The 70936-nt window shown below is 35.3% G+C and overlaps 3 protein-coding genes and 1 long non-coding RNA gene across 4 annotated transcripts; all 4 read right to left on the bottom strand.

The window, feature by feature from the left end:
• Nucleotides 1-44814: 44814 nt before the first annotated feature.
• On the bottom strand, nt 44815-47117 carry LOC135151404 (uncharacterized). The gene is made up of 8 exons (XM_064089846.1): nt 46854-47117; nt 46495-46755; nt 46103-46383; nt 45851-46012; nt 45656-45757; nt 45491-45557; nt 45301-45399; nt 44815-45197 (listed from the first exon to the last, which is right to left on the bottom strand). The coding sequence occupies exons 1-8, from the start codon at nt 47115-47117 to the stop codon at nt 45108-45110; spliced, it is 1326 nt and encodes a 441-aa protein (XP_063945916.1). The 3' UTR covers nt 44815-45107.
• A 3-nt stretch (nt 47118-47120) lies between these two features.
• LOC135151403 (uncharacterized) lies at nt 47121-48189 on the bottom strand. The gene is made up of 5 exons (XM_064089845.1): nt 48178-48189; nt 47828-48040; nt 47653-47745; nt 47452-47574; nt 47121-47354 (listed from the first exon to the last, which is right to left on the bottom strand). The coding sequence occupies exons 1-5, from the start codon at nt 48187-48189 to the stop codon at nt 47121-47123; spliced, it is 675 nt and encodes a 224-aa protein (XP_063945915.1).
• A 29-nt stretch (nt 48190-48218) lies between these two features.
• LOC135151741 (uncharacterized) lies at nt 48219-53137 on the bottom strand. The gene is made up of 3 exons (XR_010290634.1): nt 52653-53137; nt 52504-52545; nt 48219-48572 (listed from the first exon to the last, which is right to left on the bottom strand). It is a non-coding gene; the product is annotated as an uncharacterized LOC135151741 (long non-coding RNA).
• Nucleotides 48771-51566, bottom strand: LOC135151714 (uncharacterized). Its single transcript, XM_064090833.1, has 3 exons — nt 49693-51566; nt 49507-49612; nt 48771-49418 (listed from the first exon to the last, which is right to left on the bottom strand). Exons 1-3 carry the CDS (start codon nt 51351-51353, stop codon nt 48771-48773), a joined length of 2415 nt encoding a protein of 804 aa, XP_063946903.1. The 5' UTR covers nt 51354-51566.
• Nucleotides 53138-70936: the final 17799 nt, after the last annotated feature.

The following is a 70936-nucleotide window of genomic DNA, read 5'->3' as shown; positions in this document are numbered from 1 at the left end:
AAATTAGAACCAACTTGTAGTTTCATTCTTGACTCGTTTGAGCCGGAAACAACTTGTTGCTTTATTATTGGCTAGATTGAATTTGGAAACAACTTGTAGCTTCATTTTCGGTTGTTTAAAATTAGAATCAACTTGTAGTTTCATTCTTGACTCATTTGAGCCCGGAAACAACTTGTTGCTTCATTATTGGCTAGATTGAAGTTGGAAGCAACTTGTAGCTTCATTCCAGACTCGTTTGAAGTTGAAAACAACTTGTAGCTTCATTTTCGGTTGTTTAAAATTAGAACCAACTTGTAGTTTCATTCTTGACTCGTTTGAGCCGGAAACAACTTGTTGCTTTATTATTGGCTAGATTGAATTTGGAAACAACTTGTAGCTTGATTTTCGGTTGTTTAAAATTAGAATCAACTTGTAGTTTCATTCTTGACTCGTTTGAGCCCGGAAACAACTTGTTGCTTCATTATTGGCTAGATTGAAGTTGGAAGCAACTTGTAGCTTCATTCCAGACTCGTTTGAAGTTGGAAACAACTTGTAGCTTCATTTTCGGTTGTTTAAAATTAGAACCAACTTGTAGTTTCATTCTTGACTCGTTTGAGCCGGAAACAACTTGTTGCTTTATTATTGGCTAGATTGAATTTGGAAACAACTTGTAGCTTGATTTTCGGTTGTTTAAAATTAGAATCAACTTGTAGTTTCATTCTTGCTCGTTTGAGCCCGGAAACAACTTGTTGCTTCATTATTGGCTAGATTGAAGTTGGAAGCAACTTGTAGCTTCATTCCAGACTCGTTTGAAGTTGGAAACAACTTGTAGCTTCATTTTCGGTTGTTTAAAATTAGAACCAACTTGTAGTTTCATTCTTGACTCGTTTGAGCCGGAAACAACTTGCTTGTTGCTTTATTATTGGCTAGATTGAATTTGGAAACAACTTGTAGCTTCATTTTCGGTTGTTTAAAATTAGAATCAACTTGTAGTTTCATTCTTGACTCGTTTGAGCCCGGAAACAACTTGTTGCTTCATTATTGGCTAGATTGAAGTTGGAAGCAACTTGTAGCTTCATTCCAGACTCGTTTGAAGTTGAAAACAACTTGTAGCTTCATTTTCGGTTGTTTAAAATTAGAACCAACTTGTAGTTTCATTCTTGACTCGTTTGAGCCGGAACAACTTGTTGCTTTATTATTGGCTAGATTGAATTTGGAAACAACTTGTAGCTTTATTTTCGGTTGTTTAAAATTAGAATCAACTTGTAGTTTCATTCTTGACTCGTTTGAGCCCGGAAACAACTTGTTGCTTCATTATTGGCTAGATTGAAGTTGGAAGCAACTTGTAGCTTCATTCCAGACTCGTTTGAAGTTGAAAACAACTTGTAGCTTCATTTTCGGTTGTTTAAAATTAGAACCAACTTGTAGTTTCATTCTTCACTCGTTTGAGCCGGAACAACTTGTTGCTTTATTATTGGCTAGATTGAATTTGGAAACAACTTGTAGCTTCATTTTCGGTTGTTTAAAATTAGAATCAACTTGTAGTTTCATTCTTGACTCGTTTGAGCCCGGAAACAACTTGTTGTAGCTTCATTCCAGACTCGTTTGAAGTTGAAAACAACTTGTAGCTTCATTTTCGGTTGTTTAAAATTAGAACCAACTTGTAGTTTCATTCTTGACTCGTTTGAGCCCGGAAACAACTTGTTGCTTCATTATTGGCTAGATTGAAGTTGGAAGCAACTTGTAGCTTCATTCCAGACTCTTTTGAAGTTGAAACAACTTGTAGCTTCATTTTCGGTTGTTTAAAATGAGAACCAACTTGTAGTTTCATTCTTGACTCGTTTGAGTTGGAAACAACTTGTTGCTTATTATTGACTAGATTGAATTGGAAACAACTTGTAGCTTCATTTTCAGTTGTTTAAAATTAGAACCAACTTGTAGTTTCATTCTTGACTCGTTTGAGCCGGAAACAACTTTTGCTTTATTATTGGCTAGATTGAATTTGGAAACAACTTGTAGCTTCATTTTCGGTTGTTTAAAATTAGAATCAACTTGTAGTTTCATTCTTGACTCGTTTGAGCCCGGAAACAACTTGTTGCTTCATTATTGGCTAGATTGAAGTTGGAAGCAACTTGTAGCTTCATTCCAGACTCGTTTGAAGTTGAAAACAACTTGTAGCTTCATTTTCGGTTGTTTAAAATTAGAACCAACTTGTAGTTTCATTCTTGACTCGTTTGAGCCGGAAACAACTTGTTGCTTTATTATTGGCTAGATTGAATTTGGAAACAACTTGTAGCTTTATTTTCGGTTGTTTAAAATTAGAATCAACTTGTAGTTTCATTCTTGACTCGTTTGAGCCCGGAAACAACTTGTTGCTTCATTATTGGCTAGATTGAAGTTGGAAGCAACTTGTAGCTTCATTCCAGACTCGTTTGAAGTTGAAAACAACTTGTAGCTTCATTTTCGGTTGTTTAAAATTAGAACCAACTTGTAGTTTCATTCTTGACTCGTTTGAGCCGGAAACAACTTGTTGCTTTATTATTGGCTAGATTGAATTTGGAAACAACTTGTAGCTTGATTTTCGGTTGTTTAAAATTAGAATCAACTTGTAGTTTCATTCATGACTCGTTTGAGCCCGGAAACAACTTGTTGTAGCTTCATTCCAGACTCGTTTGAAGTTGAAAACAACTTGTAGCTTCATTTTCGGTTGTTTAAAATTAGAACCAACTTGTAGTTTCATTCTTGACTCGTTTGAGCCCGGAAACAACTTGTTGCTTCATTATTGGCTAGATTGAAGTTGGAAGCAACTTGTAGCTTCATTCCAGACTCTTTTGAAGTTGAAAACAACTTGTAGCTTCATTTTCGGTTGTTTAAAATGAGAACCAACTTGTAGTTTCATTCTTGACTCGTTTGAGCCGGAAACAACTTGTTGCTTTATTATTGACTAGATTGAATTTGGAAACAACTTGTAGCTTTATTTTCAGTTGTTTAAAATTAGAACCAACTTGTAGTTTCATTCTTGACTCGTTTGAGCCGGAAACAACTTTTGCTTTATTATGGCTAGATTGAATTTGGAAACAACTTGTAGCTTCATTTTCGGTTGTTAAAATTAGAATCAACTTGTAGTTTCATTCTTGACTCGTTTGAGCCCGGAAACAACTTGTTGCTTCATTATTGGCTAGATTGAAGTTGGAAGCAACTTGTAGCTTCATTCCAGACTCGTTTGAAGTTGAAAACAACTTGTAGCTTCATTTTCGGTTGTTTAAAATTAGAACCAACTTGTAGTTTCATTCTTGACTCGTTTGAGCCGGAAACAACTTGTTGCTTTATTATTGACTAGATTGAATTTGGAAACAACTTGTAGCTTTATTTTCGGTTGTTTAAAATTAGAATCAACTTGTAGTTTCATTCTTGACTCGTTTGAGCCCGGAAACAACTTGTTGCTTCATTATTGGCTAGATTGAAGTTGGAAGCAACTTGTAGCTTCATTCCAGACTCGTTTGAAGTTGAAAACAACTTGTAGCTTCATTTTCGGTTGTTTAAAATTAGAACCAACTTGTAGTTTCATTCTTGACTCGTTTGAGCCGGAAACAACTTGTTGCTTTATTATTGGCTAGATTGAATTTGGAAACAACTTGTAGCTTGATTTTCGGTTGTTTAAAATTAGAATCAACTTGTAGTTTCATTCTTGACTCGTTTGAGCCCGGAAACAACTTGTTGCTTCATTATTGGCTAGATTGAAGTTGGAAGCAACTTGTAGCTTCATTCCAGACTCGTTTGAAGTTGGAATCAACTTGTAGCTTCATTTTCGGTTGTTTAAAATTAGAACCAACTTGTAGTTTCATTCTTGACTCGTTTGAGCCGGAAACAACTTGCTTGTTGCTTTATTATTGGCTAGATTGAATTTGGAAACAACTTGTAGCTTCATTTTCGGTTGTTTAAAATTAGAATCAACTTGTAGTTTCATTCTTGACTCGTTTGAGCCCGGAAACAACTTGTTGCTTCATTATTGGCTAGATTGAAGTTGGAAGCAACTTGTAGCTTCATTCCAGACTCGTTTGAAGTTGAAAACAACTTGTAGCTTCATTTTCGGTTGTTTAAAATTAGAACCAACTTGTAGTTTCATTCTTGACTCGTTTGAGCCGGAAACAACTTGTTGCTTTATTATTGGCTAGATTGAATTTGGAAACAACTTGTAGCTTTATTTTCGGTTGTTTAAAATTAGAATCAACTTGTAGTTTCATTCTTGACTCGTTTGAGCCCGGAAACAACTTGTTGCTTCATTATTGGCTAGATTGAAGTTGGAAGCAACTTGTAGCTTCATTCCAGACTCGTTTGAAGTTGAAAACAACTTGTAGCTTCATTTTCGGTTGTTTAAAATTAGAACCAACTTGTAGTTTCATTCTTGACTCGTTTGAGCCGGAACAACTTGTTGCTTTATTATTGGCTAGATTGAATTTGGAAACAACTTGTAGCTTCATTTTCGGTTGTTTAAAATTAGAATCAACTTGTAGTTTCATTCTTGACTCGTTTGAGCCCGGAAACAACTTGTTGTAGCTTCATTCCAGACTCGTTTGAAGTTGAAAACAACTTGTAGCTTCATTTTCGGTTGTTTAAAATTAGAACCAACTTGTAGTTTCATTCTTGACTCGTTTGAGCCGGAAACAACTTGTTGCTTCATTATTGGCTAGATTGAAGTTGGAAGCAACTTGTAGCTTCATTCCAGACTCTTTTGAAGTTGAAAACAACTTGTAGCTTCATTTTCGGTTGTTTAAAATGAGAACCAACTTGTAGTTTCATTCTTGACTCGTTTGAGCCGGAAACAACTTGTTGCTTTATTATTGACTAGATTGAATTTGGAAACAACTTGTAGCTTTATTTTCGGTTGTTTAAAATTAGAACCAACTTGTAGTTTCATTCTTGACTCGTTTGAGCCGGAAACAACTTGTTGCTTTATTATTGGCTAGATTGAATTTGGAAACAACTTGTAGCTTCATTTTCGGTTGTTTAAAATTAGAATCAACTTGTAGTTTCATTCTTGACTCGTTTGAGCCCGGAAACAACTTGTTGCTTCATTATTGGCTAGATTGAAGTTGGAAGCAACTTGTAGCTTCATTCCAGACTCGTTTGAAGTTGAAAACAACTTGTAGCTTCATTTTCGGTTGTTTAAAATTAGAACCAACTTGTAGTTTCATTCTTGACTCGTTTGAGCCGGAAACAACTTGTTGCTTTATTATTGACTAGATTGAATTTGGAAACAACTTGTAGCTTTATTTTCGGTTGTTTAAAATTAGAATCAACTTGTAGTTTCATTCTTGACTCATTTGAGCCCGGAAACAACTTGTTGCTTCATTATTGGCTAGATTGAAGTTGGAAGCAACTTGTAGCTTCATTCCAGACTCGTTTGAAGTTGAAAACAACTTGTAGCTTCATTTTCGGTTGTTTAAAATTAGAACCAACTTGTAGTTTCATTCTTGACTCGTTTGAGCCGGAAACAACTTGTTGCTTTATTATTGGCTAGATTGAATTTGGAAACAACTTGTAGCTTGATTTTCGGTTGTTTAAAATTAGAATCAACTTGTAGTTTCATTCTTGACTCGTTTGAGCCCGGAAACAACTTGTTGTAGCTTCATTCCAGACTCGTTTGAAGTTGAAAACAACTTGTAGCTTCATTTTCGGTTGTTTAAAATTAGAACCAACTTGTAGTTTCATTCTTGACTCGTTTGAGCCCGGAAACAACTTGTTGCTTCATTATTGGCTAGATTGAAGTTGGAAGCAACTTGTAGCTTCATTCCAGACTCTTTTGAAGTTGAAAACAACTTGTAGCTTCATTTTCGGTTGTTTAAAATGAGAACCAACTTGTAGTTTCATTCTTGACTCGTTTGAGCCGGAAACAACTTGTTGCTTTATTATTGACTAGATTGAATTTGGAAACAACTTGTAGCTTCATTTTCGGTTGTTTAAAATTAGAACCAACTTGTAGTTTCATTCTTGACTCGTTTGAGCCGGAAACAACTTTTGCTTTATTATTGGCTAGATTGAATTTGGAAACAACTTGTAGCTTCATTTTCGGTTGTTTAAAATTAGAATCAACTTGTAGTTTCATTCTTGACTCGTTTGAGCCCGGAAACAACTTGTTGCTTCATTATTGGCTAGATTGAAGTTGGAAGCAACTTGTAGCTTCATTCCAGACTCGTTTGAAGTTGAAAACAACTTGTAGCTTCATTTTCGGTTGTTTAAAATTAGAACCAACTTGTAGTTTCATTCTTGACTCGTTTGAGCCGGAAACAACTTGTTGCTTTATTATTGACTAGATTGAATTTGGAAACAACTTGTAGCTTTATTTTCGGTTGTTTAAAATTAGAATCAACTTGTAGTTTCATTCTTGACTCATTTGAGCCCGGAAACAACTTGTTGCTTCATTATTGGCTAGATTGAAGTTGGAAGCAACTTGTAGCTTCATTCCAGACTCGTTTGAAGTTGAAAACAACTTGTAGCTTCATTTTCGGTTGTTTAAAATTAGAACCAACTTGTAGTTTCATTCTTGACTCGTTTGAGCCGGAAACAACTTGTTGCTTTATTATTGGCTAGATTGAATTTGGAAACAACTTGTAGCTTGATTTTCGGTTGTTTAAAATTAGAATCAACTTGTAGTTTCATTCTTGACTCGTTTGAGCCCGGAAACAACTTGTTGCTTCATTATTGGCTAGATTGAAGTTGGAAGCAACTTGTAGCTTCATTCCAGACTCGTTTGAAGTTGGAATCAACTTGTAGCTTCATTTTCGGTTGTTTAAAATTAGAACCAACTTGTAGTTTCATTCTTGACTCGTTTGAGCCGGAAACAACTTGTTGCTTTATTATTGGCTAGATTGAATTTGGAAACAACTTGTAGCTTGATTTTCGGTTGTTTAAAATTAGAATCAACTTGTAGTTTCATTCTTGACTCGTTTGAGCCCGGAAACAACTTGTTGCTTCATTATTGGCTAGATTGAAGTTGGAAGCAACTTGTAGCTTCATTCCAGACTCGTTTGAAGTTGGAATCAACTTGTAGCTTCATTTTCGGTTGTTTAAAATTAGAACCAACTTGTAGTTTCATTCTTGACTCGTTTGAGCCGGAAACAACTTGTTGCTTTATTATTGGCTAGATTGAATTTGGAAACAACTTGTAGCTTCATTTTCGGTTGTTTAAAATTAGAACCAACTTGTAGTTTCATTCTTGACTCGTTTGAGCCGGAAACAACTTGTTGCTTTATTATTGGCTAGATTGAATTTGGAAACAACTTGTAGCTTCATTTTCAGTTGTTTAAAATTAGAATCAACTTGTAGTTTCATTCTTGACTCGTTTGAGCCCGGAAACAACTTGTTGCTTCATTATTGGCTAGATTGAAGTTGGAAGCAACTTGTAGCTTCATTCCAGACTCGTTTGAAGTTGAAAACAACTTGTAGCTTCATTTTCGGTTGTTTAAAATTAGAACCAACTTGTAGTTTCATTCTTGACTCGTTTGAGCCGGAAACAACTTGTTGCTTTATTATTGACTAGATTGAATTTGGAAACAACTTGTAGCTTCATTTTCGGTTGTTTAAAATTAGAACAACTTGTAGTTTCATTCTTGACTCGTTTGAGCCCGGAAACAACTTGTTGCTTCATTATTGGCTAGATTGAAGTTGGAAGCAACTTGTAGCTTCATTCCAGACTCGTTTGAAGTTGAAAACAACTTGTAGCTTCATTTTTGTTGTTTAAAATTAGAACCAACTTGTAGTTTCATTCTTGACTCGTTTGAGCCGGAAACAACTTGTTGCTTTATTATTGACTAGATTGAATTTGGAAACAACTTGTAGCTTTATTTTCGGTTGTTTAAAATTAGAATCAACTTGTAGTTTCATTCTTGACTCGTTTGAGCCCGGAAACAACTTGTTGTGCTTATTGACTAGATTGAATTTGGAAACAACTTGTAGCTTCATTTTCGGTTGTTTAAAATTAGAATCAACTTGTAGTTTCATTCTTGACTCGTTTGAGCCCGGAAACAACTTGTTGCTTCATTATTGGCTAGATTGAAGTTGGAAGCAACTTGTAGCTTCATTCCAGACTCGTTTGAAGTTGAAAACAACTTGTAGCTTCATTTTCGTTGTTTAAAATTAGAACCAACTTGTAGTTTCATTCTTGACTCGTTTGAGCCGGAAACAACTTGTTGCTTTATTATTGACTAGATTGAATTTGGAAACAACTTGTAGCTTTATTTTCGGTTGTTTAAAATTAGAATCAACTTGTAGTTTCATTCTTGACTCGTTTGAGCCCGGAAACAACTTGTTGCTTCATTATTGGCTAGATTGAAGTTGGAAGCAACTTGTAGCTTCATTCCAGACTCGTTTGAAGTTGAAAACAACTTGTAGCTTCATTTTCGGTTGTTTAAAATTAGAACCAACTTGTAGTTTCATTCTTGACTCGTTTGAGCCGGAAACAACTTGTTGCTTTATTATTGGCTAGATTGAATTTGGAAACAACTTGTAGCTTGATTTTCGGTTGTTTAAAATTAGAATCAACTTGTAGTTTCATTCTTGACTCGTTTGAGCCCGGAAACAACTTGTTGCTTCATTATTGGCTAGATTGAAGTTGGAAGCAACTTGTAGCTTCATTCCAGACTCGTTTGAAGTTGGAAACAACTTGTAGCTTCATTTTCGGTTGTTTAAAATTAGAACCAACTTGTAGTTTCATTCTTGACTCGTTTGAGCCGGAAACAACTTGTTGCTTTATTATTGGCTAGATTGAATTTGGAAACAACTTGTAGCTTCATTTTCGGTTGTTTAAAATTAGAATCAACTTGTAGTTTCATTCTTGACTCGTTTGAGCCCGGAAACAACTTGTTGCTTCATTATTGGCTAGATTGAAGTTGGAAGCAACTTGTAGCTTCATTCCAGACTCGTTTGAAGTTGGAAACAACTTGTAGCTTCATTTTCGGTTGTTTAAAATTAGAACCAACTTGTAGTTTCATTCTTGACTCGTTTGAGCCGGAAACAACTTGTTGCTTTATTATTGGCTAGATTGAATTTGGAAACAACTTGTAGCTTCATTTTCGGTTGTTTAAAATTAGAACCAACTTGTAGTTTCATTCTTGACTCGTTTGAGCCGGAAACAACTTGTTGCTTTATTATTGGCTAGATTGAATTTGGAAACAACTTGTAGCTTCATTTTCGGTTGTTTAAAATTAGAATCAACTTGTAGTTTCATTCTTGACTCGTTTGAGCCCGGAAACAACTTGTTGCTTCATTATTGGCTAGATTGAAGTTGGAAGCAACTTGTAGCTTCATTCCAGACTCGTTTGAAGTTGAAAACAACTTGTAGCTTCATTTTCGGTTGTTTAAAATTAGAACCAACTTGTAGTTTCATTCTTGACTCGTTTGAGCCGGAAACAACTTGTTGCTTTATTATTGGCTAGATTGAATTTGGAAACAACTTGTAGCTTCATTTTCGGTTGTTTAAAATTAGAATCAACTTGTAGTTTCATTCTTGACTCGTTTGAGCCCGGAAACAACTTGTTGCTTCATTATTGGCTAGATTGAAGTTGGAAGCAACTTGTAGCTTCATTCCAGACTCGTTTGAAGTTGAAAACAACTTGTAGCTTCATTTTCGTTGTTTAAAATTAGAACCAACTTGTACTTTCATTCTTGACTCGTTTGAGCCGGAAACAACTTGTTGCTTTATTATTGACTAGATTGAATTTGGAAACAACTTGTAGTTTTATTTTCGGTTGTTTAAAATTAGAATCAACTTGTAGTTTCATTCTTGACTCGTTTGAGCCCGGAAACAACTTGTTGTAGCTTCATTCCAGACTCGTTTGAAGTTGAAAACAACTTGTAGCTTCATTTTCGGTTGTTTAAAATTAGAACCAACTTGTAGTTTCATTCTTGACTCGTTTGAGCCGGAAACAACTTGTTGCTTTATTATTGGCTAGATTGAATTTGGAAACAACTTGTAGCTTGATTTTCGGTTGTTTAAAATTAGAACCAACTTGTAGTTTCATTCTTGACTCGTTTGAGCCGGAAACAACTTGTTGCTTTATTATTGGCTAGATTGAATTTGGAAACAACTTGTAGCTTCATTTTCGGTTGTTTAAAATTAGAATCAACTTGTAGTTTCATTCTTGACTCGTTTGAGCCGGAAACAACTTGTTGTAGCTTCATTCCAGACTCGTTGAAGTTTGAAAACAACTTGTAGCTTCATTTTCGGTTGTTTAAAATTAGAACCAACTTGTAGTTTCATTCTTGACTCGTTTGAGCCCGGAAACAACTTGTTGCTTCATTATTGGCTAGATTGAAGTTGGAAGCAACTTGTAGCTTCATTCCAGACTCTTTTGAAGTTGAAAACAACTTGTAGCTTCATTTTCGGTTGTTTAAAATTAGAACCAACTTGTAGTTTCATTCTTGACTCGTTTGAGCCGGAAACAACTTGTTGCTTTATTATTGACTAGATTGAATTTGGAAACAACTTGTAGCTTTATTTTCGGTTGTTTAAAATTAGAACCAACTTGTAGTTTCATTCTTGACTCGTTTGAGCCGGAAACAACTTTTGCTTTATTATTGCTAGATTGAATTTGGAAACAACTTGTAGCTTCATTTTCGGTTGTTAAAATTAGAATCAACTTGTAGTTTCATTCTTGACTCGTTTGAGCCCGGAAACAACTTGTTGCTTCATTATTGGCTAGATTAAGTTGGAAGCAACTTGTAGCTTCATTCCAGACTCGTTTGAAGTTGAAAACAACTTGTAGCTTCATTTTCGGTTGTTTAAAATTAGAACCAACTTGTAGTTTCATTCTTGACTCGTTTGAGCCGGAAACAACTTGTTGCTTTATTATTGACTAGATTGAATTTGGAAACAACTTGTAGCTTTATTTTCGGTTGTTTAAAATTAGAATCAACTTGTAGTTTCATTCTTGACTCATTTGAGCCCGGAAACAACTTGTTGCTTCATTATTGGCTAGATTGAAGTTGGAAGCAACTTGTAGCTTCATTCCAGACTCGTTTGAAGTTGAAAACAACTTGTAGCTTCATTTTCGGTTGTTTAAAATTAGAACCAACTTGTAGTTTCATTCTTGACTCGTTTGAGCCGGAAACAACTTGTTGCTTTATTATTGGCTAGATTGAATTTGGAAACAACTTGTAGCTTGATTTTCGGTTGTTTAAAATTAGAATCAACTTGTAGTTTCATTCTTGACTCGTTTGAGCCCGGAAACAACTTGTTGCTTCATTATTGGCTAGATTGAAGTTGGAAGCAACTTGTAGCTTCATTCCAGACTCGTTTGAAGTTGGAATCAACTTGTAGCTTCATTTTCGGTTGTTTAAAATTAGAACCAACTTGTAGTTTCATTCTTGACTCGTTTGAGCCGGAAACAACTTGTTGCTTTATTATTGGCTAGATTGAATTTGGAAACAACTTGTAGCTTTATTTTCGGTTGTTTAAAATTAGAATCAACTTGTAGTTTCATTCTTGACTCGTTTGAGCCCGGAAACAACTTGTTGCTTCATTATTGGCTAGATTGAAGTTGGAAGCAACTTGTAGCTTCATTCCAGACTCGTTTGAAGTTGAAAACAACTTGTAGCTTCATTTTCGGTTGTTTAAAATTAGAACCAACTTGTAGTTTCATTCTTGACTCGTTTGAGCCGGAAACAACTTGTTGCTTTATTATTGGCTAGATTGAATTTGGAAACAACTTGTAGCTTGATTTTCGGTTGTTTAAAATTAGAATCAACTTGTAGTTTCATTCTTGACTCGTTTGAGCCCGGAAACAACTTGTTGCTTCATTATTGGCTAGATTGAAGTTGGAAGCAACTTGTAGCTTCATTCCAGACTCGTTTGAAGTTGGAAACAACTTGTAGCTTCATTTTCGGTTGTTTAAAATTAGAACCAACTTGTAGTTTCATTCTTGACTCGTTTGAGCCGGAAACAACTTGTTGCTTTATTATTGGCTAGATTGAATTTGGAAACAACTTGTAGCTTGATTTTCGGTTGTTTAAAATTAGAATCAACTTGTAGTTTCATTCTTGACTCGTTTGAGCCCGGAAACAACTTGTTGCTTCATTATTGGCTAGATTGAAGTTGGAAGCAACTTGTAGCTTCATTCCAGACTCGTTTGAAGTTGAAAACAACTTGTAGCTTCATTTTCGGTTGTTTAAAATTAGAACCAACTTGTAGTTTCATTCTTGACTCGTTTGAGCCGGAAACAACTTGTTGCTTCATTATTGGCTAGATTGAAGTTGGAAGCAACTTGTAGCTTCATTCCAGACTCGTTTGAAGTTGAAAACAACTTGTAGCTTCATTTTCGGTTGTTTAAAATTAGAACCAACTTGTAGTTTCATTCTTGACTCGTTTGAGCCGGAAACAACTTGTTGCTTTATTATTGACTAGATTGAATTTGGAAACAACTTGTAGCTTCATTTTCGGCTGTTTAAAATTAGAATCAACTTGTAGTTTCATTCTTGACTCGTTTGAGCCCGGAAACAACTTGTTGCTTCATTATTGGCTAGATTGAAGTTGGAAGCAACTTGTAGCTTCATTCCAGACTCGTTTGAAGTTGAAAACAACTTGTAGCTTCATTTTCGGTTGTTTAAAATTAGAACCAACTTGTAGTTTCATTCTTGACTCGTTTGAGCCGGAAACAACTTGTTGCTTTATTATTGGCTAGATTGAATTTGGAAACAACTTGTAGCTTCATTTTCGGTTGTTTAAAATTAGAACCAACTTGTAGTTTCATTCTTGACTCGTTTGAGCCGGGAACAACTTGTTGCTTTATTATTGGCTAGATTGAATTTGGAAACAACTTGTAGCTTCATTTTCGGTTGTTTAAAATTAGAATCAACTTGTAGTTTCATTCTTGACTCGTTTGAGCCGGAAACAACTTGTTGTAGCTTCATTCCAGACTCGTTCGAAGTTGAAAACAACTTGTCGCTTCATTTTCGGTTGTTTAAAATTGGAACCAACTTGTAGTTTCATTCTTGACTCGTTTGAGCCCGGAAACAACTTGTTGTTTCATTATTGGCTAGATTGAAGTTGGAAGCAACTTGTAGCTTCATTGCAGACTCTTTTGAAGTTGAAAACAACTTGTAGCTTCATTTTCTGTTGTTTAAAATTAGAACCAACTTGTAGTTTCATTCTTGACTCGTTTGAGCCGGAAACAACTTGTTGCTTTATTATTGACTAGATTGAATTTGGAAACAACTTGTAGCTTCATTTTCAGTTGTTTAAAATTAGAACCAACTTGTAGTTTCATTCTTGACTCGTTTGAGCCGGAAACAAACTTTTGCTTTATTATTGGCTAGATTGAATTTGGAAACAACTTGTAGCTTCATTTTCGGTTGTTTAAAATTAGAATCAACTTGTAGTTTCATTCTTGACTCGTTTGAGCCGGAAACAACTTGTTGCTTCATTATTGGCTAGATTAAGTTGGAAGCAACTTGTAGCTTCATTCCAGACTCGTTTGAAGTTGAAAACAACTTGTAGCTTCATTTTCGGTTGTTTAAAATTAGAACCAACTTGTAGTTTCATTCTTGACTCGTTTGAGCCGGAAACAACTTGTTGCTTTATTATTGACTAGATTGAATTTGGAAACAACTTGTAGCTTTATTTTCGGTTGTTTAAAATTAGAATCAACTTGTAGTTTCATTCTTGACTCATTTGAGCCCGGAAACAACTTGTTGCTTCATTATTGGCTAGATTGAAGTTGGAAGCAACTTGTAGCTTCATTCCAGACTCGTTTGAAGTTGAAAACAACTTGTAGCTTCATTTTCGGTTGTTTAAAATTAGAACCAACTTGTAGTTTCATTCTTGACTCGTTTGAGCCGGAAACAACTTGTTGCTTTATTATTGGCTAGATTGAATTTGGAAAACAACTTGTAGCTTGATTTTCGGTTGTTTAAAATTAGAATCAACTTGTAGTTTCATTCTTGACTCGTTTGAGCCCGGAAACAACTTGTTGCTTCATTATTGGCTAGATTGAAGTTGGAAGCAACTTGTAGCTTCATTCCAGACTCGTTTGAAGTTGGAAACAACTTGTAGCTTCATTTTCGGTTGTTTAAAATTAGAACCAACTTGTAGTTTCATTCTTGACTCGTTTGAGCCGGAAACAACTTGTTGCTTTATTATTGACTAGATTGAATTTGGAAACAACTTGTAGCTTTATTTTCGGTTGTTTAAAATTAGAATCAACTTGTAGTTTCATTCTTGACTCGTTTGAGCCCGGAAACAACTTGTTGCTTCATTATTGGCTAGATTGAAGTTGGAAGCAACTTGTAGCTTCATTCCAGACTCGTTTGAAGTTGAAAACAACTTGTAGCTTCATTTTCGGTTGTTTAAAATTAGAACCAACTTGTAGTTTCATTCTTGACTCGTTTGAGCCGGAAACAACTTGTTGCTTTATTATTGGCTAGATTGAATTTGGAAACAACTTGTAGCTTGATTTTCGGTTGTTTAAAATTAGAATCAACTTGTAGTTTCATTCTTGACTCGTTTGAGCCCGGAAACAACTTGTTGCTTCATTATTGGCTAGATTGAAGTTGGAAGCAACTTGTAGCTTCATTCCAGACTCGTTTGAAGTTGGAAACAACTTGTAGCTTCATTTTCGGTTGTTTAAAATTAGAACCAACTTGTAGTTTCATTCTTGACTCGTTTGAGCCGGAAACAACTTGTTGCTTTATTATTGGCTAGATTGAATTTGGAAACAACTTGTAGCTTGATTTTCGGTTGTTTAAAATTAGAATCAACTTGTAGTTTCATTCTTGACTCGTTTGAGCCCGGAAACAACTTGTTGCTTCATTATTGGCTAGATTGAAGTTGGAAGCAACTTGTAGCTTCATTCCAGACTCGTTTGAAGTTGGAAAAACTTGTAGCTTCATTTTCGGTTGTTTAAAATTAGAACCAACTTGTAGTTTCATTCTTGACTCGTTTGAGCCGGAAACAACTTGTTGCTTTATTATTGGCTAGATTGAATTTGGAAACAACTTGTAGCTTGATTTTCGGTTGTTTAAAATTAGAATCAACTTGTAGTTTCATTCTTGACTCGTTTGAGCCCGGAAACAACTTGTTGCTTCATTATTGGCTAGATTGAAGTTGGAAGCAACTTGTAGCTTCATTCCAGACTCGTTTGAAGTTGGAAACAACTTGTAGCTTCATTTTCGGTTGTTTAAAATTAGAACCAACTTGTAGTTTCATTCTTGACTCGTTTGAGCCGGAAACAACTTGTTGCTTTATTATTGGCTAGATTGAATTTGGAAACAACTTGTAGCTTCATTTTCGGTTGTTTAAAATTAGAATCAACTTGTAGTTTCATTCTTGACTCGTTTGAGCCCGGAAACAACTTGTTGCTTCATTATTGGCTAGATTGAAGTTGGAAGCAACTTGTAGCTTCATTCCAGACTCGTTTGAAGTTGAAAACAACTTGTAGCTTCATTTTCGGTTGTTTAAAATTAGAACCAACTTGTAGTTTCATTCTTGACTCGTTTGAGCCGGAAACAACTTGTTGCTTTATTATTGGCTAGATTGAATTTGGAAACAACTTGTAGCTTCATTTTCGGTTGTTTAAAATTAGAATCAACTTGTAGTTTCATTCTTGACTCGTTTGAGCCCGGAAACAACTTGTTGCTTCATTATTGGCTAGATTGAAGTTGGAAGCAACTTGTAGCTTCATTCCAGACTCGTTTGAAGTTGAAAACAACTTGTAGCTTCATTTTCGTTGTTTAAAATTAGAACCAACTTGTAGTTTCATTCTTGACTCGTTTGAGCCGGAAACAACTTGTTGCTTTATTATTGACTAGATTGAATTTGGAAACAACTTGTAGCTTTATTTTCGGTTGTTTAAAATTAGAATCAACTTGTAGTTTCATTCTTGACTCGTTTGAGCCCGGAAACAACTTGTTGTAGCTTCATTAGACTAGTTGAAGTTGAAACAACTTGTAGCTTCATTTTCGGTTGTTTAAAATTAGAACCAACTTGTAGTTTCATTCTTGACTCGTTTGAGCCCGGAAACAACTTGTTGCTTCATTATTGGCTAGATTGAAGTTGGAAGCAACTTGTAGCTTCATTCCAGACTCGTTTGAAGTTGAAAACAACTTGTAGCTTCATTTTCGGTTGTTTAAAATTAGAACAACTTGTAGTTTCATTCTTGACTCGTTTGAGCCGGGAAACAACTTGTTGCTTCATTATTGGCTAGATTGAAGTTGGAAGCAACTTGTAGCTTCATTCCAGACTCGTTTGAAGTTGAAAACAACTTGTAGCTTCATTTTCGGTTGTTTAAAATTAGAACCAACTTGTAGTTTCATTCTTGACTCGTTTGAGCCGGAAACAACTTGTTGCTTTATTATTGGCTAGATTGAATTTGGAAACAACTTGTAGCTTTATTTTCGGTTGTTTAAAATTAGAATCAACTTGTAGTTTCATTCTTGACTCGTTTGAGCCCGGAAACAACTTGTTGCTTCATTATTGGCTAGATTGAAGTTGGAAGCAACTTGTAGCTTCATTCCAGACTCGTTTGAAGTTGAAAACAACTTGTAGCTTCATTTTCGGTTGTTTAAAATTAGAACCAACTTGTAGTTTCATTCTTGACTCGTTTGAGCCGGAAACAACTTGTTGCTTTATTATTGGCTAGATTGAATTTGGAAACAACTTGTAGCTTGATTTTCGGTTGTTTAAAATTAGAATCAACTTGTAGTTTCATTCTTGACTCGTTTGAGCCCGGAAACAACTTGTTGCTTCATTATTGGCTAGATTGAAGTTGGAAGCAACTTGTAGCTTCATTCCAGACTCGTTTGAAGTTGGAAACAACTTGTAGCTTCATTTTCGGTTGTTTAAAATTAGAACCAACTTGTAGTTTCATTCTTGACTCGTTTGAGCCGGAAACAACTTGTTGCTTTATTATTGGCTAGATTGAATTTGGAAACAACTTGTAGCTTCATTTTCGGTTGTTTAAAATTAGAATCAACTTGTAGTTTCATTCTTGACTCGTTTGAGCCCGGAAACAACTTGTTGCTTCATTATTGGCTAGATTGAAGTTGGAAGCAACTTGTAGCTTCATTCCAGACTCGTTTGAAGTTGAAAACAACTTGTAGCTTCATTTTCGGTTGTTTAAAATTAGAACCAACTTGTAGTTTCATTCTTGACTCGTTTGAGCCGGAAACAACTTGTTGCTTTATTATTGGCTAGATTGAATTTGGAAACAACTTGTAGCTTGATTTTCGGTTGTTTAAAATTAGAATCAACTTGTAGTTTCATTCTTGACTCGTTTGAGCCCGGAAACAACTTGTTGCTTCATTATTGGCTAGATTGAAGTTGGAAGCAACTTGTAGCTTCATTCCAGACTCGTTTGAAGTTGGAATCAACTTGTAGCTTCATTTTCGGTTGTTTAAAATTAGAACCAACTTGTAGTTTCATTCTTGACTCGTTTGAGCCGGAAACAACTTGTTGCTTTATTATTGACTAGATTGAATTTGGAAACAACTTGTAGCTTGATTTTCGGTTGTTTAAAATTAGAATCAACTTTTAGTTTCATTCTTGACTCGTTTGAGCCCGGAAACAACTTGTTGCTTCATTCCAGACTCGTTTGAAGTTGGAATCAACTTGTAGCTTCATTTTCGGTTGTTTAAAATTAGAACCAACTTGTAGTTTCATTCTTGACTCGTTTGAGCCCGGAAACAACTTGTTGCTTCATTATTGGCTAGATTGAAGTTGGAAGCAACTTGTAGCTTCATTCCAGACTCGTTTGAAGTTGAAAACAACTTGTAGCTTCATTTTCGGTTGTTTAAAATTAGAACCAACTTGTAGTTTCATTCTTGACTCGTTTGAGCCGGAAACAACTTGTTGCTTTATTATTGGCTAGATTGAATTTGGAAACAACTTGTAGCTTCATTTTCGGTTGTTTAAAATTAGAATCAACTTGTAGTTTCATTCTTGACTCGTTTGAGCCGGAAACAACTTGTTGTAGCTTCATTCCAGACTCGTTGAAGTTGAAACAACTTGTAGCTTCATTTTCGGTTGTTTAAAATTAGAACCAACTTGTAGTTTCATTCTTGACTCGTTTGAGCCCGGAAACAACTTGTTGCTTCATTATTGGCTAGATTGAAGTTGGAAGCAACTTGTAGCTTCATTCCAGACTCTTTTGAAGTTGAAAACAACTTGTAGCTTCATTTTCGGTTGTTTAAAATGAGAACCAACTTGTAGTTTCATTCTTGACTCGTTTGAGCCGGAAACAACTTGTTGCTTTATTATTGACTAGATTGAATTTGGAAACAACTTGTAGCTTTATTTTCGGTTGTTTAAAATTAGAACCAACTTGTAGTTTCATTCTTGACTCGTTTGAGCCGGAAACAACTTTTGCTTTATTATTGGCTAGATTGAATTTGGAAACAACTTGTAGCTTCATTTTCGGTTGTTAAAATTAGAATCAACTTGTAGTTTCATTCTTGACTCGTTTGAGCCCGGAAACAACTTGTTGCTTCATTATTGGCTAGATTAAGTTGGAAGCAACTTGTAGCTTCATTCCAGACTCGTTTGAAGTTGAAAACAACTTGTAGCTTCATTTTCGGTTGTTTAAAATTAGAACCAACTTGTAGTTTCATTCTTGACTCGTTTGAGCCGGAAACAACTTGTTGCTTTATTATTGGCTAGATTGAATTTGGAAACAACTTGTAGCTTTATTTTCGGTTGTTTAAAATTAGAATCAACTTGTAGTTTCATTCTTGACTCGTTTGAGCCCGGAAACAACTTGTTGCTTCATTATTGGCTAGATTGAAGTTGGAAGCAACTTGTAGCTTCATTCCAGACTCGTTTGAAGTTGAAAACAACTTGTAGCTTCATTTTCGGTTGTTTAAAATTAGAACCAACTTGTAGTTTCATTCTTGACTCGTTTGAGCCGGAAACAACTTGTTGCTTTATTATTGGCTAGATTGAATTTGGAAACAACTTGTAGCTTGATTTTCGGTTGTTTAAAATTAGAATCAACTTGTAGTTTCATTCTTGACTCGTTTGAGCCCGGAAACAACTTGTTGCTTCATTATTGGCTAGATTGAAGTTGGAAGCAACTTGTAGCTTCATTCCAGACTCGTTTGAAGTTGGAAACAACTTGTAGCTTCATTTTCGGTTGTTTAAAATTAGAACCAACTTGTAGTTTCATTCTTGACTCGTTTGAGCCGGAAACAACTTGTTGCTTTATTATTGGCTAGATTGAATTTGGAAACAACTTGTAGCTTTATTTTCGGTTGTTTAAAATTAGAATCAACTTGTAGTTTCATTCTTGACTCGTTTGAGCCCGGAAACAACTTGTTGCTTCATTATTGGCTAGATTGAAGTTGGAAGCAACTTGTAGCTTCATTCCAGACTCGTTTGAAGTTGAAAACAACTTGTAGCTTCATTTTCGGTTGTTTAAAATTAGAACCAACTTGTAGTTTCATTCTTGACTCGTTTGAGCCGGAAACAACTTGTTGCTTTATTATTGGCTAGATTGAATTTGGAAACAACTTGTAGCTTGATTTTCGGTTGTTTAAAATTAGAATCAACTTGTAGTTTCATTCTTGACTCGTTTGAGCCCGGAAACAACTTGTTGCTTCATTATTGGCTAGATTGAAGTTGGAAGCAACTTGTAGCTTCATTCCAGACTCGTTTGAAGTTGGAAACAACTTGTAGCTTCATTTTCGGTTGTTTAAAATTAGAACCAACTTGTAGTTTCATTCTTGACTCGTTTGAGCCGGAAACAACTTGTTGCTTTATTATTGGCTAGATTGAATTTGGAAACAACTTGTAGCTTTATTTTCGGTTGTTTAAAATTAGAATCAACTTGTAGTTTCATTCTTGACTCGTTTGAGCCCGGAAACAACTTGTTGCTTCATTATTGGCTAGATTGAAGTTGGAAGCAACTTGTAGCTTCATTCCAGACTCGTTTGAAGTTGAAAACAACTTGTAGCTTCATTTTCGGTTGTTTAAAATTAGAACCAACTTGTAGTTTCATTCTTGACTCGTTTGAGCCGGAAACAACTTGTTGCTTTATTATTGGCTAGATTGAATTTGGAAACAACTTGTAGCTTGATTTTCGGTTGTTTAAAATTAGAATCAACTTGTAGTTTCATTCTTGACTCGTTTGAGCCCGGAAACAACTTGTTGCTTCATTATTGGCTAGATTGAAGTTGGAAGCAACTTGTAGCTTCATTCCAGACTCGTTTGAAGTTGAAACAACTTGTAGCTTCATTTTCGGTTGTTTAAAATTAGAACCAACTTGTAGTTTCATTCTTGACTCGTTTGAGCCGGAAACAACTTGTTGCTTTATTATTGGCTAGATTGAATTTGGAAACAACTTGTAGCTTTATTTTCGGTTGTTTAAAATTAGAATCAACTTGTAGTTTCATTCTTGACTCATTTGAGCCCGGAAACAACTTGTTGCTTCATTATTGGCTAGATTGAAGTTGGAAGCAACTTGTAGCTTCATTCCAGACTCGTTTGAAGTTGAAAACAACTTGTAGCTTCATTTTCGGTTGTTTAAAATTAGAACCAACTTGTAGTTTCATTCTTGACTCGTTTGAGCCGGAAACAACTTGTTGCTTTATTATTGGCTAGATTGAATTTGGAAACAACTTGTAGCTTCATTTTCGGTTGTTTAAAATTAGAATCAACTTGTAGTTTCATTCTTGACTCGTTTGAGCCCGGAAACAACTTGTTGCTTCATTATTGGCTAGATTGAAGTTGGAAGCAACTTGTAGCTTCATTCCAGACTCGTTTGAAGTTGAAACAACTTGTAGCTTCATTTTCGGTTGTTTAAAATTAGAACCAACTTGTAGTTTCATTCTTGACTCGTTTGAGCCGGAAACAACTTGTTGCTTTATTATTGGCTAGATTGAATTTGGAAACAACTTGTAGCTTGATTTTCGGTTGTTTAAAATTAGAATCAACTTGTAGTTTCATTCTTGACTCGTTTGAGCCCGGAAACAACTTGTTGCTTCATTATTGGCTAGATTGAAGTTGGAAGCAACTTGTAGCTTCATTCCAGACTCGTTTGAAGTTGAAAACAACTTGTAGCTTCATTTTCGGTTGTTTAAAATTAGAACCAACTTGTAGTTTCATTCTTGACTCGTTTGAGCCGGAACAACTTGTTGCTTTATTATTGGCTAGATTGAATTTGGAAACAACTTGTAGCTTCATTTTCGGTTGTTTAAAATTAGAATCAACTTGTAGTTTCATTCTTGACTCGTTTGAGCCGGAAACAACTTGTTGTAGCTTCATTCCAGACTCGTTGAAGTTGAAAACAACTTGTAGCTTCATTTTCGGTTGTTTAAAATTAGAACAACTTGTAGTTTCATTCTTGACTCGTTTGAGCCCGGAAACAACTTGTTGCTTCATTATTGGCTAGATTGAAGTTGGAAGCAACTTGTAGCTTCATTCCAGACTCGTTTGAAGTTGGAATCAACTTGTAGCTTCATTTTCGGTTGTTTAAAATTAGAACCAACTTGTAGTTTCATTCTTGACTCGTTTGAGCCGGAAACAACTTGTTGCTTTATTATTGACTAGATTGAATTTGGAAACAACTTGTAGCTTTATTTTCGGTTGTTTAAAATTAGAACCAACTTGTAGTTTCATTCTTGACTCGTTTGAGCCGGAAACAACTTTTGCTTTATTATTGGCTAGATTGAATTTGGAAACAACTTGTAGCTTCATTTTCGGTTGTTAAAATTAGAATCAACTTGTAGTTTCATTCTTGACTCGTTTGAGCCCGGAAACAACTTGTTGCTTCATTATTGGCTAGATTGAAGTTGGAAGCAACTTGTAGCTTCATTCCAGACTCGTTTGAAGTTGAAAACAACTTGTAGCTTCATTTTGGTTGTTTAAAATTAGAACCAACTTGTAGTTTCATTCTTGACTCGTTTGAGCCGGAAACAACTTGTTGCTTTATTATTGACTAGATTGAATTTGGAAACAACTTGTAGTTTTATTTTCGGTTGTTTAAAATTAGAATCAACTTGTAGTTTCATTCTTGACTCGTTTGAGCCCGGAAACAACTTGTTGTAGCTTCATTCCAGACTCGTTGAAGTTGAAACAACTTGTAGCTTCATTTTCGGTTGTTTAAAATTAGAATCAACTTGTAGTTTCATTCTTGACTCGTTTGAGCCCGGAAACAACTTGTTGCTTCATTATTGGCTAGATTGAAGTTGGAAGCAACTTGTAGCTTCATTCCAGACTCGTTTGAAGTTGAAAACAACTTGTAGCTTCATTTTCGGTTGTTTAAAATTAGAATCAAATTGTAGTTTCATTCTTGACTCGTTTGAGCCGGAAACAACTTGTTGCTTTATTATTGGCTAGATTGAATTTGGAAACAACTTGTAGCTTCATTTTCGGTTGTTTAAAATTAGAATCAACTTGTAGTTTCATTCTTGACTCGTTTGAGCCCGGAAACAACTTGTTGAGCTTCATTCCAGACTCGTTGAAGTTGAAACAACTTGTAGCTTCATTTTCGGTTGTTTAAAATTAGAACCAACTTGTAGTTTCATTCTTGACTCGTTTGAGCCCGGAAACAACTTGTTGCTTCATTATTGGCTAGATTGAAGTTTGAAGCAACTTGTAGCTTCATTCCAGACTCTTTTGAAGTTGAAAACAACTTGTAGCTTCATTTTCGGTTGTTTAAAATGAGAACCAACTTGTAGTTTCATTCTTGACTCGTTTGAGCCGGAAACAACTTGTTGCTTTATTATTGACTAGATTGAATTTGGAAACAACTTGTAGCTTTATTTTCGTTGTTTAAAATTAGAACCAACTTGTAGTTTCATTCTTGACTCGTTTGAGCCGGAAACAACTTGTTGCTTTATTATTGGCTAGATTGAATTTGGAAACAACTTGTAGCTTGATTTTCGGTTGTTAAAATTAGAATCAACTTGTAGTTTCATTCTTGACTCGTTTGAGCCCGGAAACAACTTGTTGCTTCATTATTGGCTAGATTGAAGTTGGAAGCAACTTGTAGCTTCATTCCAGACTCGTTTGAAGTTGAAACAACTTGTAGCTTCATTTTCGGTTGTTTAAAATTAGAACCAACTTGTAGTTTCATTCTTGACTCGTTTGAGCCGGAAACAACTTGTTGCTTTATTATTGGCTAGATTGAATTTGGAAACAACTTGTAGCTTGATTTTCGGTTGTTTAAAATTAGAATCAACTTGTAGTTTCATTCTTGACTCGTTTGAGCCCGGAAACAACTTGTTGCTTCATTATTGGCTAGATTGAAGTTGGAAGCAACTTGTAGCTTCATTCCAGACTCGTTTGAAGTTGAAAACAACTTGTAGCTTCATTTTGGTTGTTTAAAATTAGAACCAACTTGTAGTTTCATTCTTGACTCGTTTGAGCCGGAAACAACTTGTTGCTTTATTATTGGCTAGATTGAATTTGGAAACAACTTGTAGCTTGATTTTCGGTTGTTTAAAATTAGAATCAACTTGTAGTTTCATTCTTGACTCGTTTGAGCCCGGAAACAACTTGTTGCTTCATTATTGGCTAGATTGAAGTTGGAAGCAACTTGTAGCTTCATTCCAGACTCGTTTGAAGTTGGAAACAACTTGTAGCTTCATTTTCGGTTGTTTAAAATTAGAACCAACTTGTAGTTTCATTCTTGACTCGTTTGAGCCGGAAACAACTTGTTGCTTTATTATTGGCTAGATTGAATTTGGAAACAACTTGTAGCTTGATTTTCGGTTGTTTAAAATTAGAATCAACTTGTAGTTTCATTCTTGACTCGTTTGAGCCCGGAAACAACTTGTTGCTTCATTATTGGCTAGATTGAAGTTGGAAGCAACTTGTAGCTTCATTCCAGACTCGTTTGAAGTTGGAAAACAACTTGTAGCTTCATTTTCGGTTGTTTAAAATTAGAACCAACTTGTAGTTTCATTCTTGACTCGTTTGAGCCGGAAACAACTTGTTGCTTTATTATTGACTAGATTGAATTTGGAAACAACTTGTAGCTTTATTTTCGGTTGTTTAAAATTAGAATCAACTTGTAGTTTCATTCTTGACTCGTTTGAGCCCGGAAACAACTTGTTGCTTCATTATTGGCTAGATTGAAGTTGGAAGCAACTTGTAGCTTCATTCCAGACTCGTTTGAAGTTGAAACAACTTGTAGCTTCATTTTCGGTTGTTTAAAATTAGAACCAACTTGTAGTTTCATTCTTGACTCGTTTGAGCCGGAAACAACTTGTTGCTTTATTATTGACTAGATTGAATTTGGAAACAACTTGTAGCTTTATTTTCGGTTGTTTAAAATTAGAACCAACTTGTAGTTTCATTCTTGACTCGTTTGAGCCGGAAACAACTTGTTGCTTTATTATTGGCTAGATTGAATTTGGAAACAACTTGTAGCTTCATTTTCGGTTGTTTAAAAATTAAAATCAACTTGTAGTTTCATTCTTGACTCGTTTGAGCCCGGAAACAACTTGTTGCTTTATTATTGGCTAGATTGAAGTTGGAAGCAACTTGTAGCTTCATTCCAGACTCTTTTGAAGTTGAAAACAACTTGTAGCTTCATTTTTGGTTGTTTAAAATTAGAACCAACTTGTAGTTTCATTCTTGACTCGTTTGAGCCGGAAACAACTTGTTGCTTTATTATTGACTAGATTGAATTTGGAAACAACTTGTAGCTTTATTTTCGGTTGTTTAAAATTAGAATCAACTTGTAGTTTCATTCTTGACTCGTTTGAGCCGGAAACAACTTGTTGTAGCTTTATTCCAGACTAGATTGAAGTTGGAAACAACTTGTAGCTTCATTTTCGGTTGTTTAAAATTAGAATCAACTTGTAGTTTCATTCTTGACTCGTTTGAGCCCGGAAACAACTTGTTGCTTCATTATTGGCTAGATTGAAGTTGGAAGCAACTTGTAGCTTCATTCCAGACTCGTTTGAAGTTGAAAACAACTTGTAGCTTCATTTTCGGTTGTTTAAAATTAGAACCAACTTGTAGTTTCATTCTTGACTCGTTTGAGCCGGAAACAACTTGTTGCTTTATTATTGGCTAGATTGAATTTGGAAACAACTTGTAGCTTCATTTTCGGTTGTTTAAAATTAGAATCAACTTGTAGTTTCATTCTTGACTCGTTTGAGCCGGAAACAACTTGTTGTAGCTTCATTCCAGACTCGTTGAAGTTGAAACAACTTGTAGCTTCATTTTCGGTTGTTTAAAATTAGAACCAACTTGTAGTTTCATTCTTGACTCGTTTGAGCCCGGAAACAACTTGTTGCTTCATTATTGGCTAGATTGAAGTTGGAAGCAACTTGTAGCTTCATTCCAGACTCTTTTGAAGTTGAAAACAACTTGTAGCTTCATTTTCGGTTGTTTAAAATGAGAACCAACTTGTAGTTTCATTCTTGACTCGTTTGAGCCGGAAACAACTTGTTGCTTTATTATTGACTAGATTGAATTTGGAAACAACTTGTAGCTTTATTTTCAGTTGTTTAAAATTAGAACCAACTTGTAGTTTCATTCTTGACTCGTTTGAGCCGGAAACAACTTGTTGCTTTATTATTGGCTAGATTGAATTTGGAAACAACTTGTAGCTTGATTTTCGGTTGTTAAAATTAGAATCAACTTGTAGTTTCATTCTTGACTCGTTTGAGCCCGGAAACAACTTGTTGCTTCATTATTGGCTAGATTGAAGTTGGAAGCAACTTGTAGCTTCATTCCAGACTCGTTTGAAGTTGGAAACAACTTGTAGCTTCATTTTCGGTTGTTTAAAATTAGAACCAACTTGTAGTTTCATTCTTGACTCGTTTGAGCCGGAAACAACTTGTTGCTTTATTATTGGCTAGATTGAATTTGGAAAACAACTTGTAGCTTGATTTTCGGTTGTTTAAAATAGAATCAACTTGTAGTTTCATTCTTGACTCGTTGAGCCCGGAAACAACTTGTTGCTTCATTATTGGCTAGATTAAGGTTGGAAGCAACTTGTAGCTTCATTCCAGACTCTTTTGAAGTTGAAAACAACTTGTAGCTTCATTTTTGGTTGTTTAAAATTAGAACCAACTTGTACTTTCATTCTTGACTCGTTTGAGCCGGAAACAACTTGTTGCTTTATATTGGCTAGATTGAATTTGGAAACAACTTGTAGCTTGATTTCGGTTGTTTTAAATTAGAATCAACTTGTAGTTTCATTCTTGACTCGTTTGAGCCCGGAAACAACTTGTTGCTTTATTATTGGCTAGATTGAAGTTGGAAGCAACTTGTAGCTTCATTCCAGACTCGTTTGAAGTTGGAATCAACTTGTAGCTTCATTTTCGGTTGTTTAAAATTAGAACCAACTTGTAGTTTCATTCTTGACTCGTTTGAGCCGGAAACAGCTTGTTGCTTTATTATTGACTAGATTGAATTTGGAAACAAATTGTAGCTTTATTTTCGGCTGTTTAAAATTAGAATCAACTTGTAGTTTCATTCTTGACTCATTTGAGCCCGGAAACAACTTGTTGCTTCATTATTGGCTAGATTGAAGTTGGGAGCAACTTGTAGCTTCATTCCAGACTCGTTTGAAGTTGAAAACAACTTGTAGCTTCATTTTCAGTTGTTTAAAATTAGAACCAACTTGTAGTTTCATTCTTGACTCGTTTGAGCCGGAAACAACTTGTTGCTTTATTATTGGCTAGATTGAATTTGGAAACAACTTGTAGCTTGATTTTCGGTTGTTTAAAATTAGAATCAACTTGTAGTTTCATTCTTGACTCGTTTGAGCCCGGAAACAACTTGTTGCTTCATTATTGGCTAGATTGAAGTTGGAAGCAACTTGTAGCTTCATTCCAGACTCGTTTGAAGTTGAAAACAACTTGTAGCTTCATTTTCGGTTGTTTAAAATTAGAACCAACTTGTAGTTTCATTCTTGACTCGTTTGAGCCGGAAACAACTTGTTGCTTTATTATTGGCTAGATTGAATTTGGAAACAACTTGTAGCTTTATTTTCAGTTGTTTAAAATTAGAACCAACTTGTAGTTTCATTCTTGAGTCGTTTGAGCCCGGAAACAACTTGTTGCTTCGTTATTGGATAGATTGAAGTTGGAAGCAACTTGTAGCTTCATTCCAGACTCTTTTGAAGTTGAAAACAACTTGTACCTTCATTTTTGGTTGTTTAAAATTAGAACCAACTTGTACTTTCATTCTTGACTCGTGTGAGCCTGAAACAACTTGTTCCTTTATTATTGACTAGATTGAATTTGGAAACTTGTAGCTTTATTTTCGGTTGTTTAAAATTAGAATCAATTTGTAGTTTCATTCTTGACTCATTTGAGCCCGGAAACAACTTGTTGCTTCATTATTGGCTAGATTGAAGTTGGAAGCAACTTGTAGCTTCATTCCAGACTCGTTTGAAGTTGAAAACAACTTGTAGCTTCATTTTCGGTTGTTTAAAATTAGAACCAACTGGTAGTTTCATTCTTGACTCGTTTGAGCCGGGAACAACTTGTTGCTTTATTATTGGCTAGATTGAATTTGGAAACAATTTGTAGCTTCATTTTCGGTTATTTAAAATTAGAATCAACTTGTAGTTTCATTCTTGACTCGTTTGAGCCTGGAAACAACTTGTTGTAGCTTCATTCCAGACTCGTTTGAAGTTGAAAACAACTTGTAGCTTCATTTTCGGTTGTTTAAAATTAGAACCAACTTGTAGTTTCATTCTTGACTCGTTTGAGCCCGGAAACAACTTGTTGCTTCATTATTTGCTAGATTGAAGTTGGAAGCAACTTGTAGCTTCATTCCAGACTCTTTTGAAGTTGAAAACAACTTGTAGCTTCATTTTCGGTTGATTAAAATGAGAACCAACTTGTAGTTTCATTCTTGACTCGTTTGAGCCGGAAAGAACTTGTTGCTTTATTATTGGCTAGATTGAATTTGGAAACAATTTGTAGCTTCATTTTCGGTTTTTAAAATTAGAACCAACTTGTAGTTTCATTCTTGACTCGTTTGAGCCGGAAACAACTTGTTGCTTTATTATTGGCTAGATTGAATTTGGAAACAACTTGTAGCTTGATTTTCGGTTGTTTAAAATTAGAATCAACTTGTAGTTTCATTCTTGACTCGTTTGAGCCCGGAAACAACTTGTTGCTTCATTATTGGCTAGATTGATGTTGGAAGCAACTTGTAGCTTCATTCCAGACTCGTTTGAAGTTGGAATCAACTTGTAGCTTCATTTTCGGTTGTTTAAAATTAGAACCAACTTGTAGTTTCATTCTTGACTCGTTTGAGCCAGAAACAACTTGTTGCATTATTATTGGCTAGATTGAATTTGGAAACAACTTGTAGCTTGATTTTCGGTTGTTTAAAATTAGAATCAACTTGTAGTTTCATTCTTGAGTCGTTTGAGCCTGGAAACAACTTGTTGCTTCATTATTGGCTAGATTGAAGTTGGAAGCAACTTGTAGCTTCTTTCCAGACTCGTTTGAAGTTGGAATCAACTTGTAGCTTCATTTTCGGTTGTTTAAAATTAGAACCAACTTGTAGTTTCATTCTTGACTCGTTTGAGCCGGGAACAACTTGTTGCTTTATTATTGGCTAGATTGAATTTGGAAACAATTTGTAGCTTCATTTTCGGTTGTTTAAAATTAGAATCAATTTGTAGTTTCATTCTTGACTCTTTGAGCCCGGAAACAACTTGTTGTTTCATTATTGGCTAGATTGAAGTTGGAAGCAACTTGTAGCTCCATTCCAGACTCGTTTGAAGTTGAAAACAACTTGTAGCTTCATTTTCGGTTGTTTAAAATTAGAACCAACTTGTAGTTTCATTCTTGACTCGTTTGAGCCGGGAACAACTTGTTGCTTTATTATTGGCTAGATTGAATTTGGAAACAATTTGTAGCTTCATTTTCGGTTATTTAAATTAGAATCAACTTGTAGTTTCATTCTTGACTCGTTTGAGCCCGGAAACAACTTGTTGTAGCTTCATTCCAGACTCGTTTGAAGTTTAAAACAACTTGTAGCTTCATTTTCGGTTGTTTAAAATTAGAACCAACTTGTAGTTTCATTCTTGACGCGTTTGAGCCCGGAAACAACTTGTTGCTTCATTATTGGCTAGATTGAAGTTGGAAGCAACTTGTAGCTTCATTCCAGGCTCTTTTGAAGTTGAAAACAACTTGTAGCTTCATTTTCGGTTGTTTAAAATGAGAACCAACTTGTAGTTTCATTCTTGACTCGTTTGAGCCGGAAACAACTTGTTGCTTTATTATTGATTAGATTGAATTTGGAAACAACTTGTAGCTTTATTTTCAGTTGTTAAAAATTAGAATCAACTTGTAGTTTCATTCTAGACTCGGTTGAGCCCGGAAACAACTTGTTACTACATTATTGGCTAGATTAAGGTTGGAAGCAACTTGTAGCTTCATTCCAGACTCGTTTGAAGTTGAAAACAACTTGTAGCTTCATTTTCAGTTGTTTAAAATTAGAACCAACTTGTAGTTTCATTCTTGACTCGTTTGAGCCGGAAACAACTTGTTGCTTTATTATTGGCTAGATTGAATTTCGAAACAACTTGTAGCTTGATTTTCGGTTGTTTAAAATTAGAATCAACTTGTAGTTTCATTCTTGACTCGTTTGAGCCCGGAAACAACTTGTTGCTTCATTATTGGCTAGATTGATGTTGGAAGCAACTTGTAACTTCATTCCAGACTCGTTTGAAGTTGGAATCAACTTGTAGCTTCAGTTTCGGTTGTTTAAATACAGAACCAACTTGTAGTTTCATTCTTGACTCGTTTGAGCCGGAAACAACTTGTTGCTTTATTATTGGCTAGATTGAATTTGGAAACAATTTGTAGCTTCATTTTCGGTTTTTAAAATTAGAATCAACTTGTAGTTTCATTCTTGACTCGTTTGAGCCCGGAAACAACTTGTTGTAGCTTCATTCCAGACTCGTTTGAAGTTAAAAACAACTTGTAGCTTCATTTTCGGTTGTTTAAAATTAGAACCAACTTGTAGTTTCATTCTTGACGCGTTTGAGCCCGGAACAACTTGTTGCTTCATTATTGGCTAGATTGAAGTTGGAAGCAACTTGTAGCTTCATTCCAGGCTCTTTTGAAGTTGGAAACAACTTGTAGCTTCATTTTCGGTTGTTTAAAATGAGAACCAACTTGTAGTTTCATTCTTGACTTGTTTGAGCCGGAAACAACTTGTTGCTTTATTATTGACTAGATTGAATTTGGAAACAACTTGTAGCTTTATTTTCAGTTGTTTAAAATTAGAACCAACTTGTAGTTTCATTCTTGACTCGTTGGAGCCGGAAACAAACTTTTGCTTTATTACTGGCTAGATTGAATTTGGAAACAACTTGTAGCTTCATTTTCGGTTGTTAAAAATTAGAATCAACTTGTAGTTTCATTCTAGACTCGGTTGAGCCCGGAAACAACTTGTTACTTCATTATTGGCTAGATTAAGGTTGGAAGCAACTTGTAGCTTCATTCCAGACTCGTTTGAAGTTGAAAACAACTTGTAGCTTCATTTTCGGTTGTTTAAAAGTAGAACCAACTTGTAGTTTCATTCTTGACTCGTTTGAGCCGGAAACAACTTGTTGCTTTATTATTGACTAGATTGAATTTGGAAACAACTTGTAGCTTTATTTTCGGTTGTTTAAAATTAGAATCAACTTGTAGTTTCATTCTTGACTCATTTGAGCCCGGAAACAACTTGTTGCTTCATTATTGGCTAGATTGAAGTTGAAAGCAACTTGTAGCTTCATTCCAGACTCGTTTGAAGTTGGAATCAACTTGTAGCTTCATTTTCGGTTGTTTAAAATTAGAACCAACTTGTAGTTTCATTCTTGACTCGTTTGAGCCGGGAACAACTTGTTGCTTTATTATTGGCTAGATTGAATTTGGAAACAATTTGTAGCTTCATTTTCGGTTGTTTAAAATGAGAATCAATTTGTAGTTTCATTCTTGACTCTTTGAGCCCGGAAACAACTTGTTGCTTCATTATTGGCTAGATTGAAGTTGGAAGCAACTTGTAGCTTCATTCCAGACTCGTTTGAAGTTGAAAACAACTTGTAGCTTCATTTTCGGTTGTTTAAAATTAGAACCAACTTGTAGTTTCATTCTTGACTCGTTTGAGCCGGAAACAACTTGTTGCTTTATTATTGACTAGATTGAATTTGGAAACAACTTGTAGCTTTATTTTCAGTTGTTTAAAATTAGAACCAACTTGTAGTTTCATTCTTGACTCGTTGGAGTTGGAAACAAACTTTTGCTTTATTACTGGCTAGATTGAATTTGGAAACAACTTGTAGCTTCATTTTCGGTTGTTAAAAATTAGAATCAACTTGTAGTTTCATTCTAGACTCGGTTGAGCCCGGAAACAACTTGTTACTTCATTATTGGCTAGATTAAGGTTGGAAGCAACTTGTAGCTTCATTCCAGACTCGTTTGAAGTTGAAAACAACTTGTAGCTTCATTTTCGGTTGTTTAAAAGTAGAACCAACTTGTAGTTTCATTCTTGACTCGTTTGAGCCGGAAACAACTTGTTGCTTTATTATTGCCTAGATTGAATTTGGAAACAACTTGTAGCTTTATTTTCGGTTGTTTAAAATTAGAATCAACTTGTAGTTTCATTCTTGACTCATTTGAGCCTGGAAACAACTTGTTGCTTCATTATTGGCTAGATTGAAGTTGGAAGCAACTTGTAGCTTCATTCCAGACTCGTTTGAAGTTGAAAACAACTTGTAGCTTCATTTTCAGTTGTTTAAAATTAGAACCAACTTGTAGTTTCATTCTTGACTCGTTTGAGCCGGAAACAACTTGTTGCTTTATTATTGGCTAGATTGAATTTGGAAACAACTTGTAGCTTGATTTTCGGTTGTTTAAAATTAGAATCAACTTGTAGTTTCATTCTTGACTCGTTTGAGCCCGGAAACAACTTGTTGCTTCATTATTGGCTAGATTGATGTTGGAAGCAACTTGTAGCTTCATTCCAGACTCGTTTGAAGTTGGAATCAACTTGTAGCTTCAGTTTCGGACTTTCGGTTGTTTAAATATAGAACCAACTTGTAGTTTCATTCTTGACTCGTTTGAGCCGGAAACAACTTGTTGCTTTATTATTGGCTAGATTGAATTTGGAAACAACTTGTAGCTTGATTTTCGGTTGTTTAAAATTAGAATCAACTTGTAGTTTCATTCATGAGTCGTTTGAGCCTGGAAACAACTTGTTGCTTCATTATTGGCTAGATTGAAGTTGGAAGCAACTTGTAGCTTCATTCCAGACTCGTTTGAAGTTGAAAACAACTTGTAGCTTCATTTTCAGTTGTTTAAAATTAGAACCAACTTGTAGTTTCATTCTTGACTCGTTTGAGCCGGAAACAACTTGTTGCTTTATTATTGGCTAGATTGAATTTGGAAACAACTTGTAGCTTGATTTTCGGTTGTTTAAAATTAGAATCAACTTGTAGTTTCATTCTTGACTCGTTTGAGCCCGGAAACAACTTGTTGCTTCATTATTGGCTAGATTGATGTTGGAAGCAACTTGTAGCTTCATTCCAGACTCGTTTGAAGTTGGAATCAACTTGTAGCTTCAGTTTCGGTTGTTTAAATGTGGAACCAACTTGTAGTTTCATTCTTGACTCGTTTGAGCCGAAAACAACTTGTTGCTTTATTATTGGCTAGATTGAATTTGGAAACAATTTGTAGCTTCATTTTCGGTTTTTAAAATTAGAATCAACTTGTAGTTTCATTCTTGACTCGTTTGAGCCCGGAAACAACTTGTTGTAGCTTCATTCTAGACTCGTTTGAAGTTAAAAACAACTTGTAGCTTCATTTTCGGTTGTTTAAAATTAGAACCAACTTGTAGTTTCATTCTTGACGCGTTTGAGCCCGGAAACAACTTGTTGCTTCATTATTGGCTAGATTGAAGTTGGAAGCAACTTGTAGCTTCATTCCAGGCTCTTTTGAAGTTGGAAACAACTTGTAGCTTCATTTTCGGTTGTTTAAAATGAGAACCAACTTGTATTTCATTCTTGACTCGTTTGAGCCGGAAACAACTTGTTGCTTTATTATTGACTAGATTGAATTTGGAAACAACTTGTAGCTTTATTTTCAGTTGTTTAAAATTAGAACCAACTTGTAGTTTCATTCTTGACTCGTTGGAGCCGGAAACAAACTTTTGCTTTATTACTGGCTAGATTGACTTTGGAAACAACTTGTAGCTTCATTTTCGGTTGTTAAAAATTAGAATCAACTTGTAGTTTCATTCTAGACTCGGTTGAGCCCGGAAACAACTTGTTACTTCATTATTGGCTAGATTAAGGTTGGAAGCAACTTGTAGCTTCATTCCAGACTCGTTTGAAGTTGAAAACAACTTGTAGCTTCATTTTCGGTTGTTTAAAAGTAGAACCAACTTGTAGTTTCATTCTTGACTCGTTTGAGCCGGAAACAACTTGTTGCTTTATTATTGACTAGATTGAATTTGGAAACAACTTGTAGCTTTATTTTCGGTTGTTTAAAATTAGAATCAACTTGTAGTTTCATTCTTGACTCATTTGAGCCCGGAAACAACTTGTTGCTTCATTATTGGCTAGATTGAAGTTGGAAGCAACTTGTAGCTTCATTCCAGACTCGTTTGAAGTTGGAATCAACTTGTAGCTTCATTTTCGGTTGTTTAAAATTAGAACCAACTTGTAGTTTCATTCTTGACTCGTTTGAGCCGGGAACAACTTGTTGCTTTATTATTGGCTAGATTGAATTTGGAAACAATTTGTAGCTTCATTTTCGGTTGTTTAAAATTAGAATCAATTTGTAGTTTCATTCTTGACTCTTTGAGCCCGGAAACAACTTGTTGCTTCATTATTGGCTAGATTGAAGTTGGAAGCAACTTGTAGCTTCATTCCTGACTCGTTTGAAGTTGAAAACAACTTGTAGCTTCATTTTCGGTTGTTTAAAATTAGAACCAACTTGTAGTTTCATTCTTGACTCGTTTGAGCCGGAAACAACTTGTTGCTTTATTATTGACTAGATTGAATTTGGAAACAACTTGTAGCTTTATTTTCAGTTGTTTAAAATTAGAACCAACTTGTAGTTTCATTCTTGACTCGTTGGAGCCGGAAACAAACTTTTGCTTTATTACTGGCTAGATTGAATTTGGAAACAACTTGTAGCTTGATTTTCGGTTGTTTAAAATTAGAATCAACTTGTAGTTTCATTCTTGACTCGTTTGAGCCCGGAAACAACTTGTTGCTTCATTATTGGCTAGATTGATGTTGGAAGCAACTTGTAGCTTCATTCCAGACTCGTTTGAAGTTGGAATCAACTTGTAGCTTCAGTTTCGGTTGTTTAAATGTAGAACCAACTTGTAGTTTCATTCTTGACTCGTTTGAGCCGAAAACAACTTGTTGCTTTATTATTGGCTAGATTGAATTTGGAAACAATTTGTAGCTTCATTTTCGGTTTTTAAAATTAGAATCAACTTGTAGTTTCATTCTTGACTCGTTTGAGCCCGGAAACAACTTGTTGTAGCTTCATTCTAGACTCGTTTGAAGTTAAAAACAACTTGTAGCTTCATTTTCGGTTGTTTAAAATTAGAACCAACTTGTAGTTTCATTCTTGACGCGTTTGAGCCCGGAAACAACTTGTTGCTTCATTATTGGCTAGATTGAAGTTGGAAGCAACTTGTAGCTTCATTCCAGGCTCTTTTGAAGTTGGAAACAACTTGTAGCTTCATTTTCGGTTGTTTAAAATGAGAACCAACTTGTATTTCATTCTTGACTCGTTTGAGCCGGAAACAACTTGTTGCTTTATTATTGACTAGATTGAATTTGGAAACAACTTGTAGCTTTATTTTCAGTTGTTTAAAATTAAAACCAACTTGTAGTTTCATTCTTGACTCGTTGGAGCCGGAAACAAACTTTTGCTTTATTACTGGCTAGATTGAATTTGGAAACAACTTGTAGCTTCATTTTCGGTTGTTAAAAATTAGAATCAACTTGTAGTTTCATTCTAGACTCGGTTGAGCCCGGAAACAACTTGTTACTTCATTATTGGCTAGATTAAGGTTGGAAGCAACTTGTAGCTTCATTCCAGACTCGTTTGAAGTTGAAAACAACTTGTAGCTTCATTTTCGGTTGTTTAAAAGTAGAACCAACTTGTAGTTTCATTCTTGACTCGTTTGAGCCGGAAACAACTTGTTGCTTTATTATTGACTAGATTGAATTTGGAAACAACTTGTAGCTTTATTTTCGGTTGTTTAAAATTAGAATCAACTTGTAGTTTCATTCTTGATTCATTTGAGCCCGGAAACAACTTGTTGCTTCATTATTGGCTAGATTGAAGTTGGAAGCAACTTGTAGCTTCATTCCAGACTCGTTTGAAGTTGGAATCAACTTGTAGCTTCATTTTCGGTTGTTTAAAATTAGAACCAACTTGTAGTTTCATTCTTGACTCGTTTGAGCCGGGAACAACTTGTTGCTTTATTATTGGCTAGATTGAATTTGGAAACAATTTGTAGCTTCATTTTCGGTTGTTTAAAATTAGAATCAATTTGTAGTTTCATTCTTGACTCTTTGAGCCCGGAAACAACTTGTTGCTTCATTATTGGCTAGATTGAAGTTGGAAGCAACTTGTAGCTTCATTCCAGACTCGTTTGAAGTTGAAAACAACTTGTAGCTTCATTTTCGGTTGTTTAAAATTAGAACCAACTTGTAGTTTCATTCTTGACTCGTTTGAGCCGGAAACAACTTGTTGCTTTATTATTGACTAGATTGAATTTGGAAACAACTTGTAGCTTTATTTTCAGTTGTTTAAAATTAGAACCAACTTGTAGTTTCATTCTTGACTCGTTGGAGCCGGAAACAAACTTTTGCTTTATTACTGGCTAGATTGAATTTGGAAACAACTTGTAGCTTCATTTTCGGTTGTTAAAAATTAGAATCAACTTGTAGTTTCATTCTAGACTCGGTTGAGCCCGGAAACAACTTGTTACTTCATTATTGGCTAGATTAAGGTTGGAAGCAACTTGTAGCTTCATTCCAGACTCGTTTGAAGTTGAAAACAACTTGTAGCTTCATTTTCGGTTGTTTAAAAGTAGAACCAACTTGTAGTTTCATTCTTGACTCGTTTGAGCCGGAAACAACTTGTTGCTTTATTATTGCCTAGATTGAATTTGGAAACAACTTGTAACTTTATTTTCGGTTGTTTAAAATTAGAATCAACTTGTAGTTTCATTCTTGACTCATTTGAGCCCGGAAACAACTTGTTGCTTCATTATTGGCTAGATTGAAGTTGGAAGCAACTTGTAGCTTCATTCCAGACTCGTTTGAAGTTGAAAACAACTTGTAGCTTCATTTTCAGTTGTTTAAAATTAGAACCAACTTGTAGTTTCATTCTTGACTCGTTTGAGCCGGAAACAACTTGTTGCTTTATTATTGGCTAGATTGAATTTGGAAACAACTTGTAGATTGATTTTCGGTTGTTTAAAATTAGAATCAACTTGTAGTTTCATTCTTGACTCGTTTGAGCCCGGAAACAACTTGTTGCTTCATTATTGGCTAGATTGATGTTGGAAGCAACTTGTAGCTTCATTCCAGACTCGTTTGAAGTTGGAATCAACTTGTAGCTTCAGTTTCGGACTTTCGGTTGTTTAAATATAGAACCAACTTGTAGTTTCATTCTTGACTCGTTTGAGCCGGAAACAACTTGTTGCTTTATTATTGGCTAGATTGAATTTGGAAACAACTTGTAGCTTGATTTTCGGTTGTTTAAAATTAGAATCAACTTGTAGTTTCATTCATGAGTCGTTTGAGCCTGGAAACAACTTGTTGCTTCATTATTGGCTAGATTGAAGTTGGAAGCAACTTGTAGCTTCATTCCAGACTCGTTTGAAGTTGAAAACAACTTGTAGCTTCATTTTCAGTTGTTTAAAATTAGAACCAACTTGTAGTTTCATTCTTGACTCGTTTGAGCCGGAAACAACTTGTTGCTTTATTATTGGCTAGATTGAATTTGGAAACAACTTGTAGCTTGATTTTCGGTTGTTTAAAATTAGAATCAACTTGTAGTTTCATTCTTGACTCGTTTGAGCCCGGAAACAACTTGTTGCTTCATTATTGGCTAGATTGATGTTGGAAGCAACTTGTAGCTTCATTCCAGACTCGTTTGAAGTTGGAATCAACTTGTAGCTTCAGTTTCGGTTGTTTAAATATAGAACCAACTTGTAGTTTCATTCTTGACTCGTTTGAGCCGGAAACAACTTGTTGCTTTATTATTGGCTAGATTGAATTTGGAAACAATTTGTAGCTTCATTTTCGGTTTTTAAAATTAGAATCAACTTGTAGTTTCATTCTTGACTCGTTTGAGCCCGGAAACAACTTGTTGTAGCTTCATTCCAGACTCGTTTGAAGTTAAAAACAACTTGTAGCTTGATTTTCGGTTGTTTAAAATTAGAACCAACTTGTAGTTTCATTCTTGACGCGTTTGAGCCCGGAAACAACTTGTTGCTTCATTATTGGCTAGATTGAAGTTGGAAGCAACTTGTAGCTTCATTCCAGGCTCTTTTGAAGTTGGAAACAACTTGTAGCTTCATTTTCGGTTGTTTAAAATGAGAACCAACTTGTATTTCATTCTTGACTCGTTTGAGCCGGAAACAACTTGTTGTTTATTATTGACTAGATTGAATTTGGAAACAACTTGTAGCTTTATTTTCAGTTGTTTAAAATTAGAACCAACTTGTAGTTTCATTCTTGACTCGTTGGAGCCGGAAACAAACTTTTGCTTTATTACTGGCTAGATTGAATTTGGAAACAACTTGTAGCTTCATTTTCGGTTGTTAAAAATTAGAATCAACTTGTAGTTTCATTCTAGACTCGGTTGAGCCCGGAAACAACTTGTTACTTCATTATTGGCTAGATTAAGGTTGGAAGCAACTTGTAGCTTCATTCCAGACTCGTTTAAAGTTGAAAACAACTTGTAGCTTCATTTTCGGTTGTTTAAAAGTAGAACCAACTTGTAGTTTCATTCTTGACTCGTTTGAGCCGGAAACAACTTGTTGCTTTATTATTGGCTAGATTGAATTTGGAAACAACTTGTAGCTTGATTTTCGGTTGTTTAAAATTAGAATCAACTTGTAGTTTCATTCTTGACTCGTTTGAGCCCGGAAACAACTTGTTGCTTCATTATTGGCTAGATTGATGTTGGAAGCAACTTGTAGCTTCATTCCAGACTCGTTTGAAGTTGGAATCAACTTGTAGCTTCAGTTTCGGTTGTTTAAATATAGAACCAACTTGTAGTTTCATTCTTGACTCGTTTGAGCCGGAAACAACTTGTTGCTTTATTATTGGCTAGATTGAATTTGGAAACAATTTGTAGCTTCATTTTCGGTTTTTAAAATTAGAATCAACTTGTAGATTCATTCTTGACTCGTTTGAGCCCGGAAACAACTTGTTGTAGCTTCATTCCAGACTCGTTTGAAGTTAAAAACAACTTGTAGCTTCATTTTCGGTTGTTTAAAATTAGAACCAACTTGTAGTTTCATTCTTGACGCGTTTGAGCCCGGAAACAACTTGTTGCTTCATTATTGGCTAGATTGAAGTTGGAAGCAACTTGTAGCTTCATTCCAGGCTCTTTTGAAGTTGGAAACAACTTGTAGCTTCATTTTCGGTTGTTTAAAATGAGAACCAACTTGTATTTCATTCTTGACTCGTTTGAGCCGGAAACAACTTGTTGCTTTATTATTGACTAGATTGAATTTGGAAACAACTTGTAGCTTTATTTTCAGTTGTTTAAAATTAGAACCAACTTGTAGTTTCATTCTTGACTCGTTGGAGCCGGAAACAAACTTTTGCTTTATTACTGGCTAGATTGAATTTGGAAACAACTTGTAGCTTCATTTTCGGTTGTTAAAAATTAGAATCAACTTGTAGTTTCATTCTAGACTCGGTTGAGCCCGGAAACAACTTGTTACTTCATTATTGGCTAGATTAAGGTTGAAAGCAACTTGTAGCTTCATTCCAGACTCGTTTGAAGTTGAAAACAACTTGTAGCTTCATTTTCGGTTGTTTAAAAGTAGAACCAACTTGTAGTTTCATTCTTGACTTGTTTGAGCCGGAAACAACTTGTTGCTTTATTATTGACTAGATTGAATTTGGAAACAACTTGTAGCTTTATTTTCGGTTGTTTAAAATTAGAATCAACTTGTAGTTTCATTCCTGACTCATTTGAGCCCGGAAACAACTTGTTGCTTCATTATTGGCTAGATTGAAGTTGGAAGCAACTTGTAGCTTCATTCCAGACTCGTTTGAAGTTGGAATCAACTTGTAGCTTCATTTTCGGTTGTTTAAAATTAGAACCAACTTGTAGTTTCATTCTTGACTCGTTTGAGCCGGGAACAACTTGTTGCTTTATTATTGGCTAGATTGAATTTAGAAACAATTTGTAGCTTCATTTTCGGTTGTTTAAAATTAGAATCAATTTGTAGTTTCATTCTTGACTCTTTGAGCCCGGAAACAACTTGTTGCTTCATTATTGGCTAGATTGAAGTTGGAAGCAACTTGTAGCTTCATTCCAGACTCGTTTGAAGTTGAAAACAACTTGTAGCTTCATTTTTGGTTGTTTAAAATTAGAACCAACTTGTAGTTTCATTCTTGACTCGTTTGAGCCGGAAACAAACTTTTGCTTTATTACTGGCTAGATTGAATTTGGAAACAACTTGTAGCTTCATTTTCGGTTGTTAAAAATTAGAATACTTGTAGTTTCATTCTAGACTCGGTTGAGCCCGGAAACAACTTGTTACTTCATTATTGGCTAGATTAAGGTTGGAAGCAACTTGTAGCTTCATTCCAGACTCGTTTGAAGTTGAAAACAACTTGTAGCTTCATTTTCGGTTGTTTAAAAGTAGAACCAACTTGTAGTTTCATTCTTGACTCGTTTGAGCCGGAAACAACTTGTTGCTTTATTATTGCCTAGATTGAATTTGGAAACAACTTGTAGCTTTATTTTCGGTTGTTTAAAATTAGAATCAACTTGTAGTTTCATTCTTGACTCATTTGAGCCCGGAAACAACTTGTTGCTTCATTATTGGCTAGATTGAAGTTGGAAGCAACTTGTAGCTTCATTCCAGACTCGTTTGAAGTTGAAAACAACTTGTAGCTTCATTTTCAGTTGTTTAAAATTAGAACCAACTTGTAGTTTCATTCTTGACTCGTTTGAGCCGGAAACAACTTGTTGCTTTATTATTGGCTAGATTGAATTTGGAAACAACTTGTAGCTTGATTTTCGGTTGTTTAAAATTAGAATCAACTTGTAGTTACATTCTTGACTCGTTTGAGCCTGGAAACAACTTGTTGCTTCATTATTGGCTAGATTGATGTTGGAAGCAACTTGTAGCTTCATTCCAGACTCGTTTGAAGTTGTAATCAACTTGTAGCTTCAGTTTCGGTTGTTTAAATATAGAACCAACTTGTAGTTTCTTTCTTGACTCGTTTGAGCCGGAAACAACTTGTTGCTTTATTATTGGCTAGATTGAATTTGGAAACAACTTGTAGCTTGATTTTCGGTTGTTTAAAATTAGAATCAACTTGTAGTTTCATTCATGAGTCGTTTGAGCCTGGAAACAACTTGTTGCTTCATTATTGGCTAGATTGAAGTTGGAAGCAACTTGTAGCTTCATTCCAGACTCGTTTGAAGTTGGAATCAACTTGTAGCTTCATTTTCGGTTGTTTAAAATTAGAACCAACTTGTAGTTTCATTCTTGACTCATTTGAGCCGAGAACAACTTGTTGCTTTATTATTGGCTAGATTGAATTTGGAAACAACTTGTAGGTTGATTTTCGGTTGTTTAAAATTAGAATCAACTTGTAGTTTCATTCATGAGTCGTCTGAGCCTGGAAACAACTTGTTGCTTCATTATTGGCTAGATTGAAGTTGGAAGCAACTTGTAGCTTCATTCCAGGCTCTTTTGAAGTTGAAAACAACTTGTAGCTTCATTTTCGGTTGTTTAAAATGAGAACCAACTTGTAGTTTCATTCTTGACTCGTTTGAGCCGGAAACAACTTGTTGCTTTATTATTGGCTAGATTGAATTTGGAAACAACTTGTAGGTTGATTTTCGGTTGTTTAAAATTAGAATCAACTTGTAGTTTCATTCATGAGTCGTCTGAGCCTGGAAACAACTTGTTGCTTCATTATTGGCTAGATTGAAGTTGGAAGCAACTTGTAGCTTCATTCCAGACTCGTTTGAAGTTGGAATCAACTTGTAGCTTCATTTTCGGTTGTTTAAAATTAGAACCAACTTGTAGTTTCATTCTTGACTCATTTGAGCCGAGAACACCTTGTTGCTTTATTATTGGCTAGATTGAATTTGGAAACAATTTGTAGCTTCATTTTCGGTTGTTTAAAATTAGAATCAATTTGTAGTTTCATTCTTGACTCTTTGAGCCCGGAAACAACTTGTTACTTCATTATTGGCTAGATTGAAGTTGGAAGCAACTTGTAGCTTCATTCCAGAGTCGTTTGAAGTTGAAAACAACTTGTAGCTTCATTTTCGGTTGTTTAAAATTAGAACCAACTTGTAGTTTCATTCTTGACTCGTTTGAGCCGGGAACAACTTGTTGCTTTATTATTGGCTAGATTGAATTTGGAAACAATTTGTAGCTTCATTTTCGGTTATTTAAAATTAGAATCAACTTGTAGTTTCATTCTTGACTCGTTTGAGCCCGGAAACAACTTGTTGTAGCTTCATTCCAGACTCGTTTGAAGTTTAAAACAACTTGTAGCTTCATTTTCGGTTGTTTAAAATTAGAACCAACTTGTAGTTTCATTCTTGACGCGTTTGAGCCCGGAAACAACTTGTTGCTTCATTATTGGCTAGATTGAAGTTGGAAGCAACTTGTAGCTTCATTCCAGGCTCTTTTGAAGTTGACAACAACTTGTAGCTTCATTTTCGGTTGTTTAAAATGAGAACCAACTTGTAGTTTCATTCTTGACTCGTTTGAGCCGGAAACAACTTGTTGCTTTATTATTGACTAGATTGAATTTGGAAACAACTTGTAGCTTTATTTTCAGTTGTTTAAAATTAGAACCAACTTGTAGTTTCATTCTTGACTCGTTGGAGCCGGAAACAAACTTTTGCTTTATTACTGGCTAGATTGAATTTGGAAACAACTTGTAGCTTCATTTTCGGTTGTTAAAAATTAGAATCAACTTGTAGTTTCATTCTAGACTCGGTTGAGCCCGGAAACAACTTGTTACTTCATTATTGGCTAGATTAAGGTTGGAAGCAACTTGTAGCTTCATTCCAGACTCGTTTGAAGTTGAAAACAACTTGTGGCTTCATTTTCGGTTGTTAAAAATTAGAACCAACTTGTAGTTTCATTCTTGACTCGTTTGAGCCGGAAACAGCTTGTTGCTTTATTATTGACTAGATTGAATTTGGAAACAACTTGTAGCTTTATTTTCGGTTGTTTAAAATTAGAATCAACTTGTAGTTTCATTCTTGACTCATTTGAGCCCGGAAACAACTTGTTGCTTCATTATTGGCTAGATTGAAGTTGGAAGCAACTTGTAGCTTCATTCCAGACTCGTTTGAAGTTGAAAACAACTTGTAGCTTCATTTTCAGTTGTTTAAAATTAGAACCAACTTGTAGTTTCATTCTTGACTCGTTTGAGCCGGAAACAACTTGTTGCTTTATTATTGGCTAGATTGAATTTGGAAACAACTTGTAGCTTGATTTTCGGTTGTTTAAAATTAGAATCAACTTGTAGTTTCATTCTTGACTCATTTGAGCCCGGAAACAACTTGTTGCTTCATTATTGGCTAGATTGAAGTTGGAAGCAACTTGTAGCTTCATTCCAGACTCGTTTGAAGTTGAAAACAACTTGTAGCTTCATTTTCAGTTGTTTAAAATTAGAACCAACTTGTAGTTTCATTCTTGACTCGTTTGAGCCGGAAACAACTTGTTGCTTTATTATTGGCTAGATTGAATTTGGAAACAACTTGTAGCTTGATTTTCGGTTGTTTAAAATTAGAATCAACTTGTAGTTTCATTCATGAGTCGTTTGAGCCTGGAAACAACTTGTTGCTTCATTATTGGCTAGATTGAAGTTGGAAGCAACTTGTAGCTTCATTCCAGACTCGTTTGAAGTTGAAAACAACTTGTAGCTTCATTTTCAGTTGTTTAAAATTAGAACCAACTTGTAGTTTCATTCTTGACTCGTTTGAGCCGGAAACAACTTGTTGCTTTATTATTGGCTAGATTGAATTTGGAAACAACTTGTAGCTTGATTTTCGGTTGTTTAAAATTAGAATCAACTTGTAGTTTCATTCTTGACTCGTTTGAGCCCGGAAACAACTTGTTGCTTCATTATTGGCTAGATTGATGTTGGAAGCAACTTGTAGCTTCATTCCAGACTCGTTTGAAGTTGGAATCAACTTGTAGCTTCAGTTTCGGTTGTTTAAATATAGAACCAACTTGTAGTTTCATTCTTGACTCGTTTGAGCCGGAAACAACTTGTTGCTTTATTATTGGCTAGATTGAATTTGGAAACAATTTGTAGCTTCATTTTCGGTTTTTAAAATTAGAATCAACTTGTAGTTTCATTCTTGACTCGTTTGAGCCCGGAAACAACTTGTTGTAGCTTCATTCCAGACTCGTTTGAAGTTAAAAACAACTTGTAGCTTCATTTTCGGTTGTTTAAAATTAGAACCAACTTGTAGTTTCATTCTTGACGCGTTTGAGCCCGGAAACAACTTGTTGCTTCATTATTGGCTAGATTGAAGTTGGAAGCAACTTGTAGCTTCATTCTAGGCTCTTTTGAAGTTGGAAACAACTTGTAGCATCATTTTCGGTTGTTTAAAATGAGAACCAACTTGTATTTCATTCTTGACTCGTTTGAGCCGGAAACAACTTGTTGCTTTATTATTGACTAGATTGAATTTGGAAACAACTTGTAGCTTTATTTTCAGTTGTTTAAAATTAGAACCAACTTGTAGTTTCATTCTTGACTCGTTGGAGCCGGAAACAAACTTTTGCTTTATTACTGGCTAGATTGAATTTGGAAACAACTTGTAGCTTCATTTTCGGTTGTTAAAAATTAGAATCAACTTGTAGTTTCATTCTAGACTCGGTTGAGCCCGGAAACAACTTGTTACTTCATTATTGGCTAGCACTACTAGAAACAGAGCAATAGACATCGGTCAAGAACCGATGTTAAAAAATTTTGTAAGCGATGTCTTCGCATGTGTAGAGAAAGGTCCTACATATTTAACATCGGTTGTGAGCCGATGTTAAATACAAACAAAGACATCGTCTCGCACTTAGTTTCTGATGTCGTTTTTGAATTGTATTACATTTAATGACAGTATTTCTATTTGAATATTGGTTTATCTCCTGATATATGTCAATTTTAGCATGTCACATTATAGAGAAAATAAGATAAAGACATCGTTTCTTAAAAACGATATGATGTCCACAGGAACCTTTAACATCACCCCTTTCTAGTTAGCTGATGTAGTAACTTGTTTTAACATGGTTTTTTTTAAGAAATCAATGTTAAAATTGTACAAAGACATCTCTATTTTAGATTTACCAATGTAATATCAAATTTTTGGTTCTTGTTTGCCTATAAGTAACCGATGTAAAAACTCAATAGGACATCATCTTCTTCTAATGCACTGATGTGTTCTGTGTTTAAAGACATTGTTTTTTTAATTATAACCGTTGTCATTTACATGTATCAACATCGATTTATTTTGTGCCCGCTGTTGCTTTGGTTTACAAGTCACCCCTGCCTTTTATATATATATGAACCAAAAAACCAAAATCACCATTCAAGAAACCAACAAAAAACTACCAATAACCAACCAACCAAAAACTACCAATAACCAACAAATCAAAAACTACCAATAATATCACCATTTATATAAATTCCATCCAAACATCCAATATCTTCTAAAAGTACCATTCAAGAATCCATCCAACATATATAATTCCAAACAATTACCAACCAAATAATACCACTAGTTTCTCCAACCAACCAAAAACTACCAACCTCATTAACTAGTACCTATCGATCTGAATCATAAGTACGACATGTCTAGACAAAATGTTATAGCATAATGTTTGAAGATCGATCAAGTACTAGACCAAAATATGAGCAGACCAGGATATATACAACTAGCTACTGGACAGGAGGCCATATCTATCACAATTTGTCTTGGATATAGGCAAGCGTCTCTACACGAACCTCATCCAGCTCCTCCATCTTGTAAGATTTACGACTCTTGTTAGCCCACTGAAAAGTATAAGAAACAGACAACAATAATAGTTAAGCAGCTGTAAAACAAAAAACCTAGCAATAATAGTCAAGTACTTGCATCAGAACACCAAATCTATACCTTAGTTATAAAAGTCATTTCTTTATCCTCGATTATATCTTTCATATAGCGCATAATCGCGTAACCACATTCACGGCCACCTGGTTGCTTAGGAGATCCCTAATAAAATTAGAGTTTACTATTTATCAGCACAACAAACATAAAATTTGATCTGCTGATCACTGATATTCAAATGCTAAAATATACTTACAGCCAAATTTTTAATTTTAGGAACAGCGTTTCCCCTTCCAGTCTGAGCTTTAAAAGTCTTAAATGCACTACAGTAAAGAATGTTTTCGTGTCCTTAGTTTTAGGGACAATAAGAAAATTCAACATAGATACATTTAAATTTGACAAACAAATTTAAAGAATTCACCTTAATAATGGTTTTTCCAAGTGAGGAAAATGAGTTGGATGCGACAGAGGATTGAGGATAAAAATTTCACCAGCATAAATTACGACCAAAATCCAATGATAACTGTTTTCATTTAAAATTTAAGTAAGGTCAGATTCATCGCCAAATCTCAATCAAGAACATGAGATCATAATTACAAAGGCTGTCGATACTTACTTGAAATTATGCGGCATCAAGAACATGCGATCATAGCTGCCATTCATCAACCGCTTAACAACATAAGTTTCAAACTCCTTGTTAAGGTTAAATGTGGCCCCAGGATCAATAAAGCCATACACATCCATTTCATTATTCTCACGAATCATACCGTGCAAGTAACTACAAATAAATAAATATTAATAAAATATCACAGTATTTTGCAATATTAATATCGAAAATGAAACAAGAATATGGAGTAAAAAAACTTACGACATATGTGCTGTTATTGCAGCTTGGCCAATCTCTTCAAATTTTAATAAAGCAATTAAATTCTCATGCAATATGTAGATAACCTTATCACAACCAAACACCTCAACGTCACATGGAATTGCAATAGAGTCCCCAGTCTCTTTCATTATGGTTGTTGCATGTTTATACAACAAGTTAAAACCATTGGGCACACTGTTAGCTACCTCCACTTTCTTAAACTTAGCAACCACATTTCGCATCTCAATTTTGTCTTTTTTCTTCGATGCATCCTTTCTTGTTTTCTGCAAATAAATAATCAGAACTTCAATAACACATTTTTTTCCTAGAAATAACACAGACACGTAAATAAAACACACGTAAATACAATAAAATGGATACAAAGTAAGGAATACCACAGCAGGTGGAATAGTGATCAAGTCCTCTGGCCAAGAAACCATAGAACCAATTGCTTGTTTCACAGTCTCTAGTTCACCCTCTACTGGCACAGGAAGTAAGGCATCTCCCTGGATGGCTCCGTCCACCGCAACACGAACATGTCCAGGCTGGATAGGCACACCATGAACTACAGTATTCAATTCTATATCATCAAAAATCGTGCCGAATGCAACCTTGTTTTCTATGTTGTCTACAGACAACTCACAGGATCGCGGACCCTGCATTCAGATAGTATTTATTGTCATGTACATATAGTGTTTTCTATGGACAATTATCTCTCCTGTTTAGTTATAAGTATATATACACAACTTTTTACCTTCTTTGCGGGTGGAGGGGGGTCCCCACCAACATATTCAATATCGACATCAACAATCAACTCCTCCCTCAAAGTTGGTGCAGCTGCTGGTATAACCGCTCCTTGGTTATGTGCTGCTTTCTCTACTGGACAACTGTCTTTGTCCGACAGTGGAGAGGATGTAATATTGGATGCACTAAGAAGAGATTTAAGCGCATTAATCTCTTGCTTTGTTCTCTCCATTTCCTCCTTGTAACTCTCCATTTCTTGCTTTGTTCTCTCCATCTCCTATCTTGTTCTCTCCATTTCCTCATCCCTTATACGATCACGATCTTCCAGCTCACTCTTGGTAATTCTTCTTTTTTTTTCTTTTGGCAAATCAAACCATAGTTTTGGGGTGATATAACTTCCAATTCCTCGAACCCTGCCTGAATGCTCGGGAGTCTCGAGTGCTCTAGTTAATACGTCATCACTTCCAGACGGCTGAAATTCACCTTTTTTCTTCATCTCTAGTAAGTTATCCTATAAACACCACGTGTGCATTCAGAAAGAAAGCATAAAATGCACATAATTGATTAATAAAACAATTAAAAAACAAAACACAAAGACTATAGCTTACAATTTTTTTAAGAACATCACTCAACCCGGTATCAACTACCATACCCTCCGCTGTTTGACGTGCCTTCTTCCAGAGAATCGCTCGATCGGGTTTCTCTCCAGGCTTCAACCTTCCCGCCTTCACCTGATCAGAATGGAAGAGTATTTATAATCATATTAATTATGAAACTGGAAATTACAATAAGAGTAAGGAATTTCGTACTTCTTCTTCTTCTAAACCAATGTAGCCTTTCCTGGACAGCCGATGTGGATACTTCCGTTGCTCTACTATTTTGCTCTGTTTTGCACGAAGTTTCTGAAAAAATAATAGACAATAAAGGAATTAAAGGAAGAATTTAAAATGCAAATGTGATTTAAAAATAAATGTAAAACAATACCATCCACTTATCACTCGTCCTTTCAGCAACAAATCTCTTCCAAACATCTTTACCAACAAATCCGTACTTTTTTGGAGGCTTCCGCAGTTTCTTCTTGTCTCCCTTGAATGGAATGACATAATCAGTAGTCAATTCAGATTTGAATTGTCTCCACTTTGTTCCAGCAGACTTCAGAACAAGCGACTCACATTCCTCAGGAATTTTAAAAGCATTCTGAAACAATTAACAACTATATATAAGTCAACAGTACTAAATATATATATAACACATGAAAATTCATTTACTAAACAATTAACAACTATATATAAGTCTATAGGACTATGTAATTTTATTATTTTATTAGATTTTACCTGGATATCCATCCATAACTTATTTTTTAATTCACGTTCGACAAATGGCCAGCTTTTAATATCGATCGGAATCATAGTCCTCGCCAACATTCCTATGTAAGACTGCAAAGTGTGCCTAACTCTTCCCACTGGAACTCCAATATAATTGCATCTAACTTTGAACTTCTTGCCCTGAGCCTTTTTTACCACCACTTTATACATAGACGAAGGACCTCGAGCACCTCCATATCGTTTTTTTTTAGTTTCTGTAGTAGTAGTTTCTGATTGTGTAATTTCAGGTTGTGTTTCTTGTCCTGCATCAACCAGCTGATCAGCATTATCCTGCACAGCTGTCGGCTTGGATTTCTTGGATTTCTTAACTTTCTGCTTTTTTGGTGCCATTCTTTTCCTTCAATCTGTTGATTCAATATAAGCCAATTGCAGGTGAACAATTATAAAATACAGGTGAATAGTTAGAAAGTAAGCAGGCAAAAGAATAACGTTGAAAAATTAAAAAATGCACGTAACACATATTGCAATAGATTAAAGTCTAACTATCAGACATGGTAAAGGCAAATAAAAAGATGCAATATATTAAAAACAACAAACTTATCCTAGGTTGACTTTTTAAGCCAAATTCCCTGAATGTTCTGTCTACAATGACTAACACTATGCTCAAGGGCATCAACATCACATGTGGGTATAGCAGAGCAGAATGGGGGATTTTCCAAGACCGTGTCTCCTAAATCATCTTCATTATACACATCGTGATAGTCTCGAGTCGTAGAGGTTAATACAACAGACCATCTAGCATCAACCGGATCTTCAACGTAAAAAACTTGCTTTACTTGGTCAACGGACACAAATTTATCTTTCTTGTGCCCTTGTCGACTAAAGTCCACAAGTGTGAATCCAAGGTCGTCTACCTTAATTCCTCTCTCATTCTCTGCCCACTTACACAAGAACAAGGGAGCTTTGAATTCATGATAATCTAACTCCCATATATCTAAGATCATTCCATAAAATTTCATATCGCTCTCCACGGGATTCAAATCCTTAGCACTGGAGACTTGGACTGTCTTCGCCACTAAAGAAACACCACTGTTTTGGACAACTCTCAAATCATCTCGCTCCTTTGTAAAGTACCGGACTCCATCAACTAGATATGCTCCATATGTCAAAACATAATAAGATGGTTTTCCTGCCAACCATCTAATCGTTTCAGAAACACTATCAACATTCTCCTTAATTTCATTGCTAACCTGCACATATAACCGGAAAAAATGAATTCATCAATCTTATTTCATGATTGGAAATACTTGAATAAAAATAAACAATGGCCAAACTTACTTTTTTTTCAAACCAATCAGCAAATAGCCGATTGTGTTCACCCATCATCCACTGAGCACTTTTTTTTTTCCCTTGGTAAAGTCTTTCAAGATACTCCTTATGCATCCTGAAAAATGACAATATTAAACAAAAAAGATGTATCTAATATATAAGAAGATGTAGTTACAAGTAATAGCTTAGACTTACAAAATATAAGGATAGACTTCAGAGTTGTTTTGAAGGACATGCAGATGTGCCTCGTCTCGCTCGTTTTCTTCAACTGATATTACTTTTGCAGCAGATAATGGACCCGAAAGCTTGCTTTTTTCATTCGGAAGTCCTGCAGTGCCACTCTGTCCAACAAATTCTGAGCAGAACTCAACTGATTCTTCTTTTATATAGCTTTCGGCTATACAACCCTCCGGATAATAACGATTTCGAACATAACTCTTTAACACTTTATTAAACCTTTCAAATGCATACATCCATCTATAGAAAACTGGTCCACATAAACGCAATTCTCTAACCAGGTGGACTGTCAAATGTATCATTACATCAAAAAACGAGGGGGGAAATATCTTTTCAAGCTCACACAAAGTCACTATCACATCTGATTGCAGTTTATCTAGTTTTGATACATCTACAACTTTGTTACACAATGAGTTGAAAAAGAAACACAATCTAATTATGCTGATTCTAACATGTTTCGGAAGAACAGATCGAATGGCAACAGGGAGCAACTGTTGGAGGAGGATGTGGCAGTCATGGGACTTTAGCCCGTACATTTTCATATCAGACATCGACACACAATTTTTGATGTTTGATGAATGTCCAAAAGGAACTTTCATGTATAAGAATGATGACAAAACTTTCTTTTTTTCCGCCTTTGACAGAGTATAAGGTGCAGGGGGCAAGTAGGTTTTTTTTTCTCCTACTTGTGGAGCTAAATCACCCCTGACACCCATCTCCATCATATCACGGCGAGATGCTTCACTGTCTTTAGATTTATGCCGCATATTTAGAAGGGTACCAATGAGACTATCACAGACATTTTTTTCGATGTGCATTACATCGAGACAATGGCGAATGTGGTGAAACTTCCAGTATTCTAACTCGAAGAAAATTGACTTCTTTTTCCATACACATTCTACCCTCTGGGAATTCTTCACTTCTTTCCCAAAAGTAAACTTCACTTCTTGCTGCTGCGCTAATACTTCTTCTCCGGAAAGGGGTTCACGTGCCTGTCCATGCTCTTGTTCTCCATTAAAACTTGTCTTCTGCCTCCTATATGGATGATGTCGAGGCAAGTACCGGCGATGGCCTTGGTAGCACATTTTTCGACTATGAGTCAAGTATTTAGCTATGGTATCATCGCAGCATATTGGACATGCCATATACCCCTTATTAACGCAGCCAGACAGATTACCATATGCAGGGAAGTCATTTATCGTCCACAACAATATTGCTCTTAAAGTGAAATAAGATTTACTATACCCGTCGAAAACATTTGGTTCCCCCTCTTCCCAGAGCTTTTTTAGATCATCAATCATTGGTTGTAGGTATACATCTATATTATTTCCCGGCTCATGCGGACCAGAAACTAATAATGTTAACATCATAAACTTCCTCTTCATGCATAGCCATGGAGGAAGATTATAAGTTACCAACACCACTGGCCAGCAGCTATACCTATTGATTAGCTTATTAGTATGTGGATTTATACCATCAGCCGACAACGCTAAGCGAAGATTTCTAGACTCGCTACCAAAGATGGGCCACCTATGATCGATATTCCTCCAAGAAGGAGAGTCGGCTGGATGGCGCATCAGGCCATCTTGAATTCGGTGGTTTGCATGCCAAGACATCATTTCAGCAGTAGAAGGAGATTTAAACAACCGTTTAAATCTGGGAATAATAGGGAAGTACCATAAAACTTTTGCTGGAACATTGGTCCTAACTCTACCATCCTTCCCCAATTTCCAACGAGATAAATTACACTTGGGACACTTGGAACCTTCACTATATACACCCCTATACAGTATGCAATCATTAGGACATGCGTGGATTTTTATATAATCAAGTCCTAGATCAGATAGGTTCTTTTTGCTTCATATGCATTAACAGGCAAAACATGACCACTTGGAAGGAAAGAGCCAACAGAAGACAACAAGTCGGTAAAGGCAGCATCGCTAATGCCAAACCTCGATTTCCAATTATGCAGTTTTAACATCGACTCTAACTTAGTGCACTCACTACCCTCAAACAGAGGTTGTTCAGCGTCGGCCACAAACCTCTTAAACTCATGTGCCTCCTCATCATAATCACCAGTACCATATGCTGCCTCACAAACTTGTTTTGTTTGTGTGGCAGCAACTCTGTTCAAGTCAGGAGGGTATGAACTACCAGCTGAAGACCTAGTTTCGACACATTTTTCTCCATGCCAAATCCATTCAGTGTACCCTAAACTAAAACCGTTCTCATATAAATGACCTCTGATGATTTTCACAGAAAATTTTTTGAAATTACCACAACGACCACACGGACAAGGAATGTTTTTACAATCAACTGCATTTTCTTTGGCAAAGATCAAGAAATTTTCAACCCCTATTTCGTAGTCTAATGAATCCCTATCTTTCAAAATCCACGACTTATCCATAAATTTCACAAGAAGGTATCACCAAACCAACCTACCTGATTATCATTCAAACATACACAAGAAATACAATTTAATACATATTCACAAAAAACAAATAAGCACAAAACCAGCAAGGATCCTAAATTATTTTATATATGATATATAAAAAACAAATAAGCACAAAACCAGCAAGGTATCTCCTAATGTTTATATATGATATATAAAAATGTACACATAACTGTAAGATGCTAAGCTTAGCATCTCCTGGTGTTTAGATATGAAATATACAAACAAAAATATACCAATCGAACACAAGAATGTAAATGCATGCTGTTAAAATTTTAAAATCAAATCAATCAAACAAAAAATGAGAAACTTCATACCTTAAAACAACCCGAAAGCTAATTCGAAAGCTACTTCCAGATCTGTCGAAAAGGAGAGCAAGAAATTAACAAAACAAAGCAAGAGCAAACAAGCAAAAAGACCCAAAATTAAGATCAAAATAGCAAAATCAAAAGACCCAAAACCATACCAAGAAGTTAGGAACCCAAAGCAAGCTCCATTGTAGCTAATTCAAAACTAGGGTTTTGGTCACAGCTGCTGAGAGATGAGTTCAAGCCTGGTGAGAGATGGAGGTGAGAGAGAGATGCTCAGAGATGGATATGAGAGGGAGAGAGCTGGAGGAGATGCGAGAGAGAGAGAGTCGAGAGAGAGAGCAGTGCAGAGTCGAGAGGAGAAAGGGGGGAAAACGGGGAGCAAATATTTGGTTAAGGGCGGGGAGGTGTATTTTGTGTAATAAAAGAAGCGGGGTGTGTAATAAGATAGACAAAATAATTACAAGTACTGGGCGCTTTTTTTAAATTTTTTTAAAAATGGAGATTAGACAGCGGTTCTTTTATAAACCGATGCTAGAAATGGTTTTAACATCGGTTAAAAACTTGACGATGTTAAAAACCTTTTTAACATCGGTGGCATCACCGACCGCTGTTAAATGGGTGATGTCTTTTGCACTTTTTCTAGTAGTGTAGATTAAGGTTGGAAGCAACTTGTAGCTTCATTCCAGACTCGTTTGAAGTTGAAAACAACTTGTAGCTTCATTTTCGGTTGTTTAAAAGTAGAACCAACTTGTAGTTTCATTCTTGACTCGTTTGAGCCGGAAACAACTTGTTGCTTTATTATTGGCTAGATTGAATTTGGAAACAACTTGTAGCTTGATTTTCGGTTGTTTAAAATTAGAATCAACTTGTAGTTTCATTCTTGACTCGTTTGAGCCCGGAAACAAGTTGTTGCTTCATTATTGGCTAGATTGATGTTGGAAGCAACTTGTAGCTTCATTCCAGACTCGTTTGAAGTTGGAATCAACTTGTAGCTTCAGTTTCGGTTGTTTAAATATAGAACCAACTTGTAGTTTCATTCTTGACTCGTTTGAGCCGGAAACAACTTGTTGCTTTATTATTGGCTAGATTGAATTTGGAAACAATTTGTAGCTTCATTTTCGGTTTTTAAAATTAGAATCAACTTGTAGATTCATTCTTGACTCGTTTGAGCCCGGAAACAACTTGTTGTAGCTTCATTCCAGACTCGTTTGAAGTTAAAAACAACTTGTAGCTTCATTTTCGGTTGTTTAAAATTAGAACCAACTTGTAGTTTCATTCTTGACGCGTTTGAGCCCGGAAACAACTTGTTGCTTCATTATTGGCTAGATTGAAGTTGGAAGCAACTTGTAGCTTCATTCCAGGCTCTTTTGAAGTTGGAAACAACTTGTAGCTTCATTTTCGGTTGTTTAAAATGAGAACCAACTTGTATTTCATTCTTGACTCGTTTGAGCCGGAAACAACTTGTTGCTTTATTATTGACTAGATTGAATTTGGAAACAACTTGTAGCTTTATTTTCAGTTGTTTAAAATTAGAACCAACTTGTAGTTTCATTCTTGACTCGTTGGAGCCGGAAACAAACTTTTGCTTTATTACTGGCTAGATTGAATTTGGAAACAACTTGTAGCTTCATTTTCGGTTGTTAAAAATTAGAATCAACTTGTAGTTTCATTCTAGACTCGGTTGAGCCCGGAAACAACTTGTTACTTCATTATTGGCTAGATTAAGGTTGAAAGCAACTTGTAGCTTCATTCCAGACTCGTTTGAAGTTGAAAACAACTTGTAGCTTCATTTTCGGTTGTTTAAAAGTAGAACCAACTTGTAGTTTCATTCTTGACTCGTTTGAGCCGGAAACAACTTGTTGCTTTATTATTGACTAGATTGAATTTGGAAACAACTTGTAGCTTTATTTTCGGTTGTTTAAAATTAGAATCAACTTGTAGTTTCATTCCTGACTCATTTGAGCCCGGAAACAACTTGTTGCTTCATTATTGGCTAGATTGAAGTTGGAAGCAACTTGTAGCTTCATTCCAGACTCGTTTGAAGTTGGAATCAACTTGTAGCTTCATTTTCGGTTGTTTAAAATTAGAACCAACTTGTAGTTTCATTCTTGACTCGTTTGAGCCGGGAACAACTTGTTGCTTTATTATTGGCTAGATTGAATTTGGAAACAATTTGTAGCTTCATTTTCGGTTGTTTAAAATTAGAATCAATTTGTAGTTTCATTCTTGACTCTTTGAGCCCGGAAACAACTTGTTGCTTCATTATTGGCTAGATTGAAGTTGGAAGCAACTTGTAGCTTCATTCCAGACTCGTTTGAAGTTGAAAACAACTTGTAGCTTCATTTTTGGTTGTTTAAAATTAGAACCAACTTGTAGTTTCATTCTTGACTCGTTTGAGCCGGAAACAACTTGTTGCTTTATTATTGACTAGATTGAATTTGGAAACAACTTGTAGCTTTATTTTCAGTTGTTTAAAATTAGAACCAACTTGTAGTTTCATTCTTTACTCGTTGGAGCCGGAAACAAACTTTTGCTTTATTACTGGCTAGATTGAATTTGGAAACAACTTGTAGCTTCATTTTCGGTTGTTAAAAATTAGAATACTTGTAGTTTCATTCTAGACTCGGTTGAGCCCGGAAACAACTTGTTACTTCATTATTGGCTAGATTAAGGTTGGAAGCAACTTGTAGCTTCATTCCAGACTCGTTTGAAGTTGAAAACAACTTGTAGCTTCATTTTCGGTTGTTTAAAAGTAGAACCAACTTGTAGTTTCATTCTTGACTCGTTTGAGCCGGAAAAAACTTGTTGCTTTATTATTGGCTAGATTGAATTTGGAAACAACTTGTAGCTTGATTTTCGGTTGTTTAAAATTAGAATCAACTTGTAGTTTCATTCTTGACTCGTTTGAGCCCGGAAACAAGTTGTTGCTTCATTATTGGCTAGATTGATGTTGGAAGCAACTTGTAGCTTCATTCCAGACTCGTTTGAAGTTGGAATCAACTTGTAGCTTCAGTTTCGGTTGTTTAAATATAGAACCAACTTGTAGTTTCATTCTTGACTCGTTTGAGCCGGAAACAACTTGTTGCTTTATTATTGGCTAGATTGAATTTGGAAACAATTTGTAGCTTCATTTTCGGTTTTTAAAATTAGAATCAACTTGTAGATTCATTCTTGACTCGTTTGAGCCCGGAAACAACTTGTTGTAGCTTCATTCCAGACTCGTTTGAAGTTAAAAACAACTTGTAGCTTCATTTTCGGTTGTTTAAAATTAGAACCAACTTGTAGTTTCATTCTTGACGCGTTTGAGCCCGGAAACAACTTGTTGCTTCATTATTGGCTAGATTGAAGTTGGAAGCAACTTGTAGCTTCATTCCAGGCTCTTTTGAAGTTGGAAACAACTTGTAGCTTCATTTTCGGTTGTTTAAAATGAGAACCAACTTGTATTTCATTCTTGACTCGTTTGAGCCGGAAACAACTTGTTGCTTTATTATTGACTAGATTGAATTTGGAAACAACTTGTAGCTTTATTTTCAGTTGTTTAAAATTAGAACCAACTTGTAGTTTCATTCTTGACTCGTTGGAGCCGGAAACAAACTTTTGCTTTATTACTGGCTAGATTGAATTTGGAAACAACTTGTAGCTTCATTTTCGGTTGTTAAAAATTAGAATCAACTTGTAGTTTCATTCTAGACTCGGTTGAGCCCGGAAACAACTTGTTACTTCATTATTGGCTAGATTAAGGTTGAAAGCAACTTGTAGCTTCATTCCAGACTCGTTTGAAGTTGAAAACAACTTGTAGCTTCATTTTCGGTTGTTTAAAAGTAGAACCAACTTGTAGTTTCATTCTTGACTCGTTTGAGCCGGAAACAACTTGTTGCTTTATTATTGACTAGATTGAATTTGGAAACAACTTGTAGCTTTATTTTCGGTTGTTTAAAATTAGAATCAACTTGTAGTTTCATTCCTGACTCATTTGAGCCCGGAAACAACTTGTTGCTTCATTATTGGCTAGATTGAAGTTGGAAGCAACTTGTAGCTTCATTCCAGACTCGTTTGAAGTTGGAATCAACTTGTAGCTTCATTTTCGGTTGTTTAAAATTAGAACCAACTTGTAGTTTCATTCTTGACTCGTTTGAGCCGGGAACAACTTGTTGCTTTATTATTGGCTAGATTGAATTTGGAAACAATTTGTAGCTTCATTTTCGGTTGTTTAAAATTAGAATCAATTTGTAGTTTCATTCTTGACTCTTTGAGCCCGGAAACAACTTGTTGCTTCATTATTGGCTAGATTGAAGTTGGAAGCAACTTGTAGCTTCATTCCAGACTCGTTTGAAGTTGAAAACAACTTGTAGCTTCATTTTTGGTTGTTTAAAATTAGAACCAACTTGTAGTTTCATTCTTGACTCGTTTGAGCCGGAAACAACTTGTTGCTTTATTATTGACTAGATTGAATTTGGAAACAACTTGTAGCTTTATTTTCAGTTGTTTAAAATTAGAACCAACTTGTAGTTTCATTCTTGACTCGTTGGAGCCGGAAACAAACTTTTGCTTTATTACTGGCTAGATTGAATTTGGAAACAACTTGTAGCTTCATTTTCGGTTGTTAAAAATTAGAATACTTGTAGTTTCATTCTAGACTCGGTTGAGCCCGGAAACAACTTGTTACTTCATTATTGGCTAGATTAAGGTTGGAAGCAACTTGTAGCTTCATTCCAGACTCGTTTGAAGTTGAAAACAACTTGTAGCTTCATTTTCGGTTGTTTAAAAGTAGAACCAACTTGTAGTTTCATTCTTGACTCGTTTGAGCCGGAAACAACTTGTTGCTTTATTATTGCCTAGATTGAATTTGGAAACAACTTGTAGCTTTATTTTCGGTTGTTTAAAATTAGAATCAACTTGTAGTTTCATTCTTGACTCATTTGAGCCCGGAAACAACTTGTTGCTTCATTATTGGCTAGATTGAAGTTGGAAGCAACTTGTAGCTTCATTCCAGACTCGTTTGAAGTTGAAAACAACTTGTAGCTTCATTTTCAGTTGTTTAAAATTAGAACCAACTTGTAGTTTCATTCTTGACTCGTTTGAGCCGGAAACAACTTGTTGCTTTATTATTGGCTAGATTGAATTTGGAAACAACTTGTAGCTTGATTTTCGGTTGTTTAAAATTAGAATCAACTTGTAGTTTCATTCTTGACTCGTTTGAGCCTGGAAACAACTTGTTGCTTCATTATTGGCTAGATTGATGTTGGAAGCAACTTGTAGCTTCATTCCAGACTCGTTTGAAGTTGTAATCAACTTGTAGCTTCAGTTTCGGTTGTTTAAATATAGAACCAACTTGTAGTTTCATTCTTGACTCGTTTGAGCCGGAAACAACTTGTTGCTTTATTATTGGCTAGATTGAATTTGGAAACAACTTGTAGCTTGATTTTCGGTTGTTTAAAATTAGAATCAACTTGTAGTTTCATTCATGAGTCGTTTGAGCCTGGAAACAACTTGTTGCTTCATTATTGGCTAGATTGAAGTTGGAAGCAACTTGTAGCTTCATTCCAGACTCGTTTGAAGTTGGAATCAACTTGTAGCTTCATTTTCGGTTGTTTAAAATTAGAACCAACTTGTAGTTTCATTCTTGACTCATTTGAGCCGAGAACAACTTGTTGCATTATTATTGGCTAAATTGAATTTGGAAACAATTTGTAGCTTCATTTTCGGTTGTTTAAAATTACAATCAATTTGTAGTTTCATTCTTGACTCTTTGAGCCCGGAAACAACTTGTTGCTTCATTATTGGCTAGATTGAAGTTGGAAGCAACTTGTAGCTTCATTCCAGAGTCGTTTGAAGTTGAAAACAATTTGTAGCTTCATTTTCGGTTGTTTAAAATTAGAATCAACTTGTAGTTTCATTCTTGACTCGTTTGAGCCCGGAAACAACTTGTTGTAGCTTCATTCCAGACTCGTTTGAAGTTTAAAACAACTTGTAGCTTCATTTTCGGTTGTTTAAAATTAGAACCAACTTGTAGTTTCATTCTTGACGCGTTTGAGCCCGGAAACAACTTGTTGCTTCATTATTGGCTAGATTGAAGTTGGAAGCAACTTGTAGCTTCATTCCAGGCTCTTTTGAAGTTGAAAACAACTTGTAGCTTCATTTTCGGTTGTTTAAAATGAGAACCAACTTGTAGTTTCATTCTTGACTCGTTTGAGCCGGAAACAACTTGTTGCTTTATTATTGGCTAGATTGAATTTGGAAACAACTTGTAGGTTGATTTTCGGTTGTTTAAAATTAGAATCAACTTGTAGTTTCATTCATGAGTCGTCTGAGCCTGGAAACAACTTGTTGCTTCATTATTGGCTAGATTGAAGTTGGAAGCAACTTGTAGCTTCATTCCAGACTCGTTTGAAGTTGGAATCAACTTGTAGCTTCATTTTCGGTTGTTTAAAATTAGAACCAACTTGTAGTTTCATTCTTGACTCATTTGAGCCGAGAACACCTTGTTGCTTTATTATTGGCTAGATTGAATTTGGAAACAATTTGTAGCTTCATTTTCGGTTGTTTAAAATTAGAATCAATTTGTAGTTTCATTTTTGACTCTTTGAGCCCGGAAACAACTTGTTGCTTCATTATTGGCTAGATTGAAGTTGGAAGCAACTTGTAGCTTCATTCCAGAGTCGTTTGAAGTTGAAAACAACTTGTAGCTTCATTTTCGGTTGTTTAAAATTAGAACCAACTTGTAGTTTCATTCTTGACTCGTTTGAGCCGGGAACAACTTGTTGCTTTATTATTGGCTAGATTGAATTTGGAAACAATTTGTAGCTTCATTTTCGGTTATTTAAAATTAGAATCAACTTGTAGTTTCATTCTTGACTCGTTTGAGCCCGGAAACAACTTGTTGTAGCTTCATTCCAGACTCGTTTGAAGTTTAAAACAACTTGTAGCTTCATTTTCGGTTGTTTAAAATTAGAACCAACTTGTAGTTTCATTCTTGACGCGTTTGAGCCCGGAAACAACTTGTTGCTTCATTATTGGCTAGATTGAAGTTGGAAGCAACTTGTAGCTTCATTCCAGGCTCTTTTGAAGTTGAAAACAACTTGTAGCTTCATTTTCGGTTGTTTAAAATGAGAACCAACTTGTAGTTTCATTCTTGACTCGTTTGAGCCGGAAACAACTTGTTGCTTTATTATTGACTAGATTGAATTTGGAAACAACTTGTAGCTTTATTTTCAGTTGTTTAAAATTAGAACCAACTTGTAGTTTCATTCTTGACTCGTTGGAGCCGGAAACAAACTTTTGCTTTATTACTGGCTAGATTGAATTTGGAAACAACTTGTAGCTTCATTTTCGGTTGTTAAAAATTAGAATCAACTTGTAGTTTCATTCTAGACTCGGTTGAGCCCGGAAACAACTTGTTACTTCATTATTGGCTAGATTAAGGTTGGAAGCAACTTGTAGCTTCATTCCAGACTCGTTTGAAGTTGAAAACAACTTGTGGCTTCATTTTCGGTTGTTAAAAATTAGAACCAACTTGTAGTTTCATTCTTGACTCGTTTGAGCCGGAAACAGCTTGTTGCTTTATTATTGACTAGATTGAATTTGGAAACAACTTGTAGCTTTATTTTCGGTTGTTTAAAATTAGAATCAACTTGTAGTTTCATTCTTGACTCATTTGAGCCCGGAAACAACTTGTTGCTTCATTATTGGCTAGATTGAAGTTGGAAGCAACTTGTAGCTTCATTCCAGACTCGTTTGAAGTTGAAAACAACTTGTAGCTTCATTTTCAGTTGTTTAAAATTAGAACCAACTTGTAGTTTCATTCTTGACTCGTTTGAGCCGGAAACAACTTGTTGCTTTATTATTGGCTAGATTGAATTTGGAAACAACTTGTAGCTTGATTTTCGGTTGTTTAAAATTAGAATCAACTTGTAGTTTCATTCTTGACTCATTTGAGCCCGGAAACAACTTGTTGCTTCATTATTGGCTAGATTGAAGTTGGAAGCAACTTGTAGCTTCATTCCAGACTCGTTTGAAGTTGAAAACAACTTGTAGTTTTATTTTCAGTTGTTTAAAATTAGAACCAACTTGTAGTTTCATTCTTGACTCGTTTGAGCCGGAAACAACTTGTTGCTTTATTATTGGCTAGATTGAATTTGGAAACAACTTGTAGCTTGATTTTCGGTTGTTTAAAATTAGAATCAACTTGTAGTTTCATTCTTGAGTCGTTTGAGCCCGGAAACAACTTGTTGATTCATTATTGGCTAGATTGAAGTTGGAAACAACTTGTAGCTTCATTCCAGACTCGTTTGAAGTTGGAATCAACTTGTAGCTTCATTTTCGGTTGTTTAAAATTAGAATCAATTTGTAGTTTCATTCTTGACTCTTTGAGCCCGGAAACAACTTGTTGCTTCATTATTGGCTAGATTGAAGTTGGAAGCAACTTGTAGCTTCATTCCAGACTCGTTTGAAGTTAAAACAACTTGTAGCTTCATTTTCGGTTGTTTAAAATAAGAACCAACTTGTAGTTTCATTCTTGACTCGTTTGAGCCGGAAACAACTTGTTGCTTCATTATTGGCTAGATTGAATTTGGAAACAACTTGTAGCTTCATTCCAGACTCTTTTGAAGTTGAAAACAACTTGTAGCTTGATTTTCGGTTGTTTTAAATTAGAACCAACTTGTCGTCTCATTCTTGACTCGTTTGAGCCGGAAACAACTTGTTGCTTTATTATTGACTAGATTGAATTTGGAAACAACTTGTAGCTTTATTTTCGGTTGTTTAAAATTATAATCAACTTGCAGTTTCATTCTTGACTCATTTGAGCCTGGAAACACCTTGTTGCTTCATTATTGGCTAGATTGAAGTTGGAAGCAACTTGTAGCTTCATTCCAGAGTCGTTTGAAGTTGAAAACAACTTGTAGCTTCATTTTCGGTTGTTTAAAATTAGAACCAACTTGTAGTTTCATTCTTGACTCGTTTGAGCCGGGAACAACTTGTTGCTTTATTATTGGCTAGATTGAATTTGGAAACAATTTGTAGCTTCATTTTCGGTTATTTAAAATTAGAATCAACTTGTAGTTTCATTCTTGACTCGTTTGAGCCCGGAAACAACTTGTTGTAGCTTCATTCCAGACTCGTTTGAAGTTAAAAACAACTTGTAGCTTCATTTTCGGTTGTTTAAAATTAGAACCAACTTGTAGTTTCATTCTTGACGCGTTTGAGCCCGGAAACAACTTGTTGCTTCATTATTGGCTAGATTGAAGTTGGAAGCAACTTGTAGCTTCATTCCAGGCTCTTTTGAAGTTGAAAACAACTTGTAGCTTCATTTTCGGTTGTTTAAAATGAGAACCAACTTGTAGTTTCATTCTTGACTCGTTTGAGCCGGAAACAACTTGTTGCTTTATTATTGACTAGATTGAATTTGGAAACAACTTGTAGCTTTATTTTCAGTTGTTTAAAATTAGAACCAACTTGTAGTTTCATTCTTGACTCGTTGGAGCCGGAAACAAACTTTTGCTTTATTACTGGCTAGATTGAATTTGGAAACAACTTGTAGCTTCATTTTCGGTTGTTAAAAATTAGAATCAACTTGTAGTTTCATTCTAGACTCGGTTGAGCCCGGAAACAACTTGTTACTTCATTATTGGCTAGATTAAGGTTGGAAGCAACTTGTAGCTTCATTCCAGACTCGTTTGAAGTTGAAAACAACTTGTGGCTTCATTTTCGGTTGTTAAAAATTAGAACCAACTTGTAGTTTCATTCTTGACTCGTTTGAGCCGGAAACAGCTTGTTGCTTTATTATTGACTAGATTGAATTTGGAAACAACTTGTAGCTTTATTTTCGGTTGTTTAAAATTAGAATCAACTTGTAGTTTCATTCTTGACTCATTTGAGCCCGGAAACAACTTGTTGCTTCATTATTGGCTAGATTGAAGTTGGAAGCAACTTGTAGCTTCATTCCAGACTCGTTTGAAGTTGAAAACAACTTGTAGCTTCATTTTCAGTTGTTTAAAATTAGAACCAACTTGTAGTTTCATTCTTGACTCGTTTGAGCCGGAAACAACTTGTTGCTTTATTATTGGCTAGATTGAATTTGGAAACAACTTGTAGCTTGATTTTCGGTTGTTTAAAATTAGAATCAACTTGTAGTTTCATTCTTGAGTCGTTTGAGCCCGGAAACAACTTGTTGATTCATTATTGGCTAGATTGAAGTTGGAAACAACTTGTAGCTTCATTCCAGACTCGTTTGAAGTTGGAATCAACTTGTAGCTTCATTTTCGGTTGTTTAAAATTAGAATCAATTTGTAGTTTCATTCTTGACTCTTTGAGCCCGGAAACAACTTGTTGCTTCATTATTGGCTAGATTGAAGTTGGAAGCAACTTGTAGCTTCATTCCAGACTCGTTTGAAGTTAAAACAACTTGTAGCTTCATTTTCGGTTGTTTAAAATAAGAACCAACTTGTAGTTTCATTCTTGACTCGTTTGAGCCGGAAACAACTTGTTGCTTCATTATTGGCTAGATTGAATTTGGAAACAACTTGTAGCTTCATTCCAGACTCTTTTGAAGTTGAAAACAACTTGTAGCTTGATTTTCGGTTGTTTTAAATTAGAACCAACTTGTCGTCTCATTCTTGACTCGTTTGAGCCGGAAACAACTTGTTGCTTTATTATTGACTAGATTGAATTTGGAAACAACTTGTAGCTTTATTTTCGGTTGTTTAAAATTATAATCAACTTGCAGTTTCATTCTTGACTCATTTGAGCCTGGAAACACCTTGTTGCTTCATTATTGGCTAGATTGAAGTTGGAAGCAACTTGTAGCTTCATTCCAGACTCGTTTGAAGTTGAAAACAACTTGTAGCTTCATTTTCGGTTGTTTAAAATTAGAACCAACTTGTAGTTTCATTCTTGACTCGTTTGAGCCGGGAACAACTTGTTGCTTTATTATTGGCTAGATTGAATTTGGAAACAATTTGTAGCTTCATTTTCGGTTATTTAAAATTAGAATCAACTTGTAGTTTCATTCTTGACTCGTTTGAGCCCGGAAACAACTTGTTGTAGCTTCATTCCAGACTCGTTTGAAGTTAAAAACAACTTGTAGCTTCATTTTCGGTTGTTTAAAATTAGAACCAACTTGTAGTTTCATTCTTGACGCGTTTGAGCCCGGAAACAACTTGTTGCTTCATTATTGGCTAGATTGAAGTTGGAAGCAACTTGTAGCTTCATTCCAGGCTCTTTTGAAGTTGAAAACAACTTGTAGCTTCATTTTCGGTTGTTTAAAATGAGAACCAACTTGTAGTTTCATTCTTGACTCGTTTGAGCCGGAAACAACTTGTTGCTTTATTATTGACTAGATTGAATTTGGAAACAACTTGTAGCTTTATTTTCAGTTGTTTAAAATTAGAACCAACTTGTAGTTTCATTCTTGACTCGTTGGAGCCGGAAACAAACTTTTGCTTTATTACTGGCTAGATTGAATTTGGAAACAACTTGTAGCTTCATTTTCGGTTGTTAAAAATTAGAATCAACTTGTAGTTTCATTCTAGACTCGGTTGAGCCCGGAAACAACTTGTTACTTCATTATTGGCTAGATTAAGGTTGGAAGCAACTTGTAGCTTCATTCCAGACTCGTTTGAAGTTGAAAACAACTTGTAACTTCATTTTCGGTTGTTTAAAATTAGAACCAACTTGTAGTTTCATTCTTGACTCGTTTGAGCCGGAAACAACTTGTTGCTTTATTATTGGCTAGATTGAATTTGGAAACAACTTGTAGCTTGATTTTCGGTTGTTTAAAATTAGAATCAACTTGTAGTTTCATTCTTGACTCATTTGAGCCCGGAAACAACTTGTTGCTTCATTATTGGCTAGATTGAAGTTGGAAGCAACTTGTAGCTTCATTCCAGACTCGTTTGAAGTTGAAAACAACTTGTAGCTTCATTTTCAGTTGTTTAAAATTAGAACCAACTTGTAGTTTCATTCTTGACTCGTTTGAGTCGGAAACAACTTGTTGCTTTATTATTGGCTAGATTGAATTTGGAAACAACTTATAGCTTGATTTTCGGTTGTTTAAAATTAGAATCAACTTGTAGTTTCATCCTTGACTCGTTTGAGCCCGGAAACAACTTGTTGCTTCATTATTGGCTAGATTGATGTTGGAAGCAACTTGTAGCTTCATTCCAGACTCGTTTGAAGTTGGAATCAACTTGTAGCTTCATTTTCGGTTGTTTAAATATAGAACCAACTTGTAGTTTCATTCTTGACTCGTTTGAGCCGGAAACAACTTGTTGCTTTATTATTGGCTAGATTGAATTTGGAAACAACTTGTAGCTTGATTTTCGGTTGTTTAAAATTAGAATCAACTTGTAGTTTCATTCTTGAGTCGTTTGAGCCCGGAAACAACTTGTTGATTCATTATTGGCTAGATTGAAGTTGGAAGCAACTTGTAGCTTCATTCCAGACTCGTTTGAAGTTGGAATCAACTTGTAGCTTCTTTTTCGGTTGTTTAAAATTAGAATCAATTTGTAGTTTCATTCTTGACTCTTTGAGCCCGGAAACAACTTGTTGCTTCATTATTGGCTAGATTGAAGTTGGAAGCAACTTGTAGCTTCATTGCAGACTCGTTTGAAGTTGAAAACAACTTGTAGCTTCATTTTCGGTTGTTTAAAATTAGAACCAACTTGTAGTTTCATTCTTGACTCGTTTGAGCCGGGAACAACTTGTTGCTTTATTATTGGCTAGATTGAATTTGGAAACAATTTGTAGCTTCATTTTCGGTTATTTAAAATTAGAATCAACTTGTAGTTTCATTCTTGACTCGTTTGAGCCCGGAAACAACTTGTTGTAGCTTCATTCCAGACTCGTTTGAAGTTAAAAACAACTTGTAGCTTCATTTTCGGTTGTTTAAAATTAGAACCAACTTGTAGTTTCATTCTTGACGCGTTTGAGCCCGGAAACAACTTGTTGCTTCATTATTGGCTAGATTGAAGTTGGAAGCAACTTGTAGCTTCATTCCAGGCTCTTTTGAAGTTGAAAACAACTTTTAGCTTCATTTTCGGTTGTTTAAAATGAGAACCAACTTGTAGTTTCATTCTTGACTCGTTTGAGCCGGAAACAACTTGTTGCTTTATTATTGACTAGATTGAATTTGGAAACAACTTGTAACTTTATTTTCTGTTGTTTAAAATTAGAATCAACTTGTAGTTTCATTCTTGACTCATTTGAGCCCGGAAACAACTTGTTGCTTCATTATTGGCTAGATTGAAGTTGGAAGCAACTTGTAGCTTCATTCTAGACTCGTTTGAAGTTGAAAACAACTTGTAGCTTCATTTTCAGTTATTTAAAATTAGAACCAACTTGTAGTTTCATTCTTGACTCGTTTGAGCCGGAAACAACTTGTTGCATTATTATTGGCTAGATTGAATTTGGAACAACTTGTAGCTTGATTTTCGGTTGTTTAAAATTAGAATCAACTTGTAGTTTCATTCTTGAGTCGTTTGAGCCCGGAAACAACTTGTTGATTCATTATTGGCTAGATTGAAGTTGGAAGCAACTTGTAGCTTCATTCCAGACTCGTTTGAAGTTGGAATCAACTTGTAGCTTCATTTTCGGTTGCTTAAAATTAGAACCAACTTGTAGTTTCATTCTTGACTCGTTTGAGCCGGAAACAACTTGTTGCTTTATTATTGGCTAGATTGAATTTGGAAACAATTTGTAGCTTCATTTTCGGTTATTTAAAATTAAAATCCACTTGTAGTTTCATTCTTGACTCGTTTGAGCCCGGAAACAACTTGTTGTAGCTTCATTCCAGACTCGTTTGAAGTTAAAAACAACTTGTAGCTTCATTTTCGGTTGTTTAAAATTAGAACCAACTTGTAGTTTCATTCTTGACGCGTTTGAGCCCGGAAACAACTTGTTGCTTCATTATGGGCTAGATTGAAGTTGGAAGCAACTTGTAGCTTCATTCCAGGCTCTTTTGAAGTTGAAAACAACTTGTAGCTTCATTTTCGGTTGTTTAAAATGAGAACCAACTTGTAGTTTCATTCTTGACTCGTTTGAGCCGGAAACAACTTGTTGCTTTATTATTGACTAGATTGAATTTGGAAACAACTTGTAACTTTATTTTCAGTTGTTTAAAATTAGAACCAACTTGTAGTTTCATTCTTGACTCGTTGGAGCCGGAAACAAACTTTTGCTTTATTACTGGCTAGATTGAATTTGGAAACAACTTGTAGCTTCATTTTCGGTTGTTAAAAATTAGAATCAGCTTGTAGTTTCATTCTAGACTCGGTTGAGCTCGGAAACAACTTGTTACTTCATTATTGGCTAGATTAAGGTTGGAAGCAACTTGTAGCTTCATTCCAGACTCGTTTGAAGTTGAAAACAACTTGTAGCTTCATTTTCTGTTGTTTAAAATTAGAACCAACTTGTAGTTTCATTCTTGACTCGTTTGAGCCGGAAACAGCTTGTTGCTTTATTATTGACTAGATTGAATTTGGAAACAACTTGTAGCTTTATTTTCTGTTGTTTAAAATTAGAATCAACTTGTAGTTTCATTCTTGACTCATTTGAGCCCGGAAACAACTTGTTGCTTCATTATTGGCTAGATTGAAGTTGGAAGCAACTTGTAGCTTCATTCTAGACTCGTTTGAAGTTGAAAACAACTTGTAGCTTCATTTTCAGTTGTTTAAAATTAGAACCAACTTGTAGTTTCATTCTTGACTCGTTTGAGCCGGAAACAACTTGTTGCATTATTATTGGCTAGATTGAATTTGGAACAACTTGTAGCTTGATTTTCGGTTGTTTAAAATTAGAATCAACTTGTAGTTTCATTCTTGAGTCGTTTGAGCCCGGAAACAACTTGTTGATTCATTATTGGCTAGATTGAAGTTGGAAGCAACTTGTAGCTTCATTCCAGACTCGTTTGAAGTTGGAATCAACTTGTAGCTTCATTTTCGGTTGCTTAAAATTAGAACCAACTTGTAGTTTCATTCTTGACTCGTTTGAGCCGGAAACAACTTGTTGCTTTATTATTGGCTAGATTGAATTTGGAAACAATTTGTAGCTTCATTTTCGGTTATTTAAAATTAAAATCCACTTGTAGTTTCATTCTTGACTCGTTTGAGCCCGGAAACAACTTGTTGTAGCTTCATTCCAGACTCGTTTGAAGTTAAAAACAACTTGTAGCTTCATTTTCGGTTGTTTAAAATTAGAACCAACTTGTAGTTTCATTCTTGACGCGTTTGAGCCCGGAAACAACTTGTTGCTTCATTATGGGCTAGATTGAAGTTGGAAGCAACTTGTAGCTTCATTCCAGGCTCTTTTGAAGTTGAAAACAACTTGTAGCTTCATTTTCGGTTGTTTAAAATTAGAACCAACTTGTAGTTTCATTCTTGACTCGTTTGAGCCGGGAACAACTTGTTGCTTTATTATTGACTAGATTGAATTTGGAAACAACTTGTAACTTTATTTTCAGTTGTTTAAAATTAGAACCAACTTGTAGTTTCATTCTTGACTCGTTGGAGCCCGGAAACAACTTGTTGCTTTATTATTGGCTAGATTGAATTTGGAAACAACTTGTAGCTTCATTTTCAGTTGTTTAAAATTAGAATCAACTTGTAGTTTCATTCTTGACTCATTTGAGCCCGGAAACAACTTTTTGCTTCATTATTGGCTAGATTGAAGTTGGAAGCAACTTGTAGCTTCATTGCAGACTCGTTTGAAGTTGAAAACAACTTGTAGCTTCATTTTCGGTTGTTTAAAATTAGAACCAACTTGTAGTTTCATTCTTGACTCGTTTGAGCCGGGAACAACTTGTTGCTTTATTATTGACTAGATTGAATTTGGAAACAACTTGTAACTTTATTTTCAGTTGTTTAAAATTAGAACCAACTTGTAGTTTCATTCTTGACTCGTTGGAGCCCGGAAACAACTTGTTGCTTCATTATTGGCTAGATTGATGTTGGAAGCAACTTGTAGCTTCATTCCAGACTCGTTTGAAGTTGGAATCAACTTGTAGCTTCTTTTTCGGTTGTTTAAAATTAGAATCAATTTGTAGTTTCATTCTTGACTCTTTGAGCCCGGAAACAACTTGTTGCTTCATTATTGGCTAGATTGAAGTTGGAAGCAACTTGTAGCTTCATTGCAGACTCGTTTGAAGTTGAAAACAACTTGTAGCTTCATTTTCGGTTGTTTAAAATTAGAACCAACTTGTAGTTTCATTCTTGACTCGTTTGAGCCGGGAACAACTTGTTGCTTTATTATTGGCTAGATTGAATTAGGAAACAATTTGTAGCTTCATTTTCGGTTATTTAAAATTAGAATCAACTTGTAGTTTCATTCTTGACTCGTTTGAGCCCGGAAACAACTTGTTGTAGCTTCATTCCAGACTCGTTTGAAGTTAAAAACAACTTGTAGCTTCATTTTCGGTTGTTTAAAATTAGAACCAACTTGTAGTTTCATTCTTGACGCGTTTGAGCCCGGAAACAACTTGTTGCTTCATTATTGGCTAGATTGAAGTTGGAAGCAACTTGTAGCTTCATTCCAGGCTCTTTTGAAGTTGAAAACAACTTGTAGCTTCATTTTCGGTTGCTTAAAATGAGAACCAACTTGTAGTTTCATTCTTGACTCGTTTGAGCCGGAAACAACTTGTTGCTTTATTATTGACTAGATTGAATTTGGAAACAACATGTAGCTTTATTTTCTGTTGTTTAAAATTAGAATCAACTTGTAGTTTCATTCTTGACTCATTTGAGCCCGGAAACAACTTGTTGCTTCATTATTGGCTAGATTGAAGTTGGAAGCAACTTGTAGCTTCATTCTAGACTCGTTTGAAGTTGAAAACAACTTGTAGCTTCATTTTCAGTTATTTAAAATTAGAACCAACTTGTAGTTTCATTCTTGACTCGTTTGAGCCGGAAACAACTTGTTGCATTATTATTGGCTAGATTGAATTTGGAACAACTTGTAGCTTGATTTTCGGTTGTTTAAAATTAGAATCAACTTGTAGTTTCATTCTTGAGTCGTTTGAGCCCGGAAACAACTTGTTGATTCATTATTGGCTAGATTGAAGTTGGAAGCAACTTGTAGCTTCATTCCAGACTCGTTTGAAGTTGGAATCAACTTGTAGCTTCATTTTCGGTTGCTTAAAATTAGAACCAACTTGTAGTTTCATTCTTGACTCGTTTGAGCCGGAAACAACTTGTTGCTTTATTATTGGCTAGATTGAATTTGGAAACAATTTGTAGCTTCATTTTCGGTTATTTAAAATTAGAATCAACTTGTAGTTTCATTCTTGACTCGTTTGAGCCCGGAAACAACTTGTTGTAGCTTCATTCCAGACTCGTTTGAAGTTAAAAACAACTTGTAGCTTCATTTTCGGTTGTTTAAAATTAGAACCAACTTGTAGTTTCATTCTTGACGCGTTTGAGCCCGGAAACAACTTGTTGCTTCATTATGGGCTAGATTGAAGTTGGAAGCAACTTGTAGCTTCATTCCAGGCTCTTTTGAAGTTGAAAACAACTTGTAGCTTCATTTTCGGTTGTTTAAAATGAGAACCAACTTGTAGTTTCATTCTTGACTCGTTTGAGCCGGAAACAACTTGTTGCTTCATTATTGACTAGATTGAATTTGGAAACAACTTGTAACTTTATTTTCAGTTGTTTAAAATTAGAACCAACTTGTAGTTTCATTCTTGACTCGTTGGAGCCGGAAACAAACTTTTGCTTTATTACTGGCTAGATTGAATTTGGAAACAACTTGTAGCTTCATTTTCGGTTGTTAAAAATTAGAATCAACTTGTAGTTTCATTCTAGACTCGGTTGAGCCCGGAAACAACTTGTTACTTCATTATTGGCTAGATTAAGGTTGGAAGCAACTTGTAGCTTCATTCAAGACTCGTTTGAAGTTGAAAACAACTTGTAGCTTCATTTTCTGTTGTTTAAAATTAGAACCAACTTGTAGTTTCATTCTTGACTCGTTTGAGCCGGAAACAGCTTGTTGCTTTATTATTGACTAGATTGAATTTGGAAACAACTTGTAGCTTTATTTTCTGTTGTTTAAAATTAGAATCAACTTGTAGTTTCATTCTTGACTCATTTGAGCCCGGAAACAACTTGTTGCTTCATTATTGGCTAGATTGAAGTTGGAAGCAACTTGTAGCTTCATTCCAGACTCGTTTGAAGTTGAAAACAACTTGTAGCTTCATTTTCAGTTGTTTAAAATTAGAACCAACTTGTAGTTTCATTCTTGACTCGTTTGAGCCGGAAACAACTTGTTGCATTATTATTGGCTAGATTGAATTTGGAAACAACTTGTAGCTTGATTTTCGGTTGTTTAAAATTAGAATCAACTTTTAGTTTCATTCTTGAGTCCTTTGAGCCCGGAAACAACTTGTTGATTCATTATTGGCTAGATTGAAGTTGGAAGCAACTTGTAGCTTCATTCCAGACTCGTTTGAAGT

Source organism: Daucus carota, chromosome 3 (assembly GCF_001625215.2).
Source record: "Daucus carota subsp. sativus chromosome 3, DH1 v3.0, whole genome shotgun sequence".
In the NCBI taxonomy this organism is placed as follows: Eukaryota; Viridiplantae; Streptophyta; class Magnoliopsida; order Apiales; family Apiaceae; genus Daucus; species Daucus carota.
The sequence above is the reverse complement of the archived record's forward strand: the minus strand, read 5'-3'. Positions and strand labels throughout refer to the sequence as shown.

Coding starts and splice junctions, on each gene's coding strand:
- LOC135151404 (XM_064089846.1), bottom strand. CDS start 47,117: ATGGAGAGAACAAAGCAAGAAATGGAGAGTTACAAGGAGGAAATGGAG. Junction 45,558..45,655: donor TTGGAAAAACCATTATTAAG/GTGAATTCTTTA, acceptor TCTTTACTGTAG/TGCATTTAAGACTTTTAAAG. Junction 45,400..45,490: donor CTAAAATTAAAAATTTGGCT/GTAAGTATATTT, acceptor TAATTTTATTAG/GGATCTCCTAAGCAACCAGG.
- LOC135151403 (XM_064089845.1), bottom strand. Junction 47,575..47,652: donor TTGGTTTAGAAGAAGAAGAA/GTACGAAATTCC, acceptor CATTCTGATCAG/GTGAAGGCGGGAAGGTTGAA. Junction 47,355..47,451: donor GTGATGTTCTTAAAAAAATT/GTAAGCTATAGT, acceptor TGGTGTTTATAG/GATAACTTACTAGAGATGAA.
- LOC135151714 (XM_064090833.1), bottom strand. CDS start 51,353: ATGATGTCTTGGCATGCAAACCACCGAATTCAAGATGGCCTGATGCGC. Junction 49,613..49,692: donor GAAGTCTATCCTTATATTTT/GTAAGTCTAAGC, acceptor GTCATTTTTCAG/GATGCATAAGGAGTATCTTG. Junction 49,419..49,506: donor CTGATTGGTTTGAAAAAAAA/GTAAGTTTGGCC, acceptor TTATATGTGCAG/GTTAGCAATGAAATTAAGGA.